Genomic DNA, 72,089 nt, shown 5'->3' with positions numbered 1-72,089 from the left:
TTCGCAGCGGAAAATAAAGAATACTCATGTATTTCATAAGATGATCCATGTCCCATACCATGATCAAATAAAATAAAACAATTAATGACGTAAAGCATATTCAAATAAGATACGAGTTCAATACCACTAATCTACCCAGTGTTACATGACCAGAGCATTGACTCATTACCTAATTTCAAACTAAATACGGAAACTCTCCAGCTATTCTTGAACAAGCTACCGTCCACCTACTCCAGCAATACTACTCTGTAGTATCTGCACGATACCCATGTAAAGGTAACATTCAAACAGAAAGGGTGAGAATTCCAAATCATTATGAATATAGCATAATAAGGCATAATGAATTAAAACATAATTTAAGAATTCATCACACTTGGTATAATCACATCAATAATATTAATCAACATTCATCTCACATATTTCAAACGTACATCACACTCACATCAATACATGCATTCAATGATCACATAACTATCGACGACTCAATGCAAGACAATGTGACTCTATGCATGTGGTACTGCAATGTGAACTCAAAGTTTCACCCCTTTCCGATTCAATATCTAGAATCCAAGCCACGTTTCCGATCCGGACAAGACCAAAGCCCTACGTCTGTTTCTAATGAAGGATCACTGCTTAATACTACGCCTAATCCCAATTAAGGATTAACGTCTGCTACGTTTGTTTCTAATGAAGGATCACCGCTTAATACTACGCCTGATTCCAATTAAGAATCAACGTCTTCTCATGTGAACCCACAGTTTCACCACTTCCACAATGAAGTCAACCATGCTATGAATGAATGCACACATACCAACACATATGCAATTAAGATCTATACCATCTTAACATTCCACATACCACCATAACTCACAATTGGTACATATACACATTCATCACCACACATCATCTATGATTACATATACACATCCATAACCAGAAATCATTCACAATCCAATAATGGTATACATACACATTCATACAATATTTTATTTTCATCATGATAAAATTCATGGCATTTATAAATCACATAATATTTTATAACATGGAACAATAATAATCCTTTACGTTATCTTTAGTCATGTTATTTCACAATCAAACATATCAACCATGTTTAACACCCATCAAAATAAAATTCATAGAATTTGTAAGACGCATAATACACTATAATATGATATCATAATAATAGCCTTTTTCATTATCTTACCAATGCATCCGTCCGCATTCAAAACGGAGCTATAATGCCCAATTAATTCATTAATCTATCTTAATCAAGATTTAGATTAATATTTATTCATTGCATAAGTATTCAACAACAACCTCTCTAGCCTAGTGGTAAGGCATGTACAGACAATAATATCGCATTTTTCATCGTTGGAGGACTTCGATTCCGTAAAAAGTCACAGTTTTAGCATAATTTAATCACAATTCAAGAGTATTTATCAAGACCTAATAATTCCAAATCATGCCAATCAAGGATTTCAATCTAAATCATGTTCCTACCCATTAACCCAATCATACTATTTATTAAACCTTGACTCCTCTCGCTTTTCCTCTCCTCTTTCTCTATTGCCTTCAGTTCTCAAGTGAATTCTAATTCTCACTTCCTTCACTCTTACTATTTATAATAGTATTCTAGTTGGGCTTAAATCATCTAATTTAATCACTAGGCCCAATAATACCTAATATTTAAATACCTTTATTTAAATTCAAATAATTAACCACTCACTAGTCATACTGATAGCATGAAATAATATCACATTTTTGGACTCGATTTAATTAAATTATATTATTATTTGTTTCGATTTATTTCATTTTATTCGATATTACTTGGTATTTTTCCTTTTATTTGTCTCAGGTAACTTATTTGAAGCATAAGTGAAAAAGGAAGAAAAGGAGGTGCAAAAAGAAATGAAGAGAAGCAATTTCACCTCTATTGCCTTCAGTGCTCAAGTGAATTCTAATTCTCACTTCCTTCACTCTTACTATTTATAATAGTATTCTAGTTGAGCTTAAATCATCTAATTTAATCACTAGGCCCAATAATACCTAATATTTAAATACCTTTATTTAAATTCAAATAATTAACCACTCACTAGTCATACTGATAACATGAAATAATATCACATTTTTGGACTCGATTTAATTAAATTATATTATTATTTGTTTCGATTTATTTCATTTTATTCGATATTACTTGGTATTTTTCCTTTTATTTGTCTCAGGTAACTTATTTGAAGCATAAGTGAAAAAGGAAGAAAAGGAGGTGCAAAAAGAAATGAAGAGAAGCAATTTCACCAAAGCCTAACCCAAAAATACAAGTCATGAGCGCTGAGCCTGTGACGAGCGCCACACAAGGTGTGACGAGCGTCACGCCCTGCTGCCTTGTGTTACGAGCGTAACACATGGTGTGACGGACGTCACACCATTCTCCTATATTTTTGGCTTCAGAAATGCAACAGATGCACGTTGAAGCCTATTATTTCGCTTGACTCTTGGAACGTGAGGATTTTACACGGAAAGCTTTGGAAACCGTTACAAAGTAGACTAGTATAAATAGTCACTTCCTTCCAACCCTAAAGTTTCTTCTTCGTTCCTTTTTTTTTCTCTTCCGGCCGTGCAAGCATACTTTACAGCATTACCTTTTTACAGTTTTTACTTTATTTGCAATTTTTATTTTCTTTTCCAGTCAATCTTTCAGCACTTAATTAATTTTTCACACAATAGTTTCTACACCAGAAACTATTGTGTATCTTTTACTGGATCTAACCTTACGTTAGATCCTAGATTTTATTCCTTCACTTTTTATTTTCCTGTCCGATTGAAGAATTCAAGAACAAATCCAACCGGTCTGTGGTGGAGTGTTCAAGATTGCTATTAATTATTCAGGTTCTTTAATTATTGTTTGAATTTATACATGCCCTGCATTATTGTTTATTTATATTGTTTGCCTGAGATGGATTTATTTAAGCATGATGATTGTTTAGATCTGTTTAGCATGTCCGGCTAATTTATTTAGGTATCGGTATGTAAAGTAAGAGGAATGAAGGAATCAAAACTAAGTTGGTTTAATTACGTTTAAAAATAAAATCACTCTTTTTATGGTCTCAATTTACAGGTTTAATACCAAGGTTTTTGTACGAGAGTAAAAGACTAAAGAAGTTAAAATCAATAGAACAAAAGTTTGAGTTTTTAACTGGACAGTGTAAATTGGACATTAATTCTAGATCAGGGCGAAAGCAATTTTTAGAGTTAATTAAATTCTAATCTTTTTCAAAAAGTATTTTTAAAAGTTAAATGTGAGGACGAGAGTTAAGCATTTGAATTTAATTATATAATCTAAGTCAACAGAGCGAGAGTTTGAGACAAGGGTGTTTAAACGGTTATTATTTTTATAAAAAGAGTTTCTATAGATTCTATTGTTTTCAAAAAGTAATTTTGGACTTAACTAATAAGTGACAGCTACGTTAATTTAAAGTCATGGTCTATTCAACAGAGCGAGAGTTTGAGAAAAGGCTTTTAATCAATAGTGTCTACTGAAAAGATTTATTTTAAAACCAAGAAACCAACGAAGACTTGATTCCCTAATTACGACGAACTACATACCGATATCCGCTTAATTGATATTTAACCTAGATCTTATTTTAGTTTTAACTTTTCCCCCAAACAATCAAAGTATCATCCATCTTAGCTTTACGAAGTAACCTTAGAAAATGGTATATCGATTCATAAGTCCCTGTGGGATTGATATCTTTTAAAACTACGCGATAGAACTGTGCACTTGCAGTTAGTACCCCAATCGACTCATAAAGTCGCGACCAAGTTTTTGGCGCCGTTGCCGAGGACTTTTATTTAGTCGATATCGTAACTCTTCTGTTACGTTGTAGAGACTAAGGCAATTTTTATTTTATTTCTTTCTTTCGTTGATTTTTATGCCACACACTCGCTCACAAGGCAAGCCGTTTTACTTACGAATCAACGACATTGAACTATATCTCCGAGTCTTACGACGAATTCGGGAATATCGTGCTGCAAACAATCTCCCTCCTATCGAAGTGCCCGACCTCAAAAATCTTCTTCCTTCACCGATACCCGAGATGGAAGAACCAGCTCGTGCTCTTCGAGATTATGCCGCTCCATCGCAAGATGAGCCGCATTCGAGTATTGCTCCACCCGCAATCAAAGCAAACAACTTCGAACTTAAACCTTCACTGTTGCAAGCAGTGCAACAGAATCAATTCTCTAGAAATCCCACCGAGGATCCAAACCTTCATTTATCTGTATTTGTCCAATACGATGATACTGTTAAAGCTAATGGTGTCACTTCAGAGGCAATTCGACTTCGTCTTTTTCCTTTCTCGTTAAGAGATAAAGCTAGAAGATGGCTTCAGTCTCTCCCTTCCAACTCAGTTACCACATGGAACGAGTTGAAGAAAGTTTTCCTTGCCCGATATTTTCCTCCGAGCATAACAGCTATGTTGAGAGCCTAGATAAATGGATTTAAACAGAAAGATAACGAGTCTCTTTTTGAAGCATGGGAAAGATACAAAGACATGATGAGACTTTGTCCACACCATGGTTTAGAGGACTGGTTAGTGATTCATACCTTCTATAATGGTCTCTTGTACAACACAAGATTAACAATAGACGCCGCCGCAGGTGGTGCACTTATGGATAAACCTTATGCCAATGCTTATCAACTTATCGAAAGCATGGCCCAAAACCATTATCAGTGGGGAAGCGACCGAGCAATGGTAGAGAAACCTCAAACGAAAAGTGGCATGTACGAGATAAGTAGCCTTGATCATGTTAATGCAAAAGTGGATGCTCTGGCCCAGAAAATTGAAAGTTTAAATGTATCACCTCCAACCACCGTGGTTGCCGCAACTCAGAATTGTGAAGTCTGTGGAATCCAAGGTCACACTCCTGCAGATTGTCAACTCCTAACAGGAATCCAAGCAGAGCAAGTGAATTATGCTCAAGGAAATCCCTACTCGCACACCTATAACTCTAACTGGAAGAACCATCCTAATTTTTCATATAAGAGTAATAATGCTTTATACGCACCAGGACAAGCTCCAAATCAAGCCCCAGCTATACCTCTTGGATATTAAAAGCCGACCCCATCTACACCTAACAATAATGTTCCTAGGAAATCCAACTTGGAAATCATGATGGAGAACTTCATAGCTTCTCAACAGCAAACCAATAAAGATTTCTTAAACCAGAATATACACACTAGCGAACAAATCAAACAACTAGCAAGTAAAGTAGATGCCCTGGCTACCCATAACAAAATGCTGGAAACACAAATATCACAAGTAGCTCAACAACAAGCGCCTACAGCTGCCCCAACTAGTACATTTCCTGGACAGCCCCAACCTAACCCGAAAAGCCACGCTCATGCAATCATACTAAGAAGTGGAACGGAAGTGGAAGGACCAGTAGATCCAAGAACTGAAAACCAAAACTCTAAAAAGTCAACTGAGGAAGAAAGTAAACCTAAGGAAAAGGAAGAAAGTAATAGGGAAACCGTAGAAAAGAAAGAACCCTATGTACCTCCACCACCTTATAAACCACCTATCCCTTACCCTCAAAGGCTTATTAAAACCAAAGATGCGGGCCAATTTAAAAAATTTGTTGACTTACTGAAACAATTAAACATCACAATTCCGTTTACATAAGCTATTACGCAGATGCCCTCATATGCTAAGTTCCTAAAAGAAATTCTTTCTAATAAGAGGAAACTTGAAGAGAGCGAAACTGTTACACTCACTGCTGAATGTAGCGCCATAATCCAGAATATGCCTCCAAAACTTAAGGACCCTGGTAGTTTCTCTATACTATGCGATTTAGGAGCTAGTATCAGTGTTATGCCTTTATCCATATGCAAGAAACTGGAAATGGGAGAATTAAGACCAACTAAAATGTCTGTGCAATTAGCAGATCGTTCCGTTAGATATCCTGTAGGAATTCTTGAAAACGTTCCCGTGCGCATAGGTCAATTCTACATTCCAACTTATTTTATAATTATGGACATTAGAGAAGATGAAGTTACACCCATTATATTGGGAAGACCATTCTTAGCAACCGCCGGTGCAATCATAGACGTAAAACGAGGACGACTCACTTTCGAAGTAGGAGAAGAGAAAATTGAGTTCATTCTTTCCCAATTTTTGAAAGCACCTGCAATAGAAGACACATGTTACTTCATGTATATCATCGATGAATGCATAAAAGAAACAGAGTTAGAAAATGACAAATTGCCTGACTATCATGTAGAAGACAAACTTAACCAATGTTTAGCAATAACACTGGATCCTACACAATGCCTTAAGAAACCAACCCTAGACCTGAAAACACTTCCCAAAAATCTAAGATATGAATTCCTAGACTTAGAACTTGAACGACCAGTAATAGTTAATGCAGACCTAGGAAAACTCGAAACCGAAAAACTCCTACATATCTTAAGAAAATATCCAACCGCACTAGGATACAACATCACCGATCTTAAAGGGATAAGTCCTTCTATTTGTATGCACCGCATCATACTAGAAGAAGACTGTAAAACCTCTAGGGAACATCAGAGGAGATTAAACCCGATCCTGAGTGAGGTAGTGAAGAAGGAAGTAACAAAGTTATTAGAGGCAGGTATCATATATCCTATATCTGATAGCAAATGGGTTAGTCCTGTACACGTAGTACCAAAGAAAGGAGGTATAACAGTTATTGAAAATGAAAAAGGAGAAACTATAACCAAACGAATCGAATCGGGATGGAGAATGTGCATTGACTATAGGAAACTAAACAAAGCAACCCGAAAAGATCATTTCCCTTTACCATTCATTGACCAGATGTTAGAACGATTAGCAAAACATTCTCATTTATGCTATCTAGACGGTTACTCAGGCTTCTTTCAAATACCAATTCATCCTGATGACCAAGAAAAGACAACATTCACGTGTCCTTTTGGCACCTTCGCTTATCGACGAATGTCGTTTGGCTGGTGCAATGCTCCTGCAACCTTCCAAAGGTGCATGATGGCAATATTCGCCGATTTTCTCGAAAACATCATGGAAGTCTTTATGGATGACTTTTCCGTATGCGGACAAAGCTTCGAAGAATGTCTTGAAAACCTAGAAAGAGTTCTAGAACGATGTGTAAAAGTAAACCTAGTACTTAATTGGGAAAAATGTCACTTTATGGTACAAGAAGGAATTGTTTTAGGACACATCATCTCAAATAGAGAAATTGAAGTAGACAAAGCCAAAATAGAGGTAATCGAAAACCTTCAACCTCCGAAAACTGTGAGAGAAGTACGAAGCTTCTTAGGACACACCGGTTTTTACCGACGATTCATTAAAGACTTCTCTAAAATAACTAAACCTTTGACCGGACTATTGATGAAGGATGCTGAATTCATCTTCGATAATAAATGTTTAGAAGCATTTCAAACGCTTAAACAAGCATTGATCTCCGCACCAATAATGCAGACCCCGGATTGGAATGAACCATTCGAAATAATGTGTGACGCAAGTGATTACGCCGTGGGCGCTGTTTTAGGACAACGAAAGGATAAAAAGCTTCACGTCATATATTACGCAAGTAGAACTCTAGATGAAGCACAAATGAATTACGCCACAACCGAGAAAGAACTCTTAGCAGTAGTGTTTGCACTAGATAAGTTTCGTTCTTACTTGGTCGGAGCTAAAATAATCGTTTACACCGACCACGCTGCTATCAAGTACCTCTTAACAAAAAAGGATGCTAAACCTAGACTCCTAAGGTGGATCCTGTTGCTACAAGAGTTCGATTTGGAAATCAAAGACAAGAAAGGAACTGAAAACGTAATAGCAGATCACCTCTCTAGACTCGAAAACCTTGAACCGGAAAGAACATCGATCAACGATGATTTCTCGTACGATAAACTTATAGCTACTTTGGAAGAAAATAAAGCTGATAAACAGGTAGAAACCACCTTAGCTATATGTGTTACACCATGGTACGCTGATCTCGTCAATTATTTAGTTGCCGGAATAGTTCCACCTACTTTATCCTACCAGCAAAAGAAACGATTCTTCTATGACATAAAACATTATTACTAGGATGACCCTTTACTTTTCAAAAGAGGCCCCGATGGTATTTTCCGTCGGTGTATACCTGAAGAAGAGGTAGAAAATATAATCCAACACTGTCACACCGCTCCTTATGGTGGACATGCAAGTACATCTAAGACCTGCTCCAAAATCCTACAAGCCGGTTTTTATTGGCCAAATATATGGAAGGATGTGCATGCGGCCATCAAGAAATGCGATAGATGTCAACGCATAGGAAACATATCTAGACGTGACGAGATGCCACAAAAGGGCATTTTGGAAGTAGAGATTTTAGACGTGTGGGGGATAGATTTCATGGGACCTTTTCCACCTTCTTTCGGTAACAAGTACATACTCGTAGCGGTCGACTACGTATCAAAATGGATTGAAGCTATAGCTTCTCCAACAAACGACACACGAGTAGTAACTAGACTCTTCAAGAATATAATTTTCCCGAGATTTGGTGTCCCAAGAATAGTAGTCAGTGATGGTGGATCGCATTTCATATCTAAGGTACTCGAAAAACTACTGTTTAAGTATGGCGTAAGGCATAGAGTGGCAACACCTTACCATCCTCAAACCAGTGGGCAATTGGAAGTGTCTAACAGAGAAATCAAACAACTATTGAAAAAACAGTCGCCACCTCAAGGAAAGACTGGTCATTGAAATTACCAGAAGCTTTATGGGCGTATCGAACCGCTTACAAAACTCCCATAGGGACAACCCCATTTAAGCTTATTTATGGAAAATCCTGCCACCTCCCGGTAGAATTAGAACATAAGGCCTACTGGGCTATTAAAAATCTAAATTTAAACTATAAGGCCGCCGGTGAAAAGCGAATCCTTGATATAAACGAATTAGAGGAACTCAGACGAGACGCTTACGAAAATGCCAGAATCTACAAAGAAAGAACAAAACAATGGCATGACAAGCGCATATCAAGGAAAATCTTCAAACAAGGCGATACAGTCCTGTTATTTAACTCTAGGCTAAAGTTACTCCCAGGAAAACTACGATCTAGATGGTCAGGTCCTTTCCAAGTCACCAATGTTTTTCCCAGTGGAGCGGTGGGAATTAAAGGAAAATCCATTGAACCGTTTATCGTAAACGGGCAGCGTCTAAAACATTATCATCATGCAGAGAACATTGAAGATTCACAAGTCCTGCACTTAGACGTAGTGCCCCCAAATTTTATAGATTATATTTGATAGTGTTTATGTCGAGCTTGCGACATTAAACAAAGCGCTTAGTGGGAGACAACCCACAAATATTTATATTTTCATTTCTTCCTTAATTATTCTTTTAAATTTTATTTAGTATTCATTCTTAATCTATTTTAATTTTTCTTCTTTTATTCTTTCGGCATTTGGCCAAATCCTGACTAAGACTCTTGTTTTTCTTTTCTCTAGCTAACACTAACCTGATGGGACAAATTAATCGTATGGGTATCAAATTCAGAGGGAAAGTTCAGAAACAAAAGTTTGAGGAACTAGCAGAGAGAGAGATGCTACCTAGTTTGTATGTTGATGATTGGGCAATGACTGCCCTTGGACTAAGAGAGAGTGTCCTGTATTTGCTGAGTCAAATAGGGTGGGAAACCACTCCTATCCGAAGACATTTCGTCACTTACCGGAGACTAACGCTAGAATTCCTTAGCTCCCTGATCTATCTACCCAGCCATGGAAAAGGAATAAGCAGAGGTTTCATCCAGTTCAGAATGTTCAACATGGAGTATCAATTTAACATTCAAGACTTTACCAACCTTTTAGGTTTCCCTACCTCTTTTGATACATTCACAGTGAGCCAAGAAGAACTTTTTGAATATAGAGAACTTGAACACTTTTGGGGAAGCTTGACTGGAAATGACGATCCTGAGGAACATGAGTTTCTTTCTGGAAACATACATAACCCGGCCTTTCATTATTTCCATAAGATCCTGGCCCACACCTTATTTGGGAAGAAGTCAAACAGTACCTCAGTTTCACGTGATGAACTCTTCATCATATTTTGTGCTTCCCAGAACCATCCAGTAAACGGTGCCACTTTTATGTTGGCAAATTTTGACCGCCTTATCCAAGATGAACGAGCACCAATTCAAATAGGCGGCTTGATAACCATGATTGGTAATGCTATCGGATTACGTCAACCTATGCTTGACTTAAGCCCTTTTTGTGGCATTGCGACTATGAGTATACCCTTCCTCTTCAACACTATGTTTATAGCAAACCTAGGGTCTGAAGAGTTTGAGCTTATAATTAACAACCAAGTTCTTTTCCTATTCACCTTGCCTAGTCCAAGGACTAGTGTTCATAACCGCAATAACTGGCTCTATAATCTGAACGGAACACCCTCTCCTGCTAGATCTACTGAATCCATCCAGGACTATGAGATTTGTGACGACCAGATCCCTTATGCTGAGTCTGACCCTCAGACACCATCTGGTTATTATGCTATTGATCCTCCTCCTCAACCTGTCCCGACCGAAGAATCGGCGATACCCGATCTTAGACATCATATGCCCGGAACTAATTATAACACCACCATTCAGGCTTTGATGTCAGAACAGGACGCCCTCAGAGAAGAGTTAGCTAACATGGGACAAGAATTTCTGGGATACATGAACAGTATGACAAATCAGTTCCACGAGTTGCTAAACCGTGTTAACTCCTTTGCTCCTCCGGCCAGAGATCATGCAGATGGATAGAAGTTGTTTTTCTTAGTTACTTAGTTTTAGTTTAGGTTATTCATTAATTTTGTTTCAAATTATTTTAGTATTTGTTTTTCTTTCGCATGTTTGCTTTTGTCTTCCAATGTTACATTATGATTATTTTATGAAGCTATTGATTTATTTTACTTTATTATGACTTATGCAATATCTATCAATAATGCTCTCTACTGTTGCTACCTACATAACTTATTAAAGATATATATATATATATTATGAAAGTAGAATAGCATGCAAGGCAATTTAAAAGTATCACAATAGCAAAATAAAATAAACATATGCATAACAAAATAACAACAATAAAATATAATGATAAAAACAAAGTACGTTGCAAGAATGACTGTGTGACGAGCGTCACACAATCCATTACGGTCGTCACACCAAGTGCATGTGACCCCCGTAACACCCCTGTCACGAGCGTGACACCTTCAGACTAGGTGAACGTTAGTAATCGTTGGAGACACGACCGTTACACCACCCACTTTTTACCTTCCCCATTTATTCACCCATTTACCCACATTTATTTACTTTTCAACCACTCCCTTTCCAACTTCCAAATCTTTTCCTATAAATACCCACCATACCTTTCTTCATACACCACAAACCATTCTATAAAATCAATTTCATTTCCCTTATCCCCTTATTACCTCTTTCAAACCACTTATCGGTATGGCGGGAAACCAAGAATTCGGAGCAGTTCGAGCGTTTCCAACAGCGAGGTGTCATCTCTACCAGGTATCCTGATTTAACTTGTTTACAAGAATTAGGATTACTTCAAGGTATAGAATGGATGCTCCGCCTTGCTGATTTAACCTTTCTTTTCACACACAATCAACCTACCTATCCATCACTCACCTTAGAATTTCTAAGTTCTTATTCGTACAACACTCCTACCGGTGAAGACGAGTACTTAACCGGTACCGCAACCTTCCGCATGTTCAACACCGAGTACTCCCTATCCCAAAACCAATTGAGCACCATGCTACAATTCCCTGTAGAAGGTCAAGTCAACCCTAGGATACCTCCGAACTCCCAGTGGCATATAAACACCTTCGACCTCTTTAGAAAAATTTCCGGTGTGGAAACCAACAACTGGGATGTATTACTTGCTTCGCATATACATAACCCAACCATCCGGTACTTCATCCGCATCCTGCAAAACACTATTTTTGGTCGACCGAACAACAGCAAAGTCAACGCCAAGGAATTATTTTTCCTCCACTAGGTCTTTGCAGCAGATACACAGGTAAACGCTGCCTCCTTCCTATTTCATCATATCCGCACCCTATGTGCTAGAGGTCGTCAACCTTTTGTAATTGGTGGATTAATCACCACCATAGCACTTGGCTTAAATCTTGGGGATCGACTTCAAAATTTACAAGCTCTCCCACCCCTATTTATGGATATAAGCTATTGTCGGTCCAGCCACCTAATTAAAAACAGGGTAGGCGGAGGGTATTACCTTATGGTGAACAACCAGGAAGTCCCAAGCGTTGTTTTACCCAGCATTGCCCTAACAGACGTCACCAATCCCAACCGCCACATCTATGATCTGAATGCTCCCGAAGCTACCGAGCCTACACAAGCAAACCCGCCTCCAGACGAGTTTGCAGAAATGGAGCAAGGTGATCAGGTTCCTGCACAACAATCAGTCCCGCTCAACCCTTCCGATAATGCAGCTGGTCCATCCTCACGACGTCGTCGACGAAGAAGGCCAGCAACCAACGACGACATCATGGATGCTATCGATGGTATGCAAGCGCAGAATCTCGAAGTGATGCAAATGATGCGCCAGATGCAACAACAACATGAAGCGAGAAATTCCATAACCGACTAGCGGTTCGCTGAGTTGCTCAGCAGGTTTGACGACTTAGAAGTCCGTCAACGATCACCAGGTCCAAGAACAAGAGGTGGCAGGCAGCATTGATTTTAGTTTTTTCTCTCTTTTCTATTTCTTTTATTTTATTTGAAACATTGGGGACAATGTTCCATTTAAGTATGGGGGGAAAAACCTTGTTCTTTAAATCTTCCCTTTTCAAGTATGTTATTTTTCCCTTTTCATTGTTATTTCCCTTTCTTATATATAAAATATATATATATATATATATATATATATATATATATATATATATATATATATATATATATATATATATATATATATATATATTTATATATATTTATTCTAAATTAAGTCCCTAGTGTGAGAAATTTCTATTATCTATTCCCTCAAATTTTCATGAGCCATAACAAAAATTCAACACACTCAGTAAATATAAAGGTTGCCTATTTCATCAAACTTGAGAAAAATTAAGACAAAAATTATTACCGCCCCAACGCTCTAAACAAACCTCAACATGTTAGATCAGAAAGGTACCTGTTATACAAGTCCCTGGACTTTTAACTTTATAGTAACCCCGAGTAGTTTATACAAGAAGTCAGCACCATCTTAATAGCAAACTACATGGAGGGCCGATGAATATAAGTGAATGATTCCCAAAATAAAAAAAATATATATATATCAGGAAATGCACTAACTAAGTTAGGTGATCCTTACCAGATCATTTAATCTAAAAGTTGCAGATCATACAAAAACATAATACGAAAGATCCATTATGAGTTGGTTCAGCAGGTATCTGGTGCTGAACTTGGTAGGGCGGACTACGGTCCGATCCCCCGCAATTTGCAATGGACCAAGAAACGAAGTTATCCGACTAATGTACCAGAGCTTCAAGCTAAAAAGGGGATCAGAATCACTAACCGGTCACTCCACTATGTGCGCGAAATGATAAAGGGCTTAATGTGATTTCGCTAGAATGAAAACGGGTGAAATAAGAGAAAAAGAACTAGGCTGGTTATAATAGCATGACTCGAACTGGTTTACATAAGGTGAGGTTATCTGAGGTTGTAACGGTAGTTGTTGATGTCAAGACTAAACCCAGGTTACTTCTAAACAAGGTTTACTTGCAACCTGATACGAATTGATGTGTGTTTTGAAATTTCATCTGGCAAAATTTTTACAAGTTCTAGATTGTATCTTGCTTGAGGACAAGCAAAGATCTAAGTATGGGGGAGTTTGATAACATGAAATAATATCACATTTTTGGACTCGATTTAATTAAATTATATTATTATTTGTTTCGATTTATTTCATTTTATTCGATATTACTTGGTATTTTTCCTTTTATTTGTCTCAGGTAACTTATTTGAAGCATAAGTGAAAAAGGAAGAAAAGGAGGTGCAAAAAGAAATGAAGAGAAGCAATTTCACCAAAGCCTAACCCAAAAATACAAGTCATGAGCGTTGAGCCTGTGATGAGCGCCACACAAGGTGTGACGAGCGTCACGCCCTGCTGCCTTGTGTTACGAGCGTAACACATGGTGTGACGGACGTCACACCATTCTCCTATATTTTTGGCTTCAAAAACGCAACAGAGGCACGTTGAAGCCTATTATTTCGCTTGACTCTTGGAACGTGAGGATTTTACACGGAAAGCTTTGGAAACCGTTACAAAGTAGACTAGTATAAATAGTCACTTCCTTCCAACCCTAAAGTTTCTTCTTCGTTCCTTTTTTGTTCTCTTCCGGCCGTGCAAGCATACTTTACAGCATTACCTTTTTACAGTTTTTACTTTATTTGCAATTTTTATTTTCTTTTCCAGTCAATCTTTCAGCACTTAATTAATTTTTCACACAATAGTTTCTACACCGGAAACTATTGTGTATCTTTTACTGGATCTAACCTTACGTTAGATCCTAGATTTTTATTCCTTCACTTTTTATTTTCCTGTCCGATTGAAGAATTCAAGAACAAATCCAACCGGTCTGTGGTGGAGCGTTCAAGATTGCTATTAATTATTCAGGTTCTTTAATTATTGTTTGAATTTATATATGCCCTACATTATTGTTTATTTATATTGTTTGCCTGAGATGGATTTATTTAAGCATGATGATTGTTTAGATCTGTTTAGCATGTCCGGCTAATTTATTTAGGTATCGGTATGTAAAGTAAGCGGAACGAAGGAATCAAAACTAAGTTGGTTTAATTACGTTTAAAAATAAAATCACTCTTTTTATGGTCTCAATTTACAGGTTTAATACCAAGGTTTTTGTACGAGAGTAAAAGACTAAAGAAGTTAAAATCAATAGAACGAAAGTTTGAGTTTTTAACTGGACAATGTAAATTGGACATTAATTCTAGATCAGGGCGAAAGCAATTTTTAGAGTTAATTAAATTCTAATCTTTTTCAAAAAGTATTTTTAAAAGTTAAATGTGAGGACGAGAGTTAAGCATTTGAATTTAATTATATAATCTAAGTCAACAGAGCGAGAGTTTGAGACAAGGGTGTTTAAACGGTTATTATTTTTATAAAAAGAGTTTCTATAGATTCTATTGTTTTCAAAAAGTGATTTTGGACTTAACTAATAAGTGACAGCTACGTTAATTTAAAGTCATGGTCTATTCAACAGAGCGAGAGTTTGAGAAAAGGTTTTTAATCAATAGTGTCTACTGAAAAGATTTATTTTAAAACCAAGAAACCAACGAAGACTTGATTCCCTAATTACGACGAACTACATACCGATATCCGCTTAATTGATATTTAACCTAGATCTTATTTTAGTCTTAACTTTTCCCCCAAACAATCAAAGTATCATCCGCCTTAGCTTTACGAAGTAACCTTAGAAAACGGTATATCGATTCATAAGTCCCTGTGGGATCGATATCTTTTAAAACTACGCGATAGAACTGTGCACTTGCAGTTAGTACCCCAATCGACTCATAAAGTCGCGATCACATACCAATTTAATTAATATAATTATTTAACTATATCTCGTATCAACTAATTAATTAATTAACATACTAATTCAATTAATATAATCAATTATTATACTACCTCACAACCACTTAATTACTTAACACTCTAAATAATTAAATATAATATAATAACATAATAATATAATTAATTCCTAAAAATTGGGCTGTTACACTACCTACCATGCATATAGCATTAGGTTGTCAGGCCCAATACTACATATAATGATATTAAGAATCATGTCGGCTAAACACACCTATGAGGCAGGAATAGATTTACTTATGATGTTTCAAGGCTAGGTCGAGAATCGACCTACTCTGATACCAACTATAACACCCCGTATAATATATATCTAGAATAATATCATGCAAGTGTTATTAATTGGTACTGACACAACATAAGTGCCTAATGGCATCGTTTACATACTTGACCAATTATACCAAAAAGAGTATAACATATGGTACAAGATATGGAAAGTGCCAAAAATGAAAATCTAATATCTAAATACAATACTCGTCATTGTACAAGATTCACAGCGGAAAATCACAATAACTGCATCCCTTGAAACATCATTGCACAACTCTTCTTGTATACTAAACCTGCAACCAAAACCTGAAAAATAACAACAATATTGGGGTGAGATAATAATCTCAGTGAGTTCCCCTATTCTATGGGTCCACTCGACTCTACATGGTTTTCTAACCAAATCCTAACTCGAGTCTTCATCTCTTATTACTTATGTATCATGCACACAAGATAACTAAGACTCAAGTATCTAAAGGATATTCGCAATGTATGGAAACATGTCACTTGAGTGCATCCACTCAACAAATCACTATTCAGATTCACGAAACATCAATCCCCAAACGGACTTACGTCTAAGTCAGGCCCGGTTCATGCATGCTCGTATGATTCGACTTTCGCTAGGGATATCGGGTCCTCTATGATTTCCAAACTCATTTCAAGTGAATGTCACCCGTATGGGATCTAACCCACTTAGGGTTTCTTTCACCGTATGGGACTCTAACCCACTTAGGTGTCCACCTTTCCCCCATGTCCGCCATGGTTGGGGCTCAAACTCAATTGAGGCACGAATCATTGGTGCCACATCCCCACTTACCACTTTACCTAAGCCTTTGAAGTGGTATGTGCACCATCAAAACTAATTCCAAATACGTGATTAATTCACAATAACAAATAGGACTTTTGGAGCAACGCTCCTCACCAAAATAGGGATTTTGGAATAAAAGTTCCTCACCAAAAATATCAAACAACTTCTCATGATATCATATCAATTCTCATGGCATCATAACATGATCTATTCCCATACATAAATCACACATGTTTCATACAAAGCATATTGATTCGTTTACCAAGTGAATACTTGTCCACGATACACACCTAGGTACCGTTGCGGCTAAGCATCACTGTATACTCATTTCCATAACCTATATTATCTTTCTAAGTTATTAATCAAGTTATACTCCTAAGGTTTCCTCACTAATCATCATACGTTTTTAACCATTCATGCACGCATACAATAACAATACTTTAGTATATATCATAATATGATTCATAATGTTCATAAGGTATACACAAGGTAATTATGACATGGTACAACAAACGTAGTCAAGTTATTACACTCAATTAATTCATCAATCTATCCTAATCAAGATTTAGGTTAACATTTATTCATTGCATAAGTATTCAACAACAAAATCCTTGGCCTAGTTGTAAGGCTTGTACCATACCAAGGAGGTCTCAGGTTTGACCCCCATTGGTGACATATTTTAATTTATCAATCGATTGATTCCCAACGCCAATCGATTGGTTGCTAATAAATTTCATTTCTTCAAAAACAGAAAGTTTAAACAATCGATTGCAACCAAAAGCCAATCGACTGCCAAATTTTCATTCTCTTCAAAACAGAAAGTTTGAGCAATTGATTGGTCCCAAACCAATTCCACTTTTTCACACACAGAAACTTCATTTCTTCTGCACACTTACAAAATTTCAACCTGCATAATGTTTATTTCATCCCTACCAACCAACCTCTTGTCATACACATAAAAATACATCAACAACACTTTCAAAGAAACCACTATATCATTAAATCACAAGAATCCAACAAATACAAAACACACATAGAAGCATCATTAATGAAAATTCACATGATTCATGGAGGAACTCATCATAATATCATCTATCCTACTATCAATTCCATGGTTTATCAAGCCCTAATTTCTAAATCTAAAGTTCTACCTAGAACTCACCTCTAACACATAGAGATGGTGAAGATGATTAGTAGAAAATGGTGATGATGAGCTTCCATGATTCTTCATGAGTTTTTCCTTCTTCTTCCTCCCTTCCTCTTCTTCTCTTTTTCCTCTTCCTCTCTTCCTCTTTCTTTTATTTCTCTTCTCCCACTTTCTGATAACTCTATCTCTTTCTCCAATTTGATCTCTTCCCCTTCTCTTACCACCACACAACATATATATTACATATAATTAATATATATTATAATATTATGTAGTAATATAAAATATCTCAATTGATATTTTATCTTTCAGTACCAATTGACCAATTATCAGTGTTACCAAAAATATTCTCTTTTGTACTTATTAATATTGGTTTGTCTCTTTTATTAATAATTAATCTCTTCAAAGTTCACTAGTTACTCTATTGGTCCCAACTGACAACATTTAGAGCATATAGGAACTCTAATTGTTCCAACGGACAAAAGATGGAGTACATAGGAACTCAATTGGTCTCAACTGACAAATAATTGAGCATTTAAGGGAATATGAGATATTACGATGTTATTCATTTCAACCCTTTGACGAATAAAATATTTGTGAGCATAGCTTGCAACTTATTTTGAATTTTTTTAAACAACATGTTTGGAGATTGGAGATGTCTTTCCATTTTCCCTTACCATTTTTTTCGAGCCTTTTCAAAAATAACTTATTTGTAAATCAATAACAAAGAGAAAAAGTCAAATTTTATAAATAAATTTGCAATTAATAAAATAATTATATATAAAAAAAAATTAAAAAAACAAGTTTGATGATTCTAAAAAATTAAAATATTAATTCATAAACAAAATAAATGATATGACTTCATTAGTCATTTCAATCATTATTGTCATTAAAATATTTCGCCTAAATTAAGCCAATGAAATTTTTTCACAAGTTTCTATCTTGATTACAGCATAATCAAAAAACCAAAAATAATTACAAGCAACAAGACACGTTAACAACTATTTTTTTAATTCGTTATACCATTTTTAGTAAGAAATATAAAATATTAAGGAAGAATAATATAAATATGTAGGGATAATCTATAATTATTATTTTTTTCAAAAATGAACATTAAAAAATTATCAAAATATATAAAAACTGTGTATGTAAAATAAAAGATTAATTGCTCTATTTTTTTGAAAAATATTCTTTCCTTTAAAAAAGTCACTTAATTAATAATACTATAAATTTTCAAAAGGTTAAATTATAAATATACATGTCACGTCTTTTACATTTAAAATATTAGCAGTATTCTAACTCTTTTTTCATATAAAGCTAAAAAATATTTTTTATTTTATTTTAAAATATATATTTTAGAAGAAACAAGAGTTGTTAATTTATTTGTGAAACCATCCACAAAATCATCTTTGAAAGAAGGAACATTTCTTGTGTTGACATTATACGTTGACTTGTCATTTATTTGTAATTCTTGTAACGGTCGATAGATTCTTCTTTGCAATTTTTTAAATTTAAAATAATCATTTTTTTTAATTTAAATACTAAAATAAATATTTTTTCAAATTAGTTGCCGAAATAATCACCTTTCAGTACTTATGCGTCAGTTGAACTAGCGCATCTAATTAACACTCAAAGGAGGCGCCCAAACATATGGTGCATGCATGCAGCCAAGCATGTGAAGGCGCCACATGCATTGGCGCATGCATGTGCCATGTGTATGTGGCGCCTATGGCAATATCGCATGCATGTGTGCTGGTTTATAAATACACTGCACATCTCCCATAATTTTTCACACAACTTCTCACCCTCCTTCCATTTTTCTTCAATCTCCTTCAATTTTCTTTTCTTTAACCATGTCTGAATACGCATATATTCATAAGATAAATATTGATTTAATCTTTTCTGCAATGCAGCCTCCGATAAAGATCCGACTTTGGAATATAGAAATGTCTGAACATCTTAATAGGATATTGAATCGTTGGTTAGATGGAGAAATTGCAGAGGGTGAAAGGATGAGAAGAATTCAAAGGCTTGAGTCCACGTTCAACCAAAATGGAGAAGTTAGTGTACGGGTGGATATTAAGACTGATAGAGACGTTCACATGATGATGTATATTATGTTCAAATTGTTTTGATGGTTGTAATCGCATAGTTATGTTGTTGTAATCGCATAGTTATGTTGTTTATGTGTTGTATTTGTTAGTAATGGTATTTTATTTGTTGTAGTTTGTTGTGTTGTTGTTTATGTGTTGCTTATGTGTTATATGTGTTGTATTTGTTTGTGATGGTATTTCTTTACAAAGTTATCATATGAAATAAATGTTATTTTTAATATAAAGCAAATGAGTTACAATTAAAACTATCTTGTTGTGTTTGTTCCAACGTTGGGACAGTTAGTACGATTATGATCGGGATGGCGACATGAACTACATAATCTAGCCATTTTGTTCGCTGTATCCATTTTGGTTCGAATACGGTGCTGTTTGGGCAACCCTTTTTCTTCCTTCGCATTATTTCATTGTACTAGAGAATGTCTCATTGATATGCAGGCCAGTAATCCTCTTTTGCTACCACTGAAAAGCTAATTTTGTAAACATTGGAAAGGCTTATGACTTTGTAAACGTCGGATAGTAAGTATGATGGATCCCGTCGAACCTTTGAATATGTCGCTATGACATGGGAGCAGGGCATACGAAAGGCTTGGAAATTTCTGCAGTCGCACCAACCTCTATCTAGTTCAACTCTATAGTGTCCCCTCGGCATACCTTCATTGTAATCCATGGACTCAGCAACATTGTACCAATCTTTAGTATGGTCAAACACCGTAACCACGTGTGTGTTAGATTTGGCATCTTCCTCTCTAATGAATTTCATTGAAGCATCATTGAGCAATTGCCCATATTGTAACACTGAACTCCATTTGGAACGTTTGGTCTCAAACAACGCCCCTAGCCTGAAATAGGTTGCTTTTACTAAAGCAGTTATAGGTAGGTTTCAGATGTCTTTGAAGATAGAGTTCATTGATTCCACAAGATTTGTTGTCATGTGGCCCCAACGTTAACAGTTGTCGTATGCCCTAGTTCACTTCTCCAAAGGAATATTATCAATCCACCGTATTGCATATGTGTTTGACAATCTGATGTCTTTGTGGTAGTGTTTGAAAGAAGGTTATATTAATGCATACCCTGACAACCTTCTTCTGCAACAGTTTTTCTTTGATCTCCCGTATAAAATTTTGAGTGATATGTCTAATGCAGTAGACATGCGTCGATGGAGGATCATGTCATTCATTGTCAATGTTTTTGTAGGCACTCACTATTGAAGGGTGTCGTTCTGAGATCAAACATAAGTTAGGCTGAGGAGCAACGTGCAATCGGAGAGTTTTTAGGAAAAAACTTCATCCCTTAACAGTCTCCCCTTCAACTAGGGCAAAGGAGATTGAAAAATGTTGTTGTTGCCATCTTATGTCACTGCCATCAGTAGCGTTCCTTTATATTTCCCGTACAACCATGTACCATCAATTTGTATAATAAGTTTACAGAAAGCAAAACCTTTGATCCATGTTTGATACGCCCAGAAGAGTCAGTGTAACATTCCATTACCAATAGCACAAGTCCCGTATGGGGTATATGCCGACAATGTTTCCAAATTGACAATAGTCCCTAGAGCATAATGTTTAAGAGCCACCAAGTATTTTGGAATTTGTTTGTAAGACTCCTCCCAATTGTCAAACACTTTTTCAACCGCCTTAGTCCTAGATATCCAAGCCTTCCTGTACGGTGGCTTATAGTTGTATTGTGTTACAATATGCGATATTATTATACTCACCTTTAACGACGGATTATCGCTAATGACAGACAAAATTTCATCACATATTAACTGAGAGTTGATTTTATGATAGTCTTCCATTGGGTTCGTGATTAAGCATATGTGAACTGGACCCATAGAATCAATCTCCCAAGAATCACTCCTCTTTTGGTAAGATCCTGACAACCGGAACATGCATATCTCATTTCGACAATAAATCTTATACCTTGTTGCATTAGTTCGATCAACCCTATAATAAGATGATAATTCCATGTGATACTTTTTAATGGCTCTGACACGGTCTTCTTTTGTGCGAAATGTGTCTCATTCTTTCAATGATCCTTGAATTTTCACATAAGGATTGTAAAATATATTTGACAAAGGTTCATCTGCACTCAAATTCAAGCTTGTCATGCATTGAGGTGGACAATATACATGACTAGCTAGTAATGGCTCTTCTTCTTCATCATCATTCAGCATTGAATCAACCAATAACTCAGCTTTTTCTTCTTCCTCGTCAACAAAATTGACTTCATCTTGTTCGTCGTCATCTGTTTCACAAAACACTTGTGACGGATCAACGAACTGAGACACTTGATGTTGTTGTGTTAATATATATAACTCTATATCATTGTACCCAAATTGTTCATGACTAACAAACATATGTTGAACATCGTCATCATCTCGAATCTTCAACTAATAAGACTTTACTTGGTTGTCTGTAAAGAACACCAGATTTGTGTAGATGATTTGTCCCACCTGACTACACTGCAATTTCTTTTCTATTCTTTGTTTCAAATGTGAAAATTTTATCATCGATTTATTATAAACCGAGTTACTTCTGTGTTGCGAAAACAAAAACCGAATAAGTGATGCTCAAATATTTCACCATCGGTATGGGCATTGATCATGTAATGTGGTGATGAAGACATTTTTTAAAACATAAGTTTAGTGTTTGATGGTGAGCGCATTGATCACATATTAGCATGCAGTTAAAAAGGGTAGATGGTGAAGGCAGCAAAAGACAAGACAAGTGTACTGATCACGTAAAGAATCTGCAGGATTCCATGCAGAGACAAGACAAGGCAAGGCATGCGCCTGCATGATTCTTTGCCCTGATAAGCCAAGGCATGTGCATGCATGATTCTATGCAAAGATGCTTCTGCCCTAACAAGACAAGGCAAGCGCCCTTATCAATGGCGCATAAAGCAACACATGTGCCCTTAGCTTTGGTGCCTACTCCCATACATGCTTAAACACATGCATGCGCCCTTAGCTTTGCGCCTACTGCCGTGCATGCAAAAGCAAAAGGCATGCGCCCTTCCCAAGGGCGCCTACACCTATACATCACATGTTGCAACTTGCCAACCTATCTCATCTATAAATATTGCAGCAAGTCACGACATTCAACATCTGCAACACTTAATATCTGTAACACTCAATACCTGCAACACTCAACCTCAACGCAACACTCAATCTCTCTGCCAAGGTCAATCTCTCTGCAAAATTATGTCTCTATTAATTATGGATGATGAACATCAAGGAACAATCGATAATATTGCGACATTTGTATGTTATTACTTATTCTTATTCTTATTCTTATTCTTATTTCGTAACAATCTCTTCTTACGTATTTCTTACTTATGTTTTATTTGGACCCAAAAATATTTCGACAGTGTACATGAATATGTACCACACGATCCTTTGATAGAACCATATATTCGAGGATGCGGTTTTGGTAATCTACTCAACATAGTCTCATACTCGGTTTACAAATTTGTTCTTGCTTTGTTAGAGAGATGAAGACCCGAGACCCATACATTTCACCTTCCTTTCGGTGAGTGTGCCGTCACACTTGAGGACATCTACATGTTGTTAGGTCTACGTATCGATGGTAAGACCATAAATGATAGAGTTAACCAAGATAACTCTATATGTGATGAATTATTGAGTGCCCCTTTGTGAAATTCTAGTTATCAGACTTTAGATGTCACACGGGTTATTATGACATCCAATTCTGCACAGACAGGAATTATGCAGAACTTAAACGTAAGTGCAGTAAATAACACAAGTAATTGTTTACCCAGTTCAGTCCAACATGACCTACATCTGGGGGCTACCAAGCCAGGGAGGAAATCCACTATTAGTAGTATCAATTCAAAGCTAAACTCACCCGTTTACAACTTATCACTTAATCCCTACCCAATGCAATTTCAATCTTACACTAAGATCAGAGTTCCTACTCACTCCCCCTCAATCACCTCAGTGATTACTACCTTTAATCAATATTAAAGACAATTTGAAGTCACACTTCAAACAACTCTTGATTGTGCTTCACAGCTTTAATCAAGATACACAGCACTCACGCTTAAAAGCTTTGAGCGACACAACACTTACAACTCAATGAACACCCTATGCCACAGCAATCATCAACGTGATAATGGCTTGGCTTACAAGATACGTCTAATACAAGACTCACAAAAATACAGCAGTGAAGTATGATGGACACAAAATCTTCACGCCTCAAAATCCCCGAAACTGAATGAAGGAACGCCTTCCTTTTATATTGCAGTACCCTGGGCTTTTGCACCTGTATTCTCCTGAATTTAAGGTCACGCGAGTTCCCATAAATTCAACATTTAGGTTACTAACAAATAGGCTATTTGTTAGGTTCATTAAATGTAGCTTGGTTGTTGATTTCCTGGATTTTCTCTCAGCTGTTGAATCCCTGAAGAATAGCCTGAGAAAAAGCTGAAACAGAAAACTGAACAACCTACAATATAGCATATGCTGTCAGGAGTGAATGTCACGACATTCAGCTTGACATCAAGGTCCATATGCTGAGTCTGTTTTTCCAGAAAACAGACTGTACAATTTTGCTGACCTGTACATGATCAAAATGACCATACTACAGTAACAGCTTACATTAATAAATGTCAAAGTGTCCAATTTAACATTTACACATTTGGCCTTAAGTTAGTTCTGTTATTCTCTTGAAGAACAGACTAAGTAACATGCTGAAGTATAGCAGAACACCACTCTGTCTAATGTTCAGTAGCTGCTGTCAATGATGAATGTCATAACATCCAGTTTGACATTCAGTCAGTAGGCCTTATGCCAGGACTGGTCTTTCCTTGATAACCAGACTGGAAATGAATACTAAGTTCTAACAGAACACCAGCTGTTCTATTCCTTAGTATCTGCTGACAGGTATGAATGTCACAGCATCTAGTTTGACATTCAATAAATCTTGTGTTAGCTAATCCTGCAGTAACTACTTAAGTGTGTCATGACTTCAGTCAAGACATCAGAGTACAGTTAGATATTCTAACCTACAATGTAGTCACACATACATACCATGTCATGACATCAGTCAAGACATTAGTAACCAGCTAGTGTTTTACCATATAATGCAGCCAATTAAGCACCTACAAACTCCCCCTTTGGCAAATTTTTGGCTAAAACACTTTGATCCCCATAACAGAGTTCATAGCAGCGGAATCACACACCTAGCAGGAAATAAGCCTAGCTAATACACTCAGAGTGGCAGCACACTCACACACATGGAAGTTAAATAAAAACTTCACAAAGCAGCACACATACAGAGGAGCAGAAGTTAATTACAAAACTTCAACACACATCAGCTGCAGGGGAGGAAGTTAAATAAAAACTTCACACATAGCAGCATACAAACAGAAGCTAAATACACACTTCATCACACATCAGCTGCAGTAGAGGAAAACTTCAATCTGTCATGAATGAGAACCTGTTTTAACAAAGTTCAACAAAGTAAACTTCTGTTGTCCTGGGGTATCAGTTATCACTCCCCCTTTTTGTCCAAAAATGTTGCCAAAGCAACACTTTAAATTACAGATCCACAAATAGTAAGTAGAATTACACAAATGACAGAAAACACACAAAGACAAGTACTTAATCCTCAGCCTCATCATCAGCCTCCTCTTCAGAGCTGGCCTCCTCCTCACCCTCAGAACTTTGCCTATCAGTTCCATCCGTGTCCTCAGCAGAAGTCTCCAATTGCAAGATGAGCTTTTCCAAAGCATGCTTTCTAGTCTCCAGCTCTTTGCAGGTCTCTCTGAGAACTGCAATAACAGCAGCTTTGTCTGGTTGGTTGCCAGCTTTGGATGTTTCTCCCGATGTCAAGACAATATCAGGGACATGCTTGCCCAGGAACAGTTTGTAGCTGAAGGCCAAAGGGCTCTCTCTTCTTTTCACAAAGTCATTATCCGTCAGGATGTGTGGAAATTGAGTCAGCACAATGCCACATATGAGAGATGGAAAGGCAATAGGTCCCTTCACACTAAAACTCCCTGCATGTTTCATTGTCTGATCAAAGATGTACGTACCATAGTCCACCTTTGCCTTGGTTCCCACTGCATAGATGAACTTTCCTAACATCACAGACACAGTTGACTTGTGATTTGTGGGTACCCAGTTGGCTGCTCCAACTTTGTGTAACATTGCATACTTTACACTTAGTTGACTGGCCACCAGCTTCCCTTTGAGAGGCCATTTCCGGACTTGCTTTGATGTGATGACTTGACAGATTGTATTGTCAGTCACTTCAAGCTCTGGTTGCACTTCATCTGCTCTTCCCAAATACAGATTTATCACTGAGGGGGAAAAGGTCACACACTTGCCACGCACATAGACCTTTCTGAATTCTCTGGATTTCCCATCAGCACACTCCTCGGATAGATTTACAATGAACTCCTTCACTAAGGTCTCATAGCATTTAGGGAGTTGAGTCACAGTTCTCATCAACCCTGCCTCTTTGATGAGATCCACAATCTCCTTGCATTCTAATGCATTCTGAGCCAGTTCTCTCTCCAAGGCCAGCCTTTTGTGGTAGACATACTTCCACCTGTTAACACTAGAGGCAAAGTGGAAGGACACATTGTCAATGGGAACTTCTGGGACACTAGCAGCCAACTTGCTAGAAGACGGCTTCTTCCTGGACATGGATGTTGTGACATCACATGGGACATCAGATTCAGACTCCACCACCACAGTCTTGGTCTTCAACTTCTTGGGCACCTCTTTGCTCCAAGATTTGGCAGGTCCATGACCTTTCCTTTTGCGTGCACTCTCTGTCCCTGTTTGCTTGTGAGGAGTTGTCTCATTAACTTCCTTGGATGGAGACCTTTGCATCACTGTTGTCATACCCCAAAATTTGCCCATTAATCTTGCCAAACATTTCTCAAAGCACTCCAACTTATTCTGCAAGGCACTGACCTTAAAGGAACAAAAGCCCAACTCACAACAGGCCCAATCCAGAAAATGGCCCAAACTGGTCTGCTCGCTAGGCGAGCAAACCCTTCGCCTAGCGAACCTTCTCTACACGCTCGCCTAGCGAACCTTCGCTACACGCTCGCCTAGCGAACCTTCGCTACACGCTCGCCTAGCGAAGCTTGCGAACATCAGAATTTTCGGGCTTCATTCTAAGCCCATTAGGTCACAACAAGAGCATTATAAATAGCCAAGCTTCAGTCACGAAAAGGAGAGGACGAAAACAGAGGAAGACGGATGGAAACCCTGGCATAGAAACCCTGGAGATCAACTTGAAGGATTCCGAGTAAAGAAACCCTGAAGACCGCTCATCCGCTCCGAAGCTACTGCCGTCCAACTCAATCTGATACCGAAAGTGATCTGCCAATTCAACGTTGCAATTCAATTGCAAACAGGTTTGCGCATCACTACTGTTTTATGCTTCCAATCTGTAATCTCTAAATACATAATGCATCATGATTGAATTTTTGGATATGTAATCAGATTTTGCCTATGAGCTTGAGTATGCATGTACCATGAATATTTGACCATGCTATTTCTGTAATTGAATGCCATAAGCCATGCAGCAGGTTGAGGTCGTACTGTTCTGAAATTCAAAACCCGCAGCCGCTCGCTAGCACATCGCTAAGCGAGCATGTAGCGAACATTCGCTAGGCCTTCGCTAGGCGAGGCAGAGGCGAACGGGACAGTCACTAATATTTTGGTTGTTATGTCCTATGCTTATCTGATCTGTTCTATGTTAATCATGCGTTATTTTGCCTGACATTCATACTGCTGCGTTTCTTTTGCGGTGTAATATTCGATTACACCCTGATTTGGTATTCTGACATGTTTGCTGAGTTTTGCAAAGGTTCACACATCGCCGGGAAAGCTAGCTAGATAGGTATTCCACTTTATTTGTGGGATACCCTTTGTGGAGTTTCACCCTAAATTACCTAATTAATTTTAATGTATTAATTTTAATGTGGAGATCCACCCTCAATTACTTAGCTGATTTTAATGTATTGATTTTAATGTGGAGATTCATCCTAATTGCCTAATTGATTGTAAAATACGGCCTTTAAATATGTGATCTTGGACCTCTCTTTGCTGCCCTACGGTATTACGGTATAACGGTCGTGTCCCGCGAATGTAGGGATACACTTAGCAAAGACCCTTCGGTTAAATCATCATAGTCCCTCGAATGTTGCCTTTGTCCCTCGATGACCCTTCGATGTAGCCTACGGTTAAATGATGATCGTCCCTTCGAATGCTAAGGTATCCTCACAACTGTTGCCTTCAATGACCAATCGATGACCCTACGATGACCCTTAAATCCAAAAGGACAAGACTACTTACTTCTCAATAGTAAGGACAGTTTTACCCTCATAAGGATAGGAAATGCCCCTAAAGACCCTAGGAAGGTATAACTCTTAATTGCTGGCTCACAACCTAAAATATTTTTCACACCCCACACCTTTCAAAACATCTTTTAGAAAATCACCACTTGGTATACATTCATACTAGAATCACTACCGAGTTATATTTTTCTAAACAACTTTCAAAACTAAACAAGATAACCACTTTGTATACATTCATACAAGAATCGTTACAAAGTTAAATTCTCTTTTCAAAACATTTTCTAAACAATTCACAACCACTTTTTTCAGACAAACATAAGTGATCAAGCAATTAAGAGCCCCTGGATAACCATGGATACAAAGGGTGCTAACACCTTCCCTTTGTATAATGTACCTCCCGAATCCAAAATCTAATTAAGGTCTTTCCTGTTCTTTTCCACCTTTCCTTATTGGATAAAAGAAAAGTCGATGGCGACTCTTGCTATCCGCGACATTGCGATTAAAAGCAAAACACAAAAAGTCAGTTCACCGTATGACAGAACTGGCGACTCTGCTGGGGATACTTAAAAAGAGAGGTTACCTTAAAAACAAGATCACTTATTTAAATTGTCTGATTTACTTTTAAGGGATTGCTTGGGTATTTTATGCTTGAGTGAAAGATCCTACACCCGGATCTAGTGTATCTTAGGTAAGTAGCAATAGATCATCGCGACTATCCGGCGTATACTGGAATGGTTAAAATGATGGCTACGGTTAATGTGACGCTTTGGATGTCCTGATGTTCCTCATGTTTACTTGAGGAAAAATTTGGCATTCGCGTGGTGTCATCAAAGCATTAACCAGACCTTTAGAACCCTAAGTGACTCATCCTAGCCATTAGAAAGTAGTGAGATAACTGACTTCGGTTCCGACTGGGGTTGGTTGAGACTCGATACTACACTCTTTGAGATTGGACTTTGGGGAAGCTTCGGTCAACCACTTGGTGTTGCACTGAAGTGGACTTAAAGGAAGGTCGATGATTTGAGATCCTTCTAGAACCCGGTTACTATTCTAGGACAGGTTGAACCAACCAAACTTCAGTGGGGAGGGTACTTACCTATGGAACTCATGCAAGCCTTAAAACTTAGGAATGATGATTGTGTGACTTGCTTGTGCTTGTTATTTACATAACCTCATAACATCATAACATCATAACATCATAACATCATAACATCATAACATCATGACATCATGGCATTGTACTAACCATTTCAAGGACTTTAAACATTGAAAACATTTCATACATTGCATAGCATGACATAACATTGCATAACAGGTACTCTAAGGGATCAATGTTCTCACGGTTTTCCTCCAAACAGAAAAATGGACCTCGAACCAATTGTCAAAGATCTCCAGGCTCAGAATGCTCAACTCCAGAAGATGATCTTGAACTTATCCAGGGGGGCAGGAGGAACTGAAGGCTCTCTTGCTCGAAAAGAAGAAAGATAAGAAACCTGTGAGTTACATTAACCTGGGAAGAAGGCTTAGAGGACAGGCCACAGGAGTCAAAATCAGAATTCCGAAGGATCAAGAAGAGACAGATTCAGAAGATGAGAATGTTGATCTCTTCAACTCTGAGGACGACAATGAAGATTATGAGAATGAACAGTACTCTCCAAGAGATGGCAAGTACAAGTCGCTGGAAGAACGTATGCTAGCTATGGAGGCTCAGAAGGCGCCCGGTCTGGATTTCGAAAGCTTGGGTCTGGTCTCTGATGTGGTCATTCCCCGCAAATTCAAGATCCCCACTTTCACCAAGTATGATGGGGCATCTTGTCCTCAGATGCACCTGAGAGCTTATGTGAGAAAGATTCAGCCGTATACCACTGATAGGAAGCTATGGATTCATTTCTTCCAAGAAAGTCTGGCTGACACACAGTTAGAATGGTACTATCAGCTCGAGAGCTCTAACATCCACACATGGACTGATTTAGCGACAGCTTTCTACAAGCACTACCAGTATAATTCTGAATTGGCACCTACTCGGCTACATTTGCAGAATATGACTATGGGATCTAAAGAAAGCTTCAAAAAATATGCTCAAAATTGGAGAGATTTGGCTGGCAGAGTCAAACCCCCTATGACTGATCGAGAATTAGTGGACATGTTCATGAGCACACTGACTGGCCCATTCTACAGCCATCTATTAAGGAGTTCCTCATTGGGTTTCACTGAACTTATATTAACAGGTGAACATGTGGAAAGCGGCATTCAAAGTGGAAAGATACAGATGGCTACCTCTGATCCTCCGGAGACTCCTGATGTCATCACTGCTCCTCCGCCAAATCATGACGAGACTATCAATGCTGTAGAAGATGCCGATAACGATTATGACTTGGATAGCTGGATTTTCCCAACAATTGGTGACAGACTCAATAATTGGAAGGTTGAAGACACTATCCCGATTTCCTTTAGTCAGGAGTAATTGTTATTGCTATTTTAGTGTTTTAAAGCATTGTGTCTATACCCGGGGCACAATAGCTAATTTTTCAAGGGTTCTGTCATTTTCATAAGCATATTCATATTCAATAAATCAATGGACCTTGTTGCATTCAAATATTGCGCTCTTTATCTTTCCTGTCATCTTTCAAATAAGCTATGTTTTCTTGCACACACTCACGTAACAATTTGCCGATCCATATCCACTCTGGATCCTGTTGATAATAACTTTGCTATTGTTCATCATGACTTTGAAAATCCGATCTACCAAGCCGAGGATGGAAGTGAGGAAGATTGTGAAGTACCTGGAGAGCTTGCCAGACTACCGCAAGAAGAAAAGACTATTCAGCCGCATGGGGCATCGATCGAAATCATAAAGCTGGACCACGTCGCCCGACTTAGCTCCCATTTGACCGCTACTTGCAAATCCATCTTCAAATTACTGAGACAAAATCAAGAAGTATCTCCAAGAACCTTCAATTCTGATACCACCAGTTGAAGAAAGACCTCTAATCATGTATTTGATCGTGTTAGAGATGTCAATAGGGTGTGTGTTGGGGCAACAGGACAAGTCTGGTCGAAAAGAGCATGCAATATACCACCTTAGCAAAAAGGTACCGACTGTGAAACAAGATATCCACAGCTCGAGAAAGCTTGCTGCGCTTTGGCATGGGCTGCTCGCCGACTAAGACAATATATGTTGAACCATACCGCTTTATTTCTAAGATGGATCTTATCAAATATACATTTGAGAAACCTGTTGTCTCCTGAAAGAGCTATCACTGATAGTGGTGCTAATTTGAACAACAAGATGATTACTGAACTCTGCACGCAGTTCAAAATAAAACACCATAATTCCGAAGTGGCGACTTGGTAATAAAGCGTATCATTCTACCACAAGGTGATTCTAGAGGCAAATGGACTCCCATATACGAAGGGCCATTTGTAGTTAAGAAGGTATTCTCTGGTGGAGCCATGATGCTTGCTACAGTGGATGACAAAGAGTCCCCGCATCCCGTGAACGCGGACATAGTAAAAAAATACTACGCATGTACACCCGGCAAGTCAAAAACCTGAAAAGGCGGCTTGGGCAAAAAAAGGGTATCCTGGTGGACTGAAAACCTGAAAAGGCAGTCCAGGCAAAAATTAGGGATTAAAGCGTATGACTATGTCCCGTTCTCTGTCAGCTTCACCCAAGTCAAAGGGACTGAACAAGCTAATCACTTTTATCCGACAGCAGGAGATGAGAGGCTTGAAGACATAATGACAGTAGTGGAATTAAAATCAATAGGACTTTTCCTGCATAGCTTTTTCTTTGTTTTCTTGACAATTTCCTCTTACTAGGATTTCTGTCTCCTTGTACACAAATTGCCTGTTTATGGGCCCTCTTTCAAAATCAATACAATTTTGTTTCCAAAAAAAAATGCTTTTGTTTTACTTTCTCTGTTTTGTTTGCGTAAACGTCCATTGATTTAGATTGAATTGGTATATGCATTTGAACATGATCGATGTTTATCAAAATACATGCATAAAACGGAAATAGCAATTACAAAAGACTTCAGGGTCGAGGATAAGGTCTAACCATGCTTTCCAACAAGTCCGGTTACAAATCCTTTCCCCAACAAAAACCAGCTATTTCCCAGAAGAGGTTGGCATCACCAGACAGACTGGTCATCTCTTCCATCCCCCAGCCAGGCTCTGTTGAGTGTTTCCACCATCAGACAGAAATCAAGTACCCCCAGCTAAGAAAGGGTCATCAATACAAATATCTCCGACCAGAAGACTGAGATTTATTTCCCCAGCAGAGTCGCCAGTTCTGTCATACGGTGAACTGACTTTTTGTGTTTTGCTTTTAATCGCAATGTCGCGGTTAGCAAGAGTCGCCACCGACTTTTCTTTTATCCAATAAGGAAAGGCGGAAAAGAACAGGAAAGACCTTAATTTAGATTCTTAGGTTCGGGAGGTACATTATACAAAGGGAAGGTGTTAGCACCCTTTGTATCCATGGTTATCCATGGGCTCTTAATTGCTTGATCACTTAAGTTTTTCTTGTCTGAAAAAGTGTTCGTGAATTGTTTAGAAAATGTTTTGAAAAAGAGAATTTAACTTTGTAATGATTCTCGTATGAATGTATACAAAGTTGTTATCTCGTTTAGTTTTGAAAATGGTTTAGAAAAATATAACTCAGTAATGATTCTAGTATGAATGTATACCAAGTGGTGATTTTCTAGTATTTATGAAGTGTGAAAAGTATTTTTAAATTGTGAGTAAGCAATTAAGAGTTATACCTATCCAAGGTCTTTACGGGCATTTCCTATCCTTATGAAGGATAAAACTACTTACTTCTCAATAGTAAGGACAGTTTTACCCTCATAAGGATAGGAAATGCCCGTAAAGACCTTGGATAGGTATAACTCTTAATTGCTTACTCACAATTTAAAAATACTTTTCACACTTCATAAATACTAGAAAATCACCACTTGGTATACATTCATACTAGAATCATTACTGAGTTATATTTTTCTAAACCATTTTCAAAACTAAACGAGATAACCACTTTGTATACATTCATACGAGAATCATTACAAAGTTAAATTCTCTTTTTCAAAACATTTTCTAAACAATTCACGAACACTTTTTCAGACAAGAAAAACTTAAGTGATCAAGCAATTAAGAGCCCATGGATAACCATGGATACAAAGGGTGCTAACACCTTCCCTTTGTATAATGTACCTCCCGAACCTAAGAATCTAAATTAAGGTTTTTCCTGTTCTTTTCCGCCTTTCCTTATTGGATAAAAGAAAAGTCGGTGGCGACTCTTGCTAACCGCGACATTGCGATTAAAAGCAAAACACAAAAAGTCAGTTCACCGTATGACAACTGTCTTTTTCCCTCTCCTAGTTCTGACCCTCTTGGCTATGCTAGGGATAACCGAGGCCAACAGTTCGTTATCAGAGAACTCATCCAGGTTGACTGTGTCAGCTAGGGTTGGCCTCAACATCTTGAGGGACACTTACCTTCTCACCTCTCACCTTGCTTACATGTTTATCATTCTTAGGACCCTCTTCAGGTAATCCAGACACATTCTCCCTTAACACTACTGCGGTTTCACGACATGCAACATCATCGGGAACGATAGTGTTCAAGGGAACGGAAACCCCAGGAACATTCCGATCACCGGACAGAATCTTAGTGACCATAGAGGCAATGGCATTGTGCACATACCTCGATCCTTCCTTGGAAGGGTTGTCCAGAGCGATAGCTGAGGAGATTCTGGAGACCGTTTCTTTTGGTCTTCTTGCATGGGGCGACGTTGCAGCGTTGACACTAACTTCCTCCCGGTTGGGGTTGCCAGACTCCGTGCTGTGAGAATCGGACACGGTAGTGAAGGAGGTGGTATCGGATTGGTGTGCCATGCTGAAAATCTCAGAGGGAAGTTGAACCGTTTCTTTGGAAGAGGGTTTGCACGAATGGTGTTTGAAGCGACGGAATGTGAAACGCTTTATGCAAGAGTAAGGTCTATTAGATTTTGACCACTTAGACCTCACTATTTGTTGTTTAATAATTTGACTTACTAAACAGTAGCTAACTAACTTCATTAGTTGCTATAAATTTTCAGACGTACGCATTCCCTCTTTGCCCTTACTATTGTCACACTTAGCAGCGTACAATGTCATGACATTCCGGGTGACATTGTACTCTGTCTGCATCAGGTTCCTCCATACTAGGGTTGACCACCTGCCACCACACGCTAGGTGTTGAGATTCTGCAGACGACAATAATACACACCTCTGTCTATCCCTTGCTGTCATATCCTTTGTATGATGACCAATAGGTGCCAATGGCTCATTACTTTCAATCAGACATTTTCCACAGTCTGTCTTTTTATCTAAAGACATATATGAGACTCTTCTCATAGTTCTCTTGGAACTGCTTTTCTTCATTCCTTGTACCTGAAGGTGATCAAGTCTTCCATGTCCCAGCTTCCCTTCCTGATCTCCCTTGGCTAAAGGACACTTGAGAGAGTCTTTAGATTTCCATAGATAGCAATTATCTCTGGATCTGTCTCCTCTCATCACTTCTTGATTGCACCCATTCAACACCACACATCCTCCCTTGGTAAATTCCACCTTGCATCCTTGGTCACATAGCTGGCTTATGCTTATGAGGTTCACAGTTAGTCCTTTTACTAACAATACACCACTCAATTTTGGAGCTTCAGGACAGTCCAGCTTACCAACACCCTTGACTTCTCTTTTAGTTCCATCACCAAATGTTACAAACTTGGTGGTAGGAGGATGTAGATTCACCATTAGGTTGCTCATCCCAGTCATATGCCTTGAGCAGCCACTATCAAGGTACCAGTCTTGTCTGATATGTGCCCTTGAAGATGTGTGAGCAAGGTTAGCAACACACTGTGGATTCTCAGGAGAGAAGCGAAGCTTAGGTGCCTGCTGCTTAGGATTGACCTGAGGTGTCTGCTTAGCCGCCCATGTTTGTTTCTTAATGGGGACATTATGCGTAGACACCTTCTTCTTAGGCCTACCTTGTGGGGTCTGGTTTGGGTAACCATGCAGCCTATAGCAGAAGGGTTCTATGTGACCGAATCTACCACAGTAATGACATCTCCATCTCTTGAATTTCTTCTTCTGATGATTGCTCATTCTGGTTCCTCGATGTTGAGACATTGGATGTGACTTCCCTTTGGATTTCTGAACTTTAGCCTTTGGGCGTTTGCGTTCAGCTGATGATCTTTTCCCAAGGCCTAAACCAGAAGTGGTTCCAGACTTCTGTCCTATCTTCAGGATCTCTTCCAAGGTGTCAGATCCCTTATTCAACATTTTGATGGATTTGGTCATTTGGTCTAGCTTAGAGGTCAACAAAGAAATCTCACCCTTCAGACCCTCTATGACTTTCAGCTGCTCTAGTTTCTCAACTTCTAGCTCTTTGATGAGTTTCTTATGCTTTTCTCCTTGGATACACACTTCTGCACTTTTAACACATAGTTCTTTATATGAGGCAGCAAGTTCATCCAAGGTGAGCTCATCTCCACTTGAGTTATCTTCTGAGGTACAGACACTGGTCAGAGCAGTGACATGTTTGGCAGATTCTCCTTCAGATTCACTCTCAGTGTCTTCTTTTGACCATGTGACATGTAGCCCTTTCCTTTGCCTCATGAGGAAGGTAGGGCAGTCAGCCTTAATATGACCATATCCTTCACACCCATGGCACTGGATTCCCTTGCCTTGGTTGAACTTTTCTTCAGAAGTTGATCTTTTCCTTATGTCAGACGGGATGTTCTTGACATTAGGTCTACCCTGTTGATCAAATTTCTTTATGAGCTTGTTGAACTGTCTCCCAAGCATGGCTAAGGCTTCTGATATACTTTCATCACCTTCAGTATATCCTGTTTCTGACTCCTCTTCAGCATTAGATACAAAAGCTACGCTTTTGTTCTTCTTTTCAGCATTCTCACACAAGCCCATTTCAAAGGTTTGAAGAGAACCAATGAGTTCATCCACCTTCATATTGCAGATGTCCTGTGCCTCCTCTATGGCTGTGACCTTCATAGCAAATCTCTTAGGCAAGGACCTGAGAATCTTTCTTACAAGTTTCTCTTCAGCCATTTTCTCACCTAGTCCACCAGAGGTGTTTGCAATTTCAAGAATATTCATGTGAAAGTCATGAATAGTCTCATCCTCTTTCATCCTCAGATTTTCAAACTTGGTGGTCAGCATCTGAAGTTTGGACATCTTCACCTTGGAAGTACCTTCATGAGTTACCTTGAGGGTATCCCAAACTTCCTTAGCTAGTTCACAGTGGTGCACCAGCCTGAAGATGTTCTTACTGATTCCATTGAACAATGCATTCAAGGCCTTGGAATTTCCAAGAGCTAATGCCTCTTGCTCCTTGTCCCACTCTTCTTCAGGAATCTGCACACTGACTCCATCTTCACCTGTCCTCATTGGATGTTCCCATCCTTTGTTGACAGCTCTCCAGACTTTGCTATCTAGAGACCTTAAGAAGGCTATCATACGAGGCTTCCAGTCATCATAATTAGAGCCATCCAACATGGGTGGTCTATTTGAGTGTCCTATATCCTTGTCCATGGTACTAGAAAGTAACTTCCCTAGATCTCACCCAGAACTTCACAGGCAGGGTGCCTGCTCTGATACCAATTGAAATTCTAGTTATCAGACTTTAGATGTCACACGGGTTGTTATGACATCCAATTCTGCACAGACAGGAATTATGCAGAACTTAAACGTAAGTGCAATAAATAACACAAGTAATTGTTTACCCAGTTCAGTCCAACATGACCTACATCTGGGGGCTACCAAGCCAGGGAGGAAATCCACTATTAGTAGTATCAATTCAAAGCTAAACTCACCCGTTTACAACTTATCACTTAATCCCTACCCAATGCAATTTCAATCTTACACTAAGATCAGAGTTCCTACTCACTCCCCCTCAATCACCTCAGTGATTACTACCTTTAATCAATATTAAAGACAATTTGAAGTCACACTTCAAACAACTCTTGATTGTGCTTCACAGCTTTAATCAAGATACACAGCACTCACGCTTAAAAGCTTTGAGCGACACAACACTTACAACTCAATGAACACCCTATGCCACAGCAATCATCAACGTGATAATGGCTTGGCTTACAAGATACGTCTAATACAAGACTCACAAAAATACAGCAGTGAAGTATGATGGACACAAAATCTTCACGCCTCAAAATCCCCGAAACTGAATGAAGGAACGCCTTCCTTTTATATTGCAGTACCCTGGGCTTTTGCACCTGTATTCTCCTGAATTTAAGGTCACGCGAGTTCCCATAAATTCAACATTTAGGTTACTAACAAATAGGCTATTTGTTAGGTTCATTAAATGTAGCTTGGTTGTTGATTTCCTGGATTTTCTCTCAGTTGTTGAATCCCTGAAGAATAGCCTGAGAAAAAGCTGAAACAGAAAACTGAACAACCTACAATATAGCATATGCTGTCAGGAGTGAATGTCACGACATTCAGCTTGACATCAAGGTCCATATGCTGAGTCTGTTTTTCCAGAAAACAGACTGTACAATTTTGCTGACCTGTACATGATCAAAATGACCATACTACAGTAACAGCTTACATTAATAAATGTCAAAGTGTCCAATTTAACATTTACACATTTGGCCTTAAGTTAGTTCTGTTATTCTCTTGAAGAACAGACTAAGTAACATGCTGAAGTATAGCAGAACACCACTCTGTCTAATGTTCAGTAGCTGCTGTCAATGATGAATGTCATAACATCCAGTTTGACATTCAGTCAGTAGGCCTTATGCCAGGACTGGTCTTTCCTTGATAACCAGACTGGAAATGAATACTAAGTTCTAACAGAACACCAGCTGTTCTATTCCTTAGTATCTGCTGACAGGTATGAATGTCACAGCATCTAGTTTGACATTCAATAAATCTTGTGTTAGCTAATCCTGCAGTAACTACTTAAGTGTGTCATGACTTCAGTCAAGACATCAGAGTACAGTTAGATATTCTAACCTACAATGTAGTCACACATACATACCATGTCATGACATCAGTCAAGACATTAGTAACCAGCTAGTGTTTTACCATATAATGCAGCCAATTAAGCACCTACACTTTGTGTGAAGACACAACTACGGGAGTGACTTCTGGTCAAGCTAGGGGTCAAGGTATTAATTTAAAATATCTTAAACAATATTATGCAAGTATAACATTAAACGAAGAATCTACCGAGTATGAAAAGATAATTAAAGCTTGGTGTTATATTATGATTCTATTTGGTAATTTTTTATTTCCTGAAAGTACTGGTAATACTGTAAATATTATGTATTTTCCGTTGTTATGAAACATAAATAAGGTAAGCACATATAGTTGTGGTTCAGCTGTTTTGTCTCATCTATATAGTTCGTTGTGTAAAAATTCCAAAAAAATACTTGTACGATTTATTCTTGCGCCTATTTGGTATAAGTATGGGGTTGGTCAAGACTGTCGTCACTCGCCCTAGTCAACGAGAAGTCATTCATATTCTCCTTTGCAACAAAGTAAGTTTAAAATTTTACCATCTAATTTATTAAACTTTATACTACAACTAACTGTAAATAATATTTTTCAAATCTTTTCGATCTAGGTGGTCAGTTAAAGGGATGAACTACAACAGGTGTCTGAAACACACTGTAGTAGTCTATCACAATCTTTTAGACCACATTGGACCAGACGATATAATACTACTACACAACTCTACATGTGATTTTTTTTTTAATTATTCAATCATATAATCATGCCATATTATTGTACGTTTTATCTGGAGGCCATATTTGGGTCTTGATCATCAGGTTAACCATGATGATGATGCAGTTTGGACAGCAAAAACACCAATTATCCAATTCACTAATGTGGAGATGCACTAGAGTGACCGTGTAAAACTGCAGTTCGGTATACAACAAAAAATTTCAGAACCTCCGACATGTTTGGGATATTAGCATCAACAAAGAGTCGATAGCCAATGGGATTATTCCGACTGGAGAGACTTTGCAAAAGAGATGTGTCGTCATTGGAGGAATCGATGACAACACATCTTAAACGAACCAGTCATACGGGTGCTGGACCAACTCAACATTATATGGCATGGTTTAGGTCGGTTACAACGCCACTGTTTGTGTCTGAGCCAATGTATTTGATTTATCCACACCAATGAGCTTTGTCATCAAACGCCCAACAACGAATCCCCACCTAAGAACAATGTCAACTCACCCAAACCCAATGACCAACCTCACACCACCACCCTACCATATACACCCAACCACCAAGCACCCAACCTCGCAACCAATTCATGCCACACACCCAAACTCAAAACTAGGAATCAAACTCTAACCACCAACAACCATATGCAGAGACCACAACAGTCTATAACTCAGATGATTCATACAATTCAGTGTCATGCCATCGTAGCCCCCCGCCGATGAATACCCAAACATCTCATCGCCATAACACCCAACCATTGTTTGACTTTAGTACACCACAGGAACCATTGCATCATTTCCAAAACGATTCAATATCCCAATTCGGGCAACCATACCGTCCACAATCCACCCAACCACAACAAACCAACTACGACAACATGGACACCGAACTCAATTACGGAAGCGTCATTGGCGACAACCCCCTAGCTATTGGGGACAAATGATGACAAATCTATCAAATATCGATGGACCTTCCACCGGACCTTCACACCAACCATCATTGCATCATGTCAACACTCAAAGACTCCAAACACCTCAGGGAAATCGTGGAAGACCTCGAAGACATGCTAATGCACCTGGATGTGGAACAAGGGGACGTTTCAATCGGGCGGATCATTGATTTCTTGTCGATTTTATGTATTTTTACTTTATAATATAATATAATTTTTAATTTAAGTATTTAATTTAATTAATTATAATTATAAAATTTAAAATAAAAAAAAATGGAAAGTGCATGCGCCACATGCATTGGGGCATACACTGATGTACTGTATGCATGCGCCAATGCATGTGGCTTCAAGGCATGCATGTGCCTAGACAATTGGTGTCTAAGCTCATTTGCATTGCATGCATGTGTCAGATACTTGGACGCCTCCTTTGAATGTTAATTAGATGCGTCGGTTCAACTGACGTATCAATAATGAAAGGTGGTTATTCCGGTAATTAATTTAAAAAATAGATTATTTTAATATTTAAAAAAGTAATTATCTTAAATAAAAAAATCCTTCTTTACTCTTCTGAAAATTGATATATTCCTGTCAAATTTGCAAGATTAATACGTCAAAATTATGTATGAACATGATTTTAGAGTTAATTGTGATAAAATTTTAACATTTAATTAAAAGTGCATACAAATAATTTTTTATATGATATAAATTTCAAAAAGGTCTAAGAGTAAACACAGATTTCTCATGAAAAATATATATACATAATATTGTATTAAAATTTATTAAATATAGTAAAATCTAAATTTATATCATGTTCATATTAAATATTTTATTTTATTTAACAAAATATACGACCTTAAAAAAATGATTAGGAGTGAATATGACTTTTCAGTGTTAGTTGTTAACTGTCCACTTTTATAACCGTTCTTATCATAAATCATAAATTTATTAAAATATAAATATAAGAATAACTCTTTAAATAAATGATTTTCAAATGAAATAAATATATAAATAAATAATAAAATAGAAGAAAATACTAATACATTTATCAAAAGTTCAATATCATATTTTAAAAATTAAATTGATGAACCATGAGTAATGACGATTTAATTAAAAACAAAGTGCTGCCAAATTCTCTATGTGAAATCCACTCTTGAATAAATTTAAAATAAATAAAATAACTTAATAAATATATTATATTATATATAAAATATTGGAGTGTTACAATTGTGCATCTTAGAATGGAGTTCTAAATCCAATTGTACACATGCATAAATCAAACTGTTTGATTATAGTTAAACTCTTTGATTATAGTCCGAGCAATATGGTTCTAGTCAATTTGTCAAATTTTTTAATCAAGAATCACATGTAAGAATTTTTCAAGTCATGACAAGTTTAAGTCTGAAAAAACACTTCATCTATTGCAAAAATTAAGATTTTGAAAGTGTGATTAGAATCACAATCTTGTATGACTCGAAATCGAGTTACAAAATACTCATGAATTACTTTCATGCTTTCATGATTTGAATCACAACATTAGTGACTTGAATCAGAGAGGTTTAATTTGAATCACATATTTCCTTACTCGAAACAAACATAGTTTGCAACTTTTGGATTTTGGAGTTTGTGTTTCAATCAAATGCGACAAAACTGACGCAATGAGACTTACTAAGAATCATGTGCTACATTCACGCACGAAACATATAGACATCCTGCACCACTTCTTGAGAGATTATGTTGAAAACAGTGATGTTATTTTTGAAGATGTGGATATGAAAAATCACTTATAGTTTTACAAAACCATTGCCCACGTAACATTTTCACGAGATAAAAAGATTAAGATTCCTATTTTATTTCTTCTTGATATATTTGTAATATGTTGTAAACTAACATTTCTTTTAGCAAGTTACATCCAAACCAAACATATTGGTATGATCCTTATTCCTTTTGCAACAATCGCATTGAGAGTTTTTTAGAGAATGACGAGTGTTCGGATGGTCGAGAACTACATCTCGTATCCTAACCCTCAGGAGCTTGTCATCTGCACTTCATTTTTCAACATTCATTTAAGAACAATTTGACCAAATTAAAGAATTACAATAAAATAAGTTAAACTAATTCAAATCAAAATTAGAATAGTAGAATATAATAACTAAAATGAAGTTCAAATAATTAAGAATATCTAAATTAAATAAGATAAAATATCAAAATAATAAATAATATAATATACTTTATTAAACAAAAAATGAATTTAAATTGAATTACGATAAATAAATCTTAACTGACAATAACAAATAATATTGACTTGAACGACAATCAACATTGAGTTAGATGTCGTGACTATGTTTGAAAGAGATGGCATGATGATGATGAAGTGTGGTTGAAAGAAAAACTATAATTGAGTGATAAAACTTAGAAATTTGTTTGATTGTAAAAAATTATGGAATTTTTTTTTGTGATTGGAAATGTATTTTAAGTTTTGATATTGACATATTAAAATTTATTAAAAAAAATTTAAAATGGTCAATTTGATGATTTTTTTTTGAACCGGACGGTTTTACAAAACCGACTCCGATTCTTTGGTTCGAATGGTTTTGGACGGTTCAATCCGGTTTTTTCGGTTTTACTCCGGTTTTGACCTACTAACAATTTTGGAAGGTTAATCTAACCGGATTCATCTCCGATTCCCGATTCAACCGGTGGAACCAGCCGGTTCGGTCCGATTTTTAAAACATTGCTTCTAGTGAATGGTTTTGATATTTCCAGAATCATGATCAAAAATGTTAAGGGGACATATGGCCATGTTATTAATAATAAAATTAAAATTAAAACAATACTAAAATACTAAGGGTTCCTTTGATTCAATTTTAATTTTTTATTTTTAAAAACTGTTTTATAAATTAGTTTTAAGAATTATTTTTAGGATGAAAATAAAATAAAAATTCGCTGTATTTTTTAAAACTATTTTTGAGATAATAAAAAAAACGTGTTTGGTTGATTTGTTTTTAAAAACTAATTCAAATATTGTTTAATTTTTACTTTTTTTTTTAGAAATAGTATGATTATAAGTAAATGATAAAAATTATCTATATTAAATAGTTATTAAAAAAGTTATAAAATCATTTCTTTCCATTTGTATAATAGTAATTAATTATATATCAATTAAGCTAATTTATTTTTTTTAATTTAAAATTTTAAATGATTATTTTACAATTGAGAAAATGAATGATACACACCAATAACGATTATATCCCGCTAAATTAGATATTAGCTTTTTAAATTATTTATATGATATAGCATAATGATATATTTTCATTGGATGACCATGTAAATTACACGGTCAGTATATCTCCATTAAACTCTTTATAATTTACTTTAATTTATTATAAAATACTCTTTGCAAGTTAATTTTATTTCGATCATATCATTTTACTTGTGTTTTTGTTAATTTAATTTGTTTAAAAAGGATAAAATTTACAAATTATTATTTTATAATTTTACTAATTTTTATTTGTTTTTTATAAATTACATATTTTTTAATGTATTTTCACTGTTCATGTAAAAAGATAAACAATCACAAAGAATGATAATTAAATTTTATTAAAAAATAAAAAGTTGACAAATATATAATGTACATGTTATAAATATGAAAATATCCAACCAATTAAAATGTGTTCTCGCAAATATAATATTTTTCATTTATTTAGTTCTTACCGTGCAAATAATTCTCTTATGTGTATGAACACAACAAAAACACATTTTCTATTCCAAATTCATATTTAACAAATCAATGTAATTAAAATCATGTCATTAATAAAAATTTAAAATTTTTCGTGTATTTTCAGTTTTGATGTTTTAGAAATTCAAAAGCATAACAGTTTTTATAAATTTTGATTTTTTAATTTTTAAAACTAAAAAACAAAAAGTTTTCAAAACCATTTTCTTAAAAATTATTTATCAAATAAGTTTTTAGTTTTTCAATTTTCAAAAACTAAAAAATTGTTTTTGAAAAGAGAATGAAACAATCCCTAAATCTCAACTTTCTCTCTATATCTCAATATCATTTTGTTCTTCTTTTTCAGAAAACAAAGATAATAAGAAACCATTGTCTCAATATCATGTTGTGGAGTATGTGTTTGCCTTGTGTTATGGTGTGCTTAGAGAATGAGAAAGTGAGTAGAGGTAATGAATGGTGGAAAAATGGTGAAGAGGAAGAAGATGTGTTGTTATGGTTTTATGGTGAGATGTGAAGAAGAAGTCTGTGTTGTTGTGGTAAGCTCACCGTGTGGTTACGTTGATTTAGTGTTGAAAGTTGTGTGAGGTTATGTGATTCTGGCTTATTGTTGTGAAAGGAGCATAAAAAGGTGGATTTATGGTGTTCTAAGGTTGATGGAGTATGGAGAGAAAAACGCAAGGTGAGTAAGGTGATGAAGGATATATGAGTGGGATTGTGTTTGTCTTGCAATACATGAATGCATGGAAGAAATTGAGAGGAAGTCTCTCAATCTTGTTCACGTGAAGGTCTTGCTATGAAAAAGACCCAGAAAACCAACTCCCTTCTCTCTCTTTTCTTTCTTAATATATTTTTTTTCCACAAAATGTGAGAGAGATAAGAGGATAGTGGGCGCCGCTTTGTTGTTATTTTTTTATTGGCCAAAGTAAGCTTTTTATAGGGAGCACTAGAGTTTTAAATTAATAAAATCTCTTAAATATTTTTAGATATTTATTTAAGATCAAAATGAATTTAAAAAAAATAAGTGAAATAAAAAGTAAATATTTTTAAATAAACAAAGTTAAATTAAGTTAAAGTTAATTTTTTTTCTTTACTTTTTGATAAAAAAAAGAATTAAAATGGATAAAAATCAGACGAAATATACGCGAAAAAATAAAATGAATGCGGTAAAATGATCTACGCGAAATAAAGTTCGGAAAAACAGACAATCGCTGATCAAATCTCGTGATAAAAGGTACTTGGTTGAAAAAACTCATGTTAATCAAAATTCGAACGTAAAAGGAATCGAAAAAATTAAACGAACATGTTGGGTTAAACTATGCGAACCGTAGATCAATAAAACTGACAGCTGCAAACTCAATCTTGAAAAAAAAATCCCGCTAAATTTACGCGTATTTGAAACTCAATTCAATCGGTTTATCTTTAAAATCAAATTTTTATTCTGGTTGACTTTCTAAGCGTTATGTTTAAAGAAATGCATGTTATGATATGCAAATGATGCAAATGTCATGATAAATGAATGAATTTATTCATTCAGGGACAAAATTGGGGTATGACACATATTATTCTAAAACTTGTATAAATATGTTTGTCCCTCATCTTATTAGCACAAACACACAAAATGTCTCAATATGCATATCCCGTTTTTGTCTCCTTCGATGGCGAGAAACCCCCCTCTTGAATAGAGAATATAGAATATGTAGTCAGACAATCAAAAAGTTGTGAAGTTATATTATCGTTCACCCTTAATTGATAACAAAGGGAATATATAATTCGACAAGTCTAAACTAAATACAAATGAAGATTTAAATGTTATGTGGAGTACATTTCATCGCTTTGAAACAAAAGGCATGATCGAAGTGGATGTGAAGGTTGTGAGATCGACCAAATATATTCTAAAGATGTTGAAACGTCTCAACAATTACTTGATAATGAAATTTAATGTTACATTTACGTTAACAGTTATCTATGTAATGTTATATTTTTAATGTATATCATAATAATGATTGATGTTAATTTATTGTATTTGTTTCTACTTTTGTTTCTGATTTTTTTTAGCATTGTTCCGAAAATACAATTTTGAATTTTTTTCTACAATTTTGTATATCATAATAATGATTGATGTTAATTTATTGTATTTGTTTCTACTTCCATATTTCATGGTCATTTTAAATTTTTCACAAAAGGATGCATAACACGACTAGGATGGAAAAAATAAGAGAAATTCTTATCTCACCCTACGAAGTGGAAAAACACCCTATGAAAAACCTAAAATGTCCTTCAGATTTCATAGATGAATCTCCGAACGCACCCTTGCACCACCTCATAACGCACCAAATAAGTGTCACCCCAGAGTAAAATAAAATTTTATTCTAAAGATGCATCTCCAAAATAAGAGAATAAGATGGTACCGGAGATACATCTCTGAAACCTCCATTGATACAAGATAGAATTTTGTAGGTTCATATTGTCTACAAGATAAAAAATTTGAGTGCACCCCTTTAGCAGATCTACAATACGAAATATATTCTTTCGTTTTGAAACAAAAGTTCTGATCAAGATGGAAGCGACGATTACTTGATCGAAATATTGTGAAAATGTTGAAGCGTTTATCTGGACATTGAAATGAAATGTTTGATTTTATGTTAACATCATCTATGTAATGTTGATTTTATATTATGAATGATAATTTTATTTTGTCAAAATACAATTTTCTGATTTTCCTAATTCTGTTTCAATATGCTACAAAGATGCATGTACAAACAGATTATGGAGATCCATCTCCAGATCTAAAAAAGCCACACTCCTAGGATGTGATTCAAATTTGACCTAAAATGTGTATTTATGATGCGTCCCAAAATACATCTCCAAAATCTTAAAAACATTTTTGTATTTTCACAAATAATATATAGCATTTATTAAGAAATGCCTAAAAATATTGCCCTTAATACATTGTCCAATGAAACATCCAATTCAGGAATTGCTAGATCCACCAATTACATTTACGGTAATTTATGCTGATACATATTTTTCTCTTTTTACTTTTTTAAACGATCCACTGGTGCTTCTTTTAACCTACATGTATTTTATTATTTTATCATAGGATTAATTAAATTGTTGTGATTTAATGTTGAGAGAGACAAATGTAAAACGAGATCGAGAGGATCCAAATCCCAGTACCTGACTCAACACATGTGTCTTCAGTAGAATATCACTTCAGATGGATAGAAATGTCAAATTGAAAACAGTGCCAAAATAAGTAAAACTCAACATTAATAAGATAGGCAAATAGAGACTATGACTGGCTTGAATGTATGTGAAGAAATATCTATAGTAAATTATAAGGCATTGAAATAAAGTTCAAACTAAACTCCTCCTAAAATGTACAAATGAAGTTAAGCAATTACTGCTCAAGTGGAAAAAGAAATACAGAAGAATTGCCTTGTTTGTGGTAGGGGAGAGTTGTTTTATACATGTAACTATATCTCCTTCAAAAACTCGCTGTCTATATCTGGGCAAGTAATTTGAAGGAAGTAACATCTGTGATGTGAACTAAGGTGAATGTTTGCAGACAGAAAGTTTAAAAATAGAAGTAGAAAATTACTTTAATACCATCACTTTTGAAGTTGTAATAAGCTCGGGAATCATATTACGCTGGTGTTATGTTATGAATAAAACATCATATAAGAATTTAATAACATCAAATATGTCAACTGTACAAGGAAACTGCTCGAGTCAATCAATAACTTCTTACCTAACTGTATAGGGTACTATTGTCCACAAATAACGAATCACAAAAGCATTCTCCACCAGTTCATCAAACCTACAAGAGTACCACAGCCACCGATCTAAAACTCAAGACTACTACACAACCATTGGTCTCTGACGGATATCTCGGCTAGTTGCAAGCAGCAAACTTCATTTTCACTTGTGTCTAATACAGAGTAATTCTGCATCCTAAACTGTTGCTGCAGATGTTCTCTTTTCATGCTTCTCATCTTCAACATCCTGAAAGATCCCATAACATGATAAATACAAATTATCTTACCCAAAATAAAACTGCCAACCACTAAAGTTCACTATAAAATGCTGAGGAAGGCAACCGCTAAAGTTCAGTATAAAATGCTGAGGAAGGCGATATATACCAACAACAAAAAAATCCTCAAAACATTACATGCTGTCTTGATAATCCTGTTAAATTTTCTGCTTCTCATCTGGTAATAGACTTACTCCCTAGTTCTCTCTTTTTTTCCTTCTTTATATATGTTATCTCAATTATTGAGAAAAAACTCTATTCTCCTATTAGTGAGACATATGGCGTATATAGATCTAATAAACTTAAACAATCATCATCTTACAAACCGATCTTGTCAGGTTGAATTAAGATCCAAAATCTTTAGACAGTATTACAGTCTATACTAGGTTTAGTATCTATCAATATTATCCATGCACCAAGTCCAAGAGCTTCAGCCATTACAGGATATACAGCAGTTATAAAGCTTAGGCAAACTTGCCTTATAAGCTGATTTGGTAGTTCTGAGTTAGACCCAAAATCTAAAGACCAACTATGATTAAATTTACTAATAACAAAATCAGTTTTCAAAGGGAACATCTTATTTGCCTGCTCCCTAACAATATTAAGACAACTAAAGAATGTTAGACCAAGTAAAGTAGCTCTCTAACAATTAAAAAGCACTTACAGAATTGCCAATCTTGTCAAAATCGTCATCAAAGCTGCCCTCGCCATCATCTGAAAGATATCATTAAAAATAGAATAACAATGCAAGATCATGGTGTCTGAAGATCATGGTATGACAGACAAATCTTAGTTAATACTCTGAAATCTTAAGGATGATAAGCATTCACGCTTGTGCACAAACAAATCTCTACATTATGTGTATAATTTCATTTACTAATCCTATAAACAAATTTCAAAAAGCAATGTTAAACTGCAAATTTATATCTTAACAAACTTTTGAATAAAATACCTGGAGCTCCATCACTGTCTTCAAGATCTCCAAGAAGAAATGTATCCAAGTCTTGCTCAATAGAGGATGCATTAGAAGATTTACTCTTTAGAAGCTTCCCTGTTACTTCAGCCTTTCCACTTCCTTCGCCAACATCAGTTTGCTCTACCTTAGGATCTTCACTCTGCTTTGCTGCTTCTCTCACCGCTTCCATATATTGCTTCTCATAACTGCTTGTAAAGTCATAATTACTAAATGAGCTACCTTAAAAATCATACAACACTACCCTCATAGTATATAGATAGCTCAAATTATTTACATCCCAAACTATTTACATCATAATTATTAAATGAGCTACCTTATAAATGATACAACACTACCCTCAGAGTATATAGATATCTCAAATTATTACATCCCAAATACCAACTTCATGAAAATGTTTCATCTGGGCTTAAGTCTTTTAACAAACAATCACTTTAGCTTGCTCACACTTTTGCCTTAAAGATTTAATTTTTTGTAATTAGATTAGATTCTTGCATATTAACACTTAAGTAACTGCTAAATTGTCTAAGGTGGCTATACAATTTTTCATGCTGCAATTGGTATTAAAACAGAGACAAACAATGAAAAATTGTATCCAATCAGGGTTACAGAACCTGTGTCTTTACCATCACACCAAAACTATGAATTTTCCCATGGCCTTTAAGTCCCAACTCTCCAAAAACGTTTTAGAAAAAAAGGAGAAAACAGAACTTTAATCTTTACCAACATTCTTCATCCCTTCACCACCATGAAGGTCTCAGCCTCCAGCCTCCATTCCTTCAAACAGCTGCCACCCATCATCAACACTGTACCCGCCACATCTACCCATAACAACACATGCACAGCAACACCAATCACAGCGAATTTGGTCACAGCAACCCTCATAACCTGTATCGACATGGGACCTGTCATGGAACACTGCAAAGTCATCACCATATGAGACTTTTGCTCCATGAGAGAACTTCCGCCACCAAACTGTGGCAACCGGACTAACAACGAGTGAGGGCCCCACCCTCACAGTTCCACCAAATCAGACAGTCTCAACAACCAAGAGCTCAGCAACCTAATATGAGATGCCGGAGACAGATTTAGAAATTGAATATTGTTATCATGCATGAGACTTTTGCTCCATGAGACAACTTTCACCACAAAACTGTGGCAACCAGACTAACAAAGAGTGAAGGCCCCCACCCTCATTGTTCCACCAAATCTCAAACTCTCAACAACCAAGAGCTCAACAACCTAGTATGGGCCACCAGAGACAGGTTTAGAAATTGAATATTGTAATCATACACCTCCACGGGAGGCAGTGCTGGCAGAGGATGTCAGTGTGAGTGGGAGCAGATACAGATTGGGTAACTAATTAATTTAACTAAATTTAATTTAATTGCATCACGGGAAGGAGCCTTATTAAGTTATCTCTATAGAATGTCTACCTTAGGATCTTTGTCAATACTTGTATAACCAGATTTGAAAACAAATATGCTTGTTTTCTTCCTAAAAGAAATTCTAGAGTCTTCAAACTTACAAGCCAGCAAATATAGACATTAGTCAGAATTATCAACTTAGCCTATTAAAGTCAGATGGTACTTTTCAAATAATGGTACAAAACCCTTTTTGAATAACTTTTGAAGAGGTACGTGTGTAAAAAGAATTATTAAGCAAACCCAAATATAAAACACAAGTTGGCCTCTCCTCTTTCTACATATTTGTAAATCCTGGATGGCTGAGCGGGCTACCCCAAAATTGAGATTGCGTGTGGCAAGATGGTAGCTGTTTCAGTTATAATCTATAATAAATAACTAATACTATATACACATGCATATACACAAAAATAATATACTATTTTTAACAAAAACATATTCTCAAGAATGTGATTTTGGAAATTTTTTAATTCCAATGTTTGTTTCAAGTTTTAATCTAGGTACTGTTTATTTCTAGGACTGATTTACACATACTTTTCCCATTTTTCATTCTCATGGCAAAAAGTGGGAATCTTACATTCCCATGGGAATAAAAGATAACCAACCATAGCTTTCCACTCTCCCATATCATTTTAACACATTTATTTTCTATTTTCAAATTAAATAATTAAAAGTATTCCCGAGAAATTAATGTTGACCAAAAATATTGATAGGAATAAGATTTCTATTAATACTTTTCCAAAGAATAATATTCCCAAGATTGTGATTTTAATCCTCGAAACAAACACATTATTAAGTCTTAAGAGGCTCATGGTTAACTTGGCTGCCTCGCGTTCTTTCACTTATTTTGTTATTAGTATTGTTCATTTAAAAATTAGAGGCCCGTGATTAAAAAAGAACAAGCCCATTAGGTGAGATAACAGTAAAATTGTTATGTAACAGCGGCAGCTATGGCAACACAAGCGCCATGCCACCTCTTGCTTCTTCCTTTACTACTCTAGTTATTCACTCCTAAAACAGTGAAAAAGTCTGAATTTCACTTCTTCCTCTACTGTTCACATGCATATTTTCGTCCTCACCTTCCGTTTTTATGGTGCTTCTATTTCATTTATTCTTGGGATGTGTCGTTTTCTTCTTCACAAACCCTAGTGCTGGAATAGCGCCACCAAGTAAGGTAACTGGGATGTGGAATCTGTCCGCAAACCAGCTCCGATGGCCTCAATTCTCCATTCTGAGATGCGACACCGCATGTGAGGGCGGCCACCCACTACTACAGGCATCTATTGACAATACAGTCTGTTTGCATAATAATTTATTCCATAAAAGATAAAGAAACCAGCAGAATGGAGTTTAAGCACAAAATAATTTCATAAAGTAGATTTCTTAACCAACATTATAAAATATAACATCATATGACCTGTTAAAATGTATGCTACTTACGGAGCCACATGAGTGTTGACAAGTGTAAAATATATCCTCCAAAAGTGTCTTTCCTTCATAGCACGTGGGCATAGTTCATATCTCAACCTTGAAATTTCCTGTAAAGGAATAAAAAATAAAATAGGTAAACAGTTTTACAAATACATCTTGAATTTTCAAATGCATGCATGTCTTTATTATATTTCAATCAACGCATTAATATATATACCAACATCACCAACCGATAAATTAAAGAATGAAAAAAAAAAGGACATGATAGTATGCACACAAAAGACCGGGCATCATTATATGAGAAGTGGAATGCATTATAACGCAAAAAAGTTTTAAAATACATAATATATTCCTCTCCCTGCACCCTGAAACACCACCCATCCTCTCATCTCCTAATCCTTTGTCGCTCCCTTCAACAGGAATCCTCTGCTTCTATTGCTCCCGATGCACATTACTATTTTTCACTCACTATTCTCATACTTCTGCTCTAGTCGCCTATTAGCATATAATCACGGAGGCAACTTCTGAAAAATCAGAGCCAGAGGCTGGTTCCTCATGAATTCACAATCGTCAGGCTCAGTTATCTTGCTGTCACTTTCCATTTTCTAATGCTACTATCTTGGATGATGACAAGCTAAAACCAACAGAAGGGAAGGAGAATGTGAGGAAAAATTATTAAAATAAATATATTGAAGTGATTTAGTAGATGGAAAATGGAGCGAAACAAAAACAATGGAGAAAGATCCCTCAGAATGCCAAGTATCAACTAAGGAGAGGGCATGGCATGAAAATCAAAACGGGTTCCTCAACTTTTAATTTTTCTATAAAGAAGGGAGCCTGCACTTCGATTTCAAATCATGTAAACCCATACTCCTCCCTTCAGATTACTAAAATTTTCATCACTGGGAAATACTTTCCACCAAGAACAAACAGCTCCGTTGCTCTCAAATTGGAGTAAATAGTAACTTCTGTTTGAAGAAAAAAAACAGCACTTTGAAATCCCACATCTACTAGCAGTTGCCTGTGGCTTTGAATTTATCGATGGCAATGGTGTACCATGATGGAAAACAAATAAAGTTCCACCATTTTAAACCGCTCTAAACCGTCGTGGTGACATCGTCATCCTTCACAAGTTCGCCGGGCAGTGGTCAAAAAATCTGCCATTGCAATCCGCCAAGGCCAACATTTGACAACACTGGTCCGAAGGGAGTTGCACTATGGAAACAGAAAGTAAACCCTATAAAACAAAGAACTCCCTCACAGTCCAGTTTTCTTAATTCTCAAATAAAACACACCATACAGAAGAGGGTTCACATGCCTTCGGCACACTATTAAGGTAAACATGTGATGTGAAATGCATCAATAATCACGTTACATATGCTAACACACAATGCAAATCCTATACAACAGAGAAACGATATAAAACAGGCGGATTCAAGAATTTTACAAAAGTAAAATTTAAAAAACATGGAATTCACCTTAACAGTAGTTAAAACAAGAGTGGCATGCTTCTCCTGAAACTCATTGAGATCCTTCCGAACATTAGAGGCCGAAGTGGGCACATCAGAAGCCTCAGATTCAGATTCATCTGCATTCAGGACAAATAAAACAAATCATTTCTATTTTTTCAAAATAGCTTTTTAATCAACAAAGTTTACAACAAAAAAGGTTAAATTTACGGTAAAATAAATAAAATTGCAGGAAATGAAAAATTGAAAACCGCCAAAGGATCATAATTTACCGGAATTGACAGGAAAATGTTTGAAGGTTGTGGAAGTGAGGCCCTGGACAAAGGATCTGAGATCATCGGTGACGCCGAATCTCTCGAGGTCTTGTTCCTGAGGAGCAGAAGGCAGTGCGGTAGAAGTGGCATTTGCGGTTGCGGTTGCCGCGGCGGCGGCAATTGCTGAGATTTGAGGAGGAATGGAAATGGTATCCGAGAAGGACTTGATCTGATCAGCCTGACGGAGAGCAGCGGTTTTGATTTCTTCTGCTTTCTTAGAAGCCTCGGCGGCGAGTTCTTTTGATTTCTTGGTGGTTTCGGAGACGAGATCGGCGATTCTAGCCGTGGCGGAGGTAGTGGTTAGAGATTGCGATTTCTTCGCCGCTTCTTCGGCGAATGTCTTCGCTCTCTTCCAGAAGTCTTCCATTTGGTAGCTCAGTGACAGAAAAAGAAGGAGGGAGAGATTGAAGATGAAAGGAGAAGAAACGATGGGACAGATTGGGACTTTTCTTCGAAAGGATACGACAACGTAATATAACGGGGGACGTGGGAGCCAATATGTTTCAATCTTTTTAATTTTATTCAATTTTTGGTTTTAAAGTAGAGTTTAATCATTATGCAAACAATGTCATACCATTTATTTAAACTTTACAATCGGACATGGCAAAATACACCATGGTAAAATAAAATGTTTATATAGAAAGCTTAACATTTCGTCCACCAGTTATTAAATGGGTCAAATATTGCAATGTCTAACATTTATATTAAATCACTTCGTTCCAGCATTACTCTTGCGCGGAGGACCGTGTAATATTTAAATTTTTATTTAGATTATATTTGGATTGATGGAATACAATTGAGCGGAGCGGAATGGAATGTGACGGAGTGGAATGGAATATAGATTTCATTCCATTGTTTGATTACTTTATTAAAAATATCTAATTTCATCACATACATCCCAAATTGGATGGAACAAAAAATAGAGATTTGGATAGAATGAGTTCCATCATGTTCCATTCCATTTCATTAATTATTTGCAAATCCAAACAATAAAATCTCATTAGTAATCACTTCACTTCCATTGGATGGAACAAAAAATAGAGATTTGGATGGAATGAGTTCCATCATGTTCTATTCCATTTCATCAATTATTTGCAAATCCAAACAATGAAATCTCATTAGTAACCATTCCACTTCATTTCATTCCATCTCATACCACCAATCCAAACATACCCTTAAGTATTTTGTTTCTGCATGTCTTGTGTTTAAGGACTATTGATATCTATAACGGCACAAGTCTGCTCAACTTCAACTTTCTAAGTTGGGATTCACCAGAATCCTAGAAATTACTCCAAAAGGGACGGGAGACTCGGATCCACCTAAGTGTGGTCAGAAGAGCTCACCACTACAATTAAATGGGCGGCCTCCCTTTATTACTTGGCCATCTCGACATTAGTTGGTTGGGTGACCTGATCTCGCTTAGACAAGTGGGTGGGGTCGTTAATGACCATAAAGTGGCCATAATCACACAATATATTGAGGCTTGTATCTATACACATAAAGAAAGAACAAGAATGAGATTTTACAAATGATCAATAATTGGGGCTATGCTAATTATGTTGTCAATGAAGCTACAATTGGTGTATATTTCAAGTACACGTATAAACAATTTTTATTGTTGCCTGTGGTTGTCTCCTAGGAGATGGTGGTACCTGCAAACATTATGACATCCAAGAAACTTTTGATCTAATGCATGAGGTATTTTACGAAGGCATGGAATCTTCCATTGTAAGATCATAGTCCAACTAGACAGGTGTTAGTTGTCATGTCCTCAAATTTACCATACCTCCACATCACCCTCCATAACCCTAATTCATGAGCATACATCCCATACATATCATCTCATAAGTATTTGTGCCTAATGATCAACATTGCTCCACAAACCAAAGGTATAGGGTTCATATATGAAGCCTCAAGATCCACTGATCATGTTGAGGTGTGCCCAAGCCACCTTGACCCTAATCTTCATCCTCAAGCATCCCACAAGCTTGGAGGATCATTCAAGATGTATAACTCATTCTCCAAGCCCTAATTGGATGGTGAGTCCCATTGAAGACGCGTGAGGATTCATCTGGTCACTCAAGGACCTCAGCCTTAGTGCTTGACCCTCTTTGATTTGTATAAATCATGGTTCAGCTTGAACCTTGATCATGCCATTGAGGACCCATAAAATCTAAAGTTTGTTCATACCCCAGTCCTTTGAAACATCTCAATACACCCCCTACATCACAAAACCCTAATTTGTCTGGACATGGTTCTTGATGAAACTTATGACTCAAGAAACCTTAATTTGTACATCCTTTGATCCTTGTCCTTGCTTCATTTGATCATCGTATCATATCATATCATATTTTATTCACCATCAATTCAAGTCAATTAAAACCACAATTCACTAATCAAATATCCATTTCCTTCATGTTACAAGTCATTGGTTTGGTCATGATTTTTGAACTTTCAAGACATTGAGTTCACCCATGAACATGACCTAAAACCACTTCACAAAGCTCCAAGTCTCATTTTATATCATGATAGGGTCATATGAGCTTAAAACATCCATCATTGCACCATAAAAATCAAGAAATCACAAAGTGACATTTCTAGGTCAAGTTGGTTGGTCACATTTGAAGGAGAATTGCGGTCCAAAACGCAGCGGAAATTAAAATTTTCTCCTTTAGAGATCCTTACGAATGGTCATGATCAGTGATAGAATATTTACCTCTTGTGATGATTGAAACCTTTGGTGCAGATCTCTAGTGACGATCAAAACCTTTGATGCAGATCCACGAAGCGATCACGAACGTTGAACGATGACAACGTCTCTACTCAGTCCACACGAACGGGTTCCTTCAATCTCAGTGCTAGCTGGTACGAATGAAGGCTTTGAGTGAGAGAGAGAGAGTGAGAGAAAACGAAAATAATGCAACCGCAAAGAATGCTTCTGCACAAGGGTTCTATTTATAGAACCACTTGTGTGGGCTTCAAGCTAAAAGCCCACTTAAGTGTATTTTGGCCCATATCTTATAATATGCCCAAAATCACTTAAGCCCATGGTACCTTACCATATTTCGTATTCTACTCAAGTACACCGTACCTTACGATGTTCTATAAATCACTTAAGGGCACCGTACCTTACGGTATTCCTTAGTTACTTTATCTCTCATCAATCCGTCCTTTGTGTGTGACCCTGTAGGTTTTCGTGACGTTGACAATTATATTAAATCACGCATTTAACATAATAAACAGTGAGCGGTATCTAGCAACACATCACTGCTACCCAAGACACGAAAATGTCAAGTGATCTGACAATTCCTTCTGTGATAATACTTATGTGTATAATTATCCTTTTGCCCTTATGTCTATATTGAACACAAGGCATAGACCGTGTCATCCTTGTCCAGTTCAATATTGGGCCCATAGACATTTATCCTGTTATGCAGGATGGGCAAATTCCATCTAGGTCACTCATGTCCCTCAGCATGCTTTGTGGAGTACCCATCAACTGTCTTTATGGTTATCCAGTTACGGACAACGTTGGATCAGCAATAAAGCACTCGACTCTACATCTAGGATCCATTGTGGTTTTAGGTCGAAGAGTGGAATACACTATTATCACCATGAGAATAATTTATGACACTTTGCATAACTTTCTATATAGTATTCTCATAGCGGGTCAATCCGGTATAAATATTACTCCTAATATTCATACCTATGTTTAAGACTTGATAACTCTTTATCCATGATCCATGAGATGTGATCATCAGTCTACAAACATAATAGTCTTAATGCTTTAATGTTATCCCACTTCACACTAAAGCTCGACTACGGATGCTTTAAGAATAGTGTCCTTATGTTTAATGTGTTCTCATGATTAAGTCACACTTAATACATTAAACGGACTATCTATTCCAGGGACTTTATTAATAAACCATAATAAAGAAAATGCCTTTTATTATTAATAAATGATTCGATACAAGTACCAAAAAGTATTGGCCTCTAGGGCTTACACCAACAATCTCCCACTAGCACTATAGCCAATCAGGCATACCCCGTATGCCCATTGATCTAGTATGGCCATCATGCTTCTGCTGCGCAAGAGGCTTTGTCAGTGGGTCATCATATTGTCAAGTGTAGGTACTTTACATATTTTCACATCTCCTCTATCTATTATCTCTCGAATGAGATGATAACGCCTGAGTATGTGTTTGGATCGTCGGTGAGATCTAGGCTCCTTAGCTTGTGCGATAGCACCATTGTTATCATAATAGAGACCAATGGGATCCACAACGCTAGGGACTATGCCAAGTTCACTAATGAACTTCCTGATCCAAACAGCTTCCTTTGCTGCACTTGAGGAAGCAATATACTCGGCCTCGGTTGTAGAATCAACCACTATATCTTGCTTTGAACTTTTCAAGCTCACAGCGCCACCATTTAAGCAAAACACATAACCATTGGAATCATTCATATTAAAGCGTCTCAGCACCTTGTCTATGTACTCTGACTTAGGCCAAGCATTTTATGATCTATCTCTATAGATTCTGATTCCTAATATATAGGCTGCTTCACCTAGGTCCTTCGTAGAAAAGCATTTCCCCACCCAAGACTTTACTTGTTGCAGGGTAGGGATATCGTTTCCAATAAGTAATATGTCATCTACATATAATACCAGGAATACGATCATGCTCCCACTAACCTTCTTGTAGACACAAGGCTCATCTTCGTTCTTGGTGAATCCATATTGTTTTACTGTTTCATCAAAACGAAGATTCGATGAGTAGGTCACAGGCTCATCTTGATCCATGAGTAATACATCACCTTGATCCATATATCTCAGGTAGGTGACGTATCCTGCCTGACCTACGCTGGTCTTGTTCTACTTGAGCAGGTTGCTCTTACACAACTACTTGTGTTTCCTGCTCCAATTCCTCCATAGGTGTGTCGATGCTTTGTGATTCTTGAATTTCTTCAAGCTCTACTTTCCTCCCACTGGTTCCTTTGGAAATAAAATTATTTTCTAGGAAAACTCCAGTTCGAGCGACAAACACTTTGCCCTCAGAAGGATTGTAGAAGTAATACCCTATTGTTTCTTTAGGATACCCCACAAATAAGCATTTGTCAGATTTGGGCTCAAGCTTAGTTGAAATTTGTCGCTTCACATAAACCTCGCAACCCCAAATCTTTATGTAAGACATATGTGGTTTCTTACCACTCCATATCTCATATGGTGTCTTCTCAACCTTTTTGGATGGAACACGGTTAAAGTGTGTAAGCTGCTGTCAATGTCCCCAAAAGGAGTTTGGAAGATCGGCGTGACTCATCATGGATCGGACCATGTCTAACAGGGTTCGATTTCTTCTCTCATATACACCATTCCATAGGGTGTTCCAGGAAGAGTAAGTTGGGATAGGATCCCACACTCTTTCAGATGGATCAAACTCTAGGCTTAAATACTCACCACCTCGATCTGATCGAAGAGTTTTAATATTCTTACCTAGTTGGTTTTAACTCGTTAGATTTCACCCTTTTAGTATTAATGTTATTAATAGGCATTTCGAGATCAAGGACATAAAGTCCTTTGCTCATTTGTGCAGTAGCATAGAATATATCATTCAAATAAATTGAGCAACAATTGTTCTTTATTATAAATGAAAAACCAAACTTGTCCAGACAAGAAATGGAATTAATATTCCTGCTAATTGCAGGTACATAATAACAGTTCTCTAACTGAATTATAAAACCACTAGGTAAAGTCAATACATAAGATCCTACGGCTAAAGTAGCAACCTTTGCTCCATTGCCAACTCGTAGGTCAACTTCACCTTTTGCCAAATCTCTACTCCTTTTCAGCCCCTGCACATTTGTACAAATGTGAGAACCGCATCCAGTATCTAATACCCATGATGCAGAAGTAGATAAGTTAATAACAAAAATACCTAAAGTTGAAGTCTCTACTCCATTCTTCTTATCTTCCAGGTACTTTGGGCAGTTCCTCTTCCAGTGTCCGGTCTTACCGCAATGGAAGTGGGTGTCTTCTTTTGCTATGCCTCCACTAGGCTTTAAAGCAGCAACGGTGGGTTTGGGTTTGGCAACTTCCTTGCCTTTCCCTTTATCACCCTGCTTAGTGGGCCTTTTGTTCTGTCTCTTTCCATTTCCGATCATCAGAATGGACTTCCCTTTTGACTTCAGATTCTGCTCGGCAGTTCTTAACATGGCGAGCAGTTCAGTAAGAGATTTCTCCATATCAATCATATTGAAATTTAGGACAAATTGACTGAAACTATCTGACAACGATTGCAAGATCAAATCAGTCGCAAGTTCCTTTTCGAGGGGAAAACCCAATCTCTCAAGGTTTTCCACATACCCAATCATCTTGAGTACATGGGGACCTACAGGGGCTCCCTCAGCTAACTTGCTTTGAAAAAGGGCTTTTGAAACTTCAAACCTCTCATGCCTTGCTTGCTCTTGATAGAGCATCTTCAAGTGTTCGATCATATCGAACGCTGCCATGTTCTTATGTTGCTTTTGCAATTCTGAGTTCATGGTAGCTAGCATGAGACAAGCAGTTTCATTGGCATCATCGACATGCTTCTTATAAGCATCTCTTTCTGCCTTAGGTGCAGAACTGGGAGGTTCCTCTTCAGGAACAGGTGTCTCCAAGACATACAGCTTTTTATCACGTTTGAGGACAATCCTCAGGTTTCGGTGCCAATCCAGAAAATTTGTCCCAGACAATTTTTCCTTGTCAAGGATTGATCGCAAGATGTTGTTAGAGGTGTTTGTTGTCATGGTTATCTACATAAGGATTAAGAAAATATAAGTATCATTGACATATTTAATTAGGCCTTTAATCAAATATGCTCCCACTATTTTACTCAAAACAAATGACCCTCATCATTTGATTCGGAAAATCCCGTTGGAAGATTTTCTAGTGGGTCGAGATCCATATTTCACTTCGTTCTAAGTCCGCGTAGGCGGATTACACAAAACTAGGTTATTTAGGTAGGAACTCCTTCCAGTTGTATCTCATACAACTCTCGAAAATTTCAGTTGGGTGAATAACTCCTTATTCCAATCCATCATATGGATCATTCCCAACTCTTGCTTCTAAACATATATATAATCTTATTATAATTTGTTTAGTTAAGTTTGACCCATTGTTTTAACAGTTGGATATTACAATTATCCCATCGCACCTTACTAATATATAGATCATGCACCTCGCATAGGCGAAACCTACATTATCCATTACTAGTCTTGATGAGTGTTAAAACTTGGAAAGCATAAACTTAATATTTAATTTGAGGGAATTGCAATTGATCTGATCTCACCGGCTTATTTATCATATAAGTCGTCTCTCATATGCATCAACAGATATTCACATGCATCAACATACATACACATGCATCAACATACATACACAATGAAACAGTTATGGCCCCTAGCGCAATTGTTCTCCCAAGCCAATGAGAGAACCTAAGTTAACCTAATAACGATCTAAGCTTCTCCAAGCAAGATCTTCAAGGTTGTCCTCCTTTAATATTGAATTCTTCTCTAAGCTTCTCCAAGCAAGATCTTCAAGGTTGTCCTCCTTTGATCTTCAAGGTTGTCCTCCTTTAATATTGAAATCTTCTCTTTCTTCATAACATTACATTCCAGAAGAAACTCGTTTTACATACGAGGGTTTGAGATGAGAAAAGAAGTTACATTAAGAGATCAAAAGGAGAGGCACGACACGCAGGTCGTATTAAAAAAAAACCCCAAAACAAAACGAAGGAAGACTAAGGCCATAACTGATCACAACAAGGCAATAATAACAAACACATTATTATTATTAATTTTTAATTCCTTTAATTAATTAAAACCAAATTAAATTTCGGCGACCGATCACACTACGCAGAGTTAGCCGGGGGTTCCGCTGCCCGGTCAGCGGACGTTAATGAACAATTCATTTGAAATGGACATTGTTTTGCATCAATACAACCCTTGCGTAGTCACAAAACAGAAACCCCAAAATTCTGACCTTGTGAGTGTGACGACCGTCACAGGCATGTTACGACCGTCACAGGTCACAAGCATGTTACGACCGTCACGGGGCCAAAACAGAAACGCCTAGAATTTTGGATCTGTGAGTGTGACGACCGTCACAAAGCACGTGACGACCGTCACAGGCTTGTTACGACCGTCATGGGCCTGTTACGAACGTCACGCGTCTTGTTACGACCGTTACGCATCCAAAATAACAGAACTTTGAAACAGTCTACAGACCTGTTCCAAAAAACCCTAAATTCACAACTCCTTGACGACACAACCCTTGCGCCGTCACCAACCTTAATGCGCCAATTTCAGACCGTCAAACACACCTCGATTGTTGATTCAGTATGATTGATCAACAGGTCATTGCTTCACCATACTAATGTCGGATTCCGAAGCAAATGACCATTGATCGCTCAAAGGAAAACAACCATTTAGTGTTTGAATGAACGAAACAGAAACAGTATATCACATATACCGTACTCTGCATTAAGATTATTTATATCATATATAAGTTGATCGGTCTCAATTGCGTAACATATGGACAATCGATGTATCGCTGCTTCACCATACTAATGTCGGTACCGAAGCATAGTCAACATCAATCATCCAACTCGTACACTCATGATGCCAAATTTAATTACCCGTTTAATTAATTGATTCATTCTGTCTTTTAATCATATTAATACATAAATTAAACACCTATCAGATTCATGGTTTCGTAAGTGGCTCTGATACCACTGAAGGAGAATTGCGGTCCAAAACGCAGCGGAAATTAAAATTTTCTCCTTTAGAGATCCTTACGAATGGTCATGATCAGTGATAGAATATTTACCTCTTGTGATGATTGAAACCTTTGGTGCAGATCTCTAGTGACGATCAAAACCTTTGATGCAGATCCACGAAGCGATCACGAACATTGAACGATGACAACATCTCTACTCAGTCCACACGAACGGGTTCCTTCAATCTCAGTGCTAGCTGGTACGAATGAAGGCTTTGAGTGAGAGAGAGAGAGAGAGAGAGAAAACGAAAATAATGCAACCGCAATGAATGCTTCTGCACAAGGGTTCTATTTATAAAACCACTTGTGTGGGCTTCAAGCTAAAAGCCCACTTAAGTGTATTTTGGCCCATATCTTATAATATGCCCAAAATCACTTAAGCCCATGGTACCTTACCATATTTCGTATTCTACTCAAGTACACCGTACCTTACGATGTTCTATAAATCACTTAAGGGCACCGTACCTTACGGTATTCCTTAGTTACTCTATCTCTCATCAATCCGTCCTTTGTGTGTGACCCTGTAGGTTTTCATGACGTTGGCAATTATATTAAATCACGCATTTAACATAATAAACAGTGAGCGGTATCTAGCAACACATCACTGCTACCCAAGACACGAAAATGTCAAGTGATCTGACAATTCCTTCTGTGATAATACTTATGTGTATAATTACCCTTTTGCCCTTATGTCTATATTGAACACAAGGCATAGACCGTGTCATCCTTGTCCAGTTCAATATTGGGCCCATAGACATTTATCCTGTTATGCAGGATGGGCAAATTCCATCTAGGCCACTCATGTCCCTCGGCATGCTTTGTGGAGTACCCATCAACTGTCTTTATGGTTATCCAGTTACGGACAACGTTGGATCAGCAATAAAGCACTCGACTCTACATCTAGGATCCATAGTGGTTTCAGGTCGAAGAGTGGAATACACTATTATCACCATGAGAATAACTTATGACACTTTGCATAACTTTCTATATAGTATTCTCATAGCGGGTCAATCCGGTATAAATATTACTCCTAATATTCATACCTATGTTTAAGACTTGATAACTCTTTATCCATGATCTATGAGATGTGATCATCAGTCTACAAACATAATAGTCTTAATGCTTTAATGTTATCCCACTTCACACTAAAGCTCGACTACGGATGCTTTAAGAATAGTGTCCTTATGTTTAATGTGTTCTCATGATTAAGTCACACTTAATACATTAAACGGACTATCTATTCCAGGGACTTTATTAATAAACCATAATAAAGAAAATGTCTTTTATTATTAATAAATGATTCGATACAAGTACCAAAAAGTATTGGCCTCTAGGGCTTACACCAACAACATTTTGGCAAGAATGACCTATAATTTGGTATAAAGTCCATAACTTTTTCATCTTAAAACCTTTTCAAGATATTCTTTGAGCCAAATGTCCTAATTAAGTCTCTCTTCAACTTTGTTTCAAGGTCCAATACCTAATTCATTGAGAAAGGACCTCAATGTTTGCATTGGGAAAGTCGGTCCAATGTGCCTAGCATGCCCTAAAAACATGACCAAGACCACCACTTTACCACATTGTCATTTCCAAACCACAACTCCTTTTGACCTGGTTCTTTTTCCATCTGATTAAGGACATGACAAGGAACATTTAGCACAAATTTCATGCAAAATGCACGGGCCAATTTCATTTGGCCTTAGTTCAAAAATTAGAAATTGTCATGATGCATTGGCCAGACCACAACCAGTCAGAATTTGCAAATTGATTCACCAAGCTTCTAATTCATCCCAATTTGATCTCTTTTGACTTGTAACATGTTATGCAACATACCAAGGCCCAAATGGAAGTCAACTTTGATGTGGAAGGCTCTCAAATCATGAAACCTGATGCCATGTGCAGAATTCTGGTTTTTCCCAAAATGGATAAAAACAAAATCCACTCCAGCCATGTTTAAAGCACCATTGTCCCTCCATTTTTATGCTAGAGTGCAGATAAAACAATTTGGAAGGCATACCAGGTCAGGATCTCAGTAAAGCTTCCCCCCATAAGCCTCTCACTTTATCACTTTCGAGCTCAACCACTTTCTAAAGCAAACTTCTTCATTCTCCCTCCAAAACCATTCCATCACCTTCCCTGTAAATAGGGGAGGGTGTTCCACTTCAGAACCAAGCTTAAATAGCCAAGAATACCCTACTACAAAACCGAGTTCTTCCTCCAAAAATAGAGATTCCATTTATGAGTTTAAAAGCTTCTCAACTCAAACTAACCACCCAGAATCCTTCCTTAAGCATCACTAAAATGTTTTCAAACCTTGACTCATTTTCCCAACACCTCATCTGAGTTATACCAATGCATCAAAGTCCACTTCTAAAACCGATTTCGATCAGGTAGTTACACTTACACCCTTCACTCAAATAAGTTACCAATCAACTCGAAATCATCCACTGATCATTAACCCTTTGGTTTGAGTGTCAATTATCCAATATTCTTCATTTAATTTTTTATTTAGGTTAAGTGTTTTCTTTTGAGTTTTTGGAAAATACTCCACACTCAGAGCCAATCAATGGCTCGTGAGTGTGGAGGTTAGTTCATTGTTGTGGATGGATGATGTTTCCAAGTTCAAATCCAATGAAAAATATGTGTTTTGAGGTTTTAATTTCAGTGTTCAAAGGTTACACTCAGAGCCAATCAATGGCTCATGAGTGTGGAGGTTAGTTCGTTGTTGTGCATAGATGATGTTTCCAAGTTCAAATCCAATGAAAAATATGTGTTTTCAGGTTTTAATTTCAGTGTTCAAAGGTTGAAGACGAAATTGAACACGCGTGTTTAAATTCAATTTTTTGTTGTCATGTCCTGATTGGCCAGCTTGCGCGCGTGTTCCATTTTCTTATTTTTTTTATTATTTATTCATTGGAAGCGCATCTTTATCACCAAAGGGCACTTGGCCCAGTGGATGAGGGGTTTGACCCCTTATGACCCCATGGTCAGGGGTTTAACCCCTAACATACTCACTTTGCTTATTTTATTTCTTTTTTCCTTTATTTTATTTATTTATGCCCCATTTTATTTTCCATTTCACTTGATTTTTTTACCACTTATATTTATTTTGCTGAAAGTATTCCCAACACAAACTCATATTATTTTTGTATCTACTATTTTATTATGTTTTATTTTATTTCATTTGAATAATTTTTTAGGGACTTATGAGGTCTTGAACATGAGTAGCTAATGAAGTCTATTAAGTCATGGTTATGGATTGGTTAGGGATGTTTGAACCTTTTATGCTTCAAATCTATTAATGAATGATCAATAGATCATTCATGATACTTTGGGGCATAGATAGATTACCTATATATCAACCTAACTTGGATCATTTGATAAATAGATGAAGTTTTGCTTGTATACCTACTAAGTTGTGTTTTCATTTGATTCATTATGCTTCTATTGTTATACTAACCCTCTAAGTATTATGCTAACTTGTTCATATTGTACATTGATCATTGTATAACTTGTCTAACCTAATCATTAATAAACTCATTAACCTTTAATCCTTGAGTTGATATAATCTTCCTTTTGTCAAACTATTGATAGATGGACTTGGGGTTTGCATAACTTTCATTGTTACAAATTTATTGTAAGTTGATCATTGATCATCTTCAATGCTTTGCATCAGTGATAAGTTATCCCTTGATGGGCCATATTTTGAATCTTTTGACCTAAGGATGGATAGTCCTCAAGTGTTTAACTTGTACATACTACTAACCATATTTAACTTTACTAACTTTGATTACCACTTACCATTGTTATTATCATTGTTACTTTGCTATTTACTTTTATGTTGTTATATTGCAATTTACATTCAAGTAATTATCATCATCATATTCATTGTATAAACTTATCATGCATGTTTATTATTGTCATTTATCTTTAATGCCATCATACATTAAAAAAAACATGATAAAATGATAAGACCAAAAAGATTCATTCCACTTGTAATCAACTTTGACATATAGGATCTTATATTATGACCTTTTCTTGGAGGACCTTTCCTTATTTTGTGATACTTTGCATTTGACTTTGGATTTCATCTATAACTTACATACCGGTTGTAAGAATGGCATCATGGCACTATCCTAGGGAGACATGTTTGTAAGACCGTCATCCTTTATTAATTTAGGTCAATTTTTCACACACAAGGCTTTCTCTTTGGCTACCTTACAATGAGACCATTTTACTTTCTTGTTGGTTACTTTGTAAATCCATTACATTATCCAATTTCATAATCAAATAAATAAGCCATTGGTTCAACGTCAATCGACATTTTCTTAATCAAATTCAAAATACAATAAAACTATGATTAGTATTGTATGCCACGAGCCTTAAGTGGTGGAGAATGAGTAAGAATGTAACTTTCCTACCTTTACTCTGATTATTTTGGACAGAAGACGCTTGGCTTGTTTATCTAGAATTTTCACCTCCACCCATAGACTTTAGTGCAATCTAATCACAAACTCTTTTCATAAACCCTTATTCAAGGTAAAATCTGAAGGAGAATTGCGGTCCAAAACGCAGCGGAAATTAAAATTTTCTCCTTTAGAGATCCTTACGAATGGTTATGATCAGTGATAGAATATTTACCTCTTGTGACGACTGAAACCTTTGGTGCAGATCTCTTGTGACAATCAAAACCTTTGATGCAGATCCACGGAAACGATCACGAACGTTGAACGATGACAACGTCTCTACTCAGTCCACACGAACGGGTTCCTTCAATCTCAGTGCTAGCTGGTACGAATGAAGGCTTTGAGTGAGAGAGAGAGAGAGAGAGTGAAAACGAAAAGAATGCAACCGCAAATTTTTGCTTCTGCACAAGGGTTCTATTTATAGAACCACTTGTGTGGGTGTAAGACCCCAATTTTGGCCCTAAGATCCCTCATGGCCCATATCATATCATATCATGGCCTCAAGGATCATTGCATACCCTAGCTGTCCTCCTAGTGGGTGGGGTACCTTGTGAGTGTGTTTCTTGATCACCAAGCATGTATTGCATTTGTATATCATTGCTTTTCATATGTTTACTAACCAAAAGTACAAAAATATTGTCATCTAACCATGTTGCTTGCAGCTGAAGCAATCATCAGTCAATCAGTCAAATCAGGCCTTGAGCAATAGATGGTGGCCATTCTTGAAGAATCTGGACACCATGATCATTCATAAAGAGTTCATATAACTTGTGATATCATTTGGAATCAAGATCTCATGTGAAAGAGGCTTGAAATTCATCAGAACTTGGCCCAGTCAGCCAAAAGTCAACAGAAGTCAACCGTGGTCAACTGCGGATTTAATCAGGGATTGGAAGGTGTGAGATGGTTAGAAAGACCTCATTCATGTCCATACAAGTCCTATTTGACATTTCAAAGGTCAAGGTTGAAGGAATTGAGGTCAGACAGACAGTTTCCCAAAATGGCAAGTGGACCTGTGATTTCAGCTGCCCAAAATGGAAAGTTTTTCCCCTCAAGATAATTTCATCATACAAGCTTCAAATCAAATTTTGTCCAACATGAAAGTTGAAGATCTTGTTCTCACCATTCCAAAAAGTCCAAGAACTTGAAAATCTCATGTGTGGTTTGCAAGATATGGCTCAGTGAATTTCAAAAAAGACCCGTAATCAGGAGGGCATAACTTCCACATGGAGTGTCCAAATTGAATGTTCTTTATATGCACAAACTCCATTTGACATGTACTTTCATGGTGCATAATTGGATTTCTTCAAAATTGCTCAATGCAAAAGGTCAAATTTCAACTGGACTGTTAAATGAACCAGGGGCAAAATCGTCCAACTTGTGAAATAATTGGAATTTTTGAGTGGGGATTTTTGCAACACCTCATGAATGGCATTTGAAATTTGTTGGAATATTCACAACATACCTAGGCCTTGTGGTTTGAGAATTGGGTTTGAAAATGAATTGGAAAAATGGACACATAAGCCATCACATGGTGAAATTGGAAAATATTGGGAATTTGAAAATAAGGCCTATACCAACAGCTCCCAAATGATTTTTGTGGTTTGCTCAAAGTGTTAATTTGCTGTTAAGAAGCTTCTAATGATCAAGAGCTTAAAATCCAAAAAAATGCACATAAACCATGTTTTACTCTAATCTCATTTTCTCCACTAATTGTGATTAAAGTGGGATTAAGAATCCATATATATTCTTAATCTATAACAGAATTGAACACTAATCATTTTTCTTCACAATCTCAATTTCAATCTAACAGAAAAAGCTCTCAAAAAGCAAATTCTCTCAAAAAGCAAAAAACTGCTTCTTCACTTTTTTGGAGAATTCATCAAGAATTCCTCAATTCTTCTGCAGTTTGTGGTGTTGATCTTGTTTTGCAGGTAGCATTACACTTCTGTTCCAACAATCCGTGGGAGAATCATCAAGAAATCGCTGCTGCCAAAAGCTGCTAGCTTCCATCACAGTCCGAAAAATCGTTCGATTCTCGCATCCTCGAGCTGAACGAACATCATCACTCACCTTCCACGGCTACGTACTCCATCTGTTTCACATCCTCGAGCTCGAAGTCTCGCGAACTCCGCACTGCGTTTCAAGAAAAGGTTGGGAATCGAATCTTGTAGTTGTCTAAATTGAGCTAGGGATATTGTAGAATACCGTTTGTATATCATGTAGAAACTGGTAGATTGTGATTTCACTGTAATTTGTTAGAGTTATCATCATTCGAAGTTTGGACGCGATTTCCATTTTCGCTCGATTCGCCCTGCATAGTAATTGATAGGTGAAACCGTTTACATATTTGTGCTCGTGATAAAAAACCGGTTCGACCGGTATATGGTTTGTGAATTTCCATTGCAATTTGTTCGTGACCTAGATTCCCAGTGAAGAACAGTTGAAGAGCGCGATGAACTTTGCAATTTTCTGGAAATAATGCTGCTTAGATCCGTCATCACGCGTTTGCCTTGCCGTTTCATGTTTCTGATTGCCAGAATGAATCACAACCGTCCATCTCATCTAATTGAAACGCTGCGTATTAGGCGTGGCTTCAGTAATTACCACTTTTGCCACTGCATCCTAAATTAATTAAAATAAATCCATTTTAATGCCTAATAAATATTAAATAATTATTTAAAATCTTTAAAAAAATCACAAACTACTCAATTTTAATCCAAAAAAATTCAAGGTTTTTTTGTTGATCTTTATTTTCTCTCTACTTTTTTATAGAATAAAAAATAGAAATAGTGCTTGGTAGAAAAAATAAATTGCCATAGGGATCTTTACAATGTATACCATTTTCATATGCTTTGCCAATTTAATTATGCAATCACCATGCTTAAGCCAAATTAATTGAAAATTGAGATATTGATTCTTGACATCCTTCTGGATTTTTTTGACATAGGTTTCATAATTTTTGAGCCTATGGTTTATTATATATGAATTATTGAATTTGAGTATGGATATATGTGACATCAATTGATAGGCTATATTCCCCTAATTGTTTACCATGCTTCCCTCTGGCCAATGGCCTTGAATTTTTGCATGAAGCTTGTTTGACATGTTAACATCCCCTGTGAATTTTTGTGGATTTTTACAATCCATTTTCGATTTGATTCATATTTTGCTTGCTGCCTAACAATTTTTGAACCTAGCTAGTGTCACATTTTTTAGCATGTTGCCATATTCTCATAATTAATCCAATGACCTTGAAAATTGATGACATAATTCTTAACCCCTGTAGCTATCTTTTGGATTTTGTCCCATGTATTTCTAATGTACCATTGCTGTTTACCATCTAATTGAAGTTGATGCATATTTGTGGGCTTCATTCGATGTTGTTTTTGCATGCTCCGATATGTTTAATTAATTCCTATTGATCTACTAGTCCAAATGACTTGAAAATTAACATGTGGCTTGTTGAATGCCTTCTGGTTAAGGCATAATTTTTGTGGATTTTTTGGTGCCATTTTGGCATTTTATTTGGATGTGATCTTGCTGGTTGCTTGTATGTGGTTTAATATTGCACCTTTTGCCTTCCATGTTGCATAAATAGAAATGTGTGCATAGTTTGAACATGGGACCAATTGGGATCCCTTTGTAATTGATATAGCTTGACTTTGATCATGAATTGGTTTCTGTTTTAGGATTTTTCCATCTTTTTGACCCTAGGCTAGTCCTAGTGGTCATGTTACTTACATTTGAAGTGAATTGTGCCTTTTCAGGTTAAGGAGTTAATGATTAAGGAATTTGCTCCACATTATGGATTGTGTTACTTGACACATATGACTAATGTATTTGTTTTGTAGGATGTTTGGTTCATGTGAGCCTTGTGCTATGCACATCATTATTTGTATAATTGTACTTTGTTAATTGATTCTTATGTTGTTATCTGTTTATGAATGAGATGCTGATTTTATTGGATTGTTTCCAGGTACCCTTTAGTCGCTCAGTTCTCTTAAGAACTTGCTTTGCTTTGCTTAAATAGCAACTTGCATTGAGGTATAGAACCTTCTTCTTCATGTAGTCTGGAGACCCGGCCCGTTATTTGGCCGGGCAAATTGTCTGAAGTCCTCCTTAAGAGGCATTGATTGTGTATGTTTATGTTTGTCCTAAGCAGGAAAAGTCCTCATTCGAGGCAATTGGTGGATCAAAGAGATAAGTAGCCTATCTCCCACTATGCTGTGAGTCTTCTCCTTGCTCCCATTACATGGTTGTAGCATTGAGATCCTAACCCAAGATCTATCGAGTCTAATCGGGGAAAGAGTTCCATCTTTCTGAACTCCCCCACATTCTTATATTTACATGCTCTCTCAGACCTGAGATAGAAGCAATGAGGCACACCCCTCATATCCTTTCATCTGCTTCACCTGAGCCCCTCAATGGCCAGGTTAAGAGCGACACTTACCTATTACAGTGGACTTTCATAGTCAAACCCTTTTGATTGAGCCTCCTTGTTTGGTTATAGAGTGTGCTATCTGATTATCTGTGATTTATTTTGCATTTGTACATGATTGCTTGCTTGCCTTAGTGCATTTACTATCATTCATTGCTCCTTGTAGCATGTCCATTTCTTCATACCTATGTGATTTGTTTGCTTACCCATTGAGGAACCAGTTATAAGTCCCTGTGAGTTGGCATCTGTTCCCATGACATGGAAGGGGTAGAGTGTAAGACCTCATTGGTCACTCATACCCATTGCCTAGTGCATTTATCTGTTGTATGTGAGGATTCATTGTAAGTCCCTGTGATGTGGCATTTGTTTTCCTATGATCATACTGAGGAGGTTAACATAAGTCCAGATAGATTGGCAGTTGACTTCCCTGTTTTGTTTTTTTGTTTTATTCTGATGGAGATTAGTGTAAGTCCATAGAGTGGCTTCTGATATCCTTACTTGTTTTAGGAGACAGGTATAAGACCATTGAGTGGCATCCAGGATCCGCTTTTATTTACTTTCATTTGTTACCATGTTTATTGCTCATTTGTAGCCTATTCCTAAGGACCCACTTGAATCATCTTCTATATGATTTCAAGAGGCGGACCCTTCTAAGAAGTTTTACATTCCACCATTATCCATTCATCCCATTGTGTCCTACCTTTTCACACATGTTTTAAAAACTTGAAATAAGTGTTGTGCAAACATTCTCACCTTCTTTCCAAATTAGAAACTTGGACCTTAAGTCCATGATTTTTCCAAACTTCATTTTTGTAAATACTTCATTTTGAATTGACTTTAATCATGCTTTGACCTTTTTGTAAATAATCCAAATAACTTCACCCATTCAAATGATTTTGTGGCTTTGTCCATTCTTGTTAATCTTCTCATGCATTAGCCATAGG

At 36.8% G+C, this 72,089-nt stretch overlaps 1 protein-coding gene and 1 non-coding gene across 2 annotated transcripts; both read right to left on the bottom strand.

Annotated features, from left to right (window-relative positions):
- Window positions 1-4,472: 4,472 nt before the first annotated feature.
- Window positions 4,473-4,579, bottom strand: LOC127124855 (small nucleolar RNA R71). Its single transcript, XR_007804334.1, has one exon. It is a non-coding gene; the product is annotated as a small nucleolar RNA R71 (small nucleolar RNA).
- Window positions 4,580-47,394: 42,815 nt separating this feature from the next.
- On the bottom strand, window positions 47,395-53,940 carry LOC127119191 (uncharacterized). Its single transcript, XM_051049377.1, has 6 exons — window positions 53,382-53,940; window positions 53,119-53,228; window positions 51,650-51,747; window positions 48,765-48,973; window positions 48,477-48,526; window positions 47,395-47,784 (listed from the first exon to the last, which is right to left on the bottom strand). The coding sequence occupies exons 1-6, from the start codon at window positions 53,788-53,790 to the stop codon at window positions 47,734-47,736; spliced, it is 927 nt and encodes a 308-aa protein (XP_050905334.1). The 5' UTR covers window positions 53,791-53,940; the 3' UTR covers window positions 47,395-47,733.
- Window positions 53,941-72,089: the final 18,149 nt, after the last annotated feature.

Source organism: Lathyrus oleraceus, chromosome 2, assembly GCF_024323335.1.
Source record: "Lathyrus oleraceus cultivar Zhongwan6 chromosome 2, CAAS_Psat_ZW6_1.0, whole genome shotgun sequence".
Classification (NCBI taxonomy): domain Eukaryota; kingdom Viridiplantae; phylum Streptophyta; class Magnoliopsida; order Fabales; family Fabaceae; genus Lathyrus; species Lathyrus oleraceus.
Note: the sequence above shows the minus strand (reverse complement) of the source record. Positions and strands in the feature narration are given on the sequence as shown.

Bases quoted from the DNA above. Each gene is read 5' to 3' on its own strand.
- LOC127119191 (XM_051049377.1), bottom strand. From the start codon at position 53,790: ATGGAAGACTTCTGGAAGAGAGCGAAGACATTCGCCGAAGAAGCGGCG. The intron at 53,229-53,381 runs GTAAATTATGAT...TCCTGAATGCAG, and splicing joins ACATTTTCCTGTCAATTCCG to ATGAATCTGAATCTGAGGCT. The intron at 48,974-51,649 runs GTAAGTAGCATA...CTTTACAAGCAG, and splicing joins GTCAACACTCATGTGGCTCC to TTATGAGAAGCAATATATGG.